The sequence below is a fragment of the Eretmochelys imbricata genome, chromosome 15, assembly GCF_965152235.1.
Source record: "Eretmochelys imbricata isolate rEreImb1 chromosome 15, rEreImb1.hap1, whole genome shotgun sequence".
NCBI lineage: Eukaryota > Metazoa > Chordata > Testudines > Cheloniidae > Eretmochelys > Eretmochelys imbricata.
In genome coordinates, this window is record NC_135586.1 from 548,810 (window position 1) to 618,265 (window position 69,456).

Sequence of the window (69,456 nt, forward strand, 5' to 3'; positions counted from 1 at the left end):
GAGTTGCCGGAAGAAAGCCTCGTCCACCTCATCCCCCTGATCCGGTGGTCTATAGCAGACTCCCACCACGACTTCACCCTTGTTGCTCACACTTGTAAACTTAATCCAGAGACTCTCAGGTTTTTCTGCAGTTTCATACTTGAGCTCTGAGCAGTCATACTGCTCTCTTACATACAGTGCAACTCTCGCACCTTTACTGCCCTGCCTGTCCTTCCTGAACAGCTTATATCTATCTATGACAGTACTCCAGTCATGTGAGTTATCCCATCAAGTCTCTGTTATTCCAATCACATCATAATTCCTTGACTTTGCCAGGACCTCCAGTTCTCCCTGCTTGTTTCCCAGGCTTCGTGCATTTGTGTATAGGCACATGAGATAACCCGCTGATCGGGTATAGGCACTTGAGATAACCCGCTGTCAACACAATAGCGTCTACACTGGGGTTGTTTTGGGACAGCTGTGTCTGTCAGGAGTGTGGTTCTTTCACACCATTGACTGTAGCTAGGTTGATATAACTTTCCAGAGTAGATAAACCTTAGATGTGGTCTGTGGTTTGAGAGCCCTTTGGATCAGCCCAGGCAAACCCAGTAAGTCTCTTCTAGCTGTGAGTTCAGTGACTATATTGTTAGGTTGGAGGGAGGCCACAAAAACCATTTCACTCCACTGGTTCCTAGCCCAGTACTGACACGTCAACCTTTCATGGCTGCTGTTCTAGTCTCCTCCACTCTAATTCAATAGTAACCTGTGGGGATGGGCCCCAATGTGTTACTGCCTCTCCCCATCCAAATGTACTGGCTCCCAACCCACAATGCACTTAAGAATGTTCCAGATCTTAAACTATGTCTACACTACTGCGGTAAGTCGACCTTCGCTAGGCAACTCCAGCTACGTGTATAACATAGCTGGGGTCGACGTACCTTAGGTCGAGTTACCGCGGGGCCTACACCACAGGGGGTCGATGGGAGAAACTCCGCAATTTAAAAAATAACAACTTTGGGGTATTTTCATTTGTCTTCTGGTGTGGTAACCTTTAGATCCACGTCTCCATATTTTTCTCTGCAACCATGGGAGCTAGAAATTTACCCTTTTATTAAATGACAGCTGAAATTCTCATGTAATCACATGAATCCTAGAATTGAGGCTTAAAGAAAACTTTCAGATATCACAAGACTTGCAGTAAAATCACATGAGTTGGCAACTCTGATTTCCTTATGGTTTACAGTCATTTTGCTGTCAGGTTCTGGTGCATTAACACAAAGCCGCAATGTTTGGCTTGCCTATACTCTGGGGGGGAATTTTTGCTTGTTAATAGATGAAAAAGCCAATTTCCATTAGAATGTGAAGGGGGGCAGGGGAAACAGATGGAAACATTTCCAACTGGCTTCAGTTTTGTAAAAGCTTATTTTTAAGCAAAATTTGGGGCCAGATTTGAGCTGCCCTTGTGCTTTTAAAACATCACAACTTTCAGAAACACACTTGTTAATATCAACCCTGCAAGGTTTAGGATGGTGAGAAAGATTGAAGCTTGCTTCACACAGGTGCTTTGAACTTGACCTACCACAGTGGGTTAGGGGAAAGAACCACATAAACACTAACCTAACTTTGGGCTATAGAAATCCACATGCTCCCAATCACTGGAGTTGCAGTTTTGATTAAAGGACTGTTGTATGTATTAATTCAGCCAATGATTACAGACTCTCTTTGCCCAAGGTCGGGGAGAGGGATGGGAAGGGATCCATGGTGGTGGTTTACTTATAGAGATTCCAAGACCAGAAGGGACCGTTCTGATCATTTCTGACCGCCTGTATCGCACTGGCCAGAGACTTTCACTCTCTGATTCCTGCACTTAGTCCCGGAAATGGAAAGTTCCTTGAATTTGTAAGTTCCCTGTCCAGATCTGGTCCCAGGCACTGATTCTCCACTGCCTTGCACCTTGTGAATCATTCACGGCAGTGTTTCGCAGCCAGCCCCAGCCGTGCCCCCTGAGCAGGCCACGTAACTCCTACACCGGGGCATTGAATCATAGAATCATAGAATATGAGGGTTGGAAGGGACCTCAGGAGGTCATCTAGTCCAACCCCCTGCTCAAAAGCAGGACCCATACCCAATTAAATCATCCCAGCCATGGCTTTGTCAAGCCTGACCTTAAAAACTTCTAAGGAAGGAGATTCCACCACCTCCCTAGGCAACGCATTTCAGTGTTTCACCACCCTCCTAATGAAAAAGCTTTTCCTAATATCCAACCTAAACCTCCCCCACTGCAACTTGAGACCATTACTCCTTGTCCTGTCCTCTTCCACCACTGAGAATAGTCTAGAACCATCCTCCCTGGAACTACCTCTCAGGTAGTTGAAAACAGCTATCAAATCCCCCCTCATTCTTCTCTTCTGCAGACTAAACAATCCCAGTTCCCTCAGCCTCTCCTCATAAATCATGTGTTCCAGACCCCTAATCATTTTTGTTGCCCTTCGCTGGACTCTCTCCAATTTATCCACATCCTTCTTGTAGTGTGGGGCCCAAAACTGGACACAGTACTCCAGATGAGGCCTCACCAATGTCGAATAGAGGGGGCGATCACGTCCCTCAATCTGCTTGCTATGCCCCTACTTATACATCCCAAAATGCCATTGGCCTTCTTGGCAACAAGGGCACACTGCTGGCTCATATCCAGCTTCTCGTCCACTGTCACCCCTAGGTCCTTTTCCGCAGAACTGCTGCCTAGCCATTCGGTCCCTAGTCTGTAGCTGTGCATTGGGTTCTTCCGTCCTAAGTGCAGGACTCTGCACTTATCCTTATTGAACCTCATCAGATTTCTTTTGGCCCAATCCTCCAATTTGTCTAGGTCCCTCTGTATCCTATCCCTGCCCTCCAGAGTATCTACCACTCCTCCCAGTTTAGTATCATCCGCAAATTTGCTGAGAGTGCAATCCACACCATCCTCCAGATCATTTATGAAGATATTGAACAAAACATTGGGGAGCCTCTGCAGCCCCACACAGCTACGTCCCTGGCTGGCTCCCAGCCAGCCACTGTCGCTGGCCCCACTGAGAGGAGGGGAACGGCCTGACTCAAAGTCTGGGAATAGTAAGAGGACACTTCTGCCCCAGCCATCGCATCCCCTGCCAGGTACTTGATTTATGGGGGGAGGAGAGGGCACTAGCAGCTGGCTGCAGCTCTGATCTGTGCTTACAGGGCTCCACCTGCACCAGCCCCAGAGCAAGGAGGGTGTACATGGGAGCTCCAGTATCAGGCAATCTGCCTCCCCTGGCCTGGGTGTGGGGGAAAGAGAGCACTCAGCGCTGTCCTCCCCCTTGCCTGACTTGGGAGCTGTGAGAAAGAGGGGAGCTGTGTAATAGGCCTGGGCCTGTGTGAATGGAAAACCCCCAGTGGATACTAATTAGCAGTTGAGTGGTAGTCTGAGAGGATCAAAATGTCATAGAAATTGAACTGACTTCTCATATGCAGGGGTAGTCCCTGGAGACCAGGGTGTGGCAGGGTAGAGGAGGGACTTGCTCTGCTGCATGACTCTGGGGGCTCCAGGGCTGGTACCAAAAAACTCAACTTCATAGACTGACATGAATTCATCTAAGCCATTAGTTTGCAGCCTTTTCCCTGGAGGCCCTCAGGCTGGCATCCAATGAGAGCACATGGTACATAGCCACTCCCTGATCATTTGTGTGTATCTTTTTAATCAGCCCTAGAAGAACTGCTCTAGAGGAGGATACTCTGAACACAAACAAGGACTTTATTCTGTATCAACGACTGTAAATCTTTAAAGGACCTGCTGAACTTTGATCCTAGCCAGGAGTGAATCTTTGTCCAGCAGTTCTCACAAGAGGCCTGGCCTCCAGGCAGCAAGGTATCAGTCGGGGAGGACCAGGATTCCAGAGGCTTCTTGGGGTAGGCAAGTTGAGCTTTCCTTACTTGGGACGAGGAGGAATATTGAGGAACAAGACATGAGTCCACTGGGACTCAGGAACAAGACATGAGTCCACTGGGGATAAGGTGAAAGGAAGAGTCTCTCAAGAATGCCATAAGATTTTGGATCTAGGCATTGTTTCTCCTTAACACATCCCTGCTTCCATCCCTTTCCTTCCCTGCCCTACTTTGACTATGTAGTTGTTGGAACTTCTGCTTTTTTGGGGGGAGAAGTAGGAATTCCTCTGGCTCCACCCCCTGATTGCCCTTGTACTACCTTCACTCCCGTGTTCAGACAGCAGTAAATCCTGCCAGTTTAGGGGGCCTGGGCTGTGAATGGCATTTCTGAACTGATTAAAGGGGTTGCCACAGGATGAGGTATTGTCTGTCAACCCCTCAAAGGCTAAAACTGCAGACAGTGAAATCTCAAGTTCCCCTTCCCCGACTGATGTTTTATGTTCCAACTGGAGTGCTGAACTAGCCTCAGGTCTTCACCTGCCAAGGCCGCAGCTCAGGCTGCCTAGAGACAACATCATGTCAGGTTTCAGAGGAGCAGCCGTGTTACTCTGTAGCCGCAAAAACAAAAGGAAGACTTGTGGCACCTTAGAGATGAACAGGGCCTTTCCTCCGAGTATTTCACAGCATGTTCCAAACCCCAATACTCATTTAGCCTCTCAACAGTCTAGCCAGGCGAACGGGTATTAGAACGAACTCATGGCACAGTTAGTGGTGAAGGGCAGCATCCGGGTATCCTGACTCCTAATCATTTCCCCATCACCATTCATGGCAGAGTGCAGGTCAGAGCCTGGAATTCAGGGCTCAGCTACTAAGCGTAGGGTGGGGCTGGTTTCCAGGGGTTTCCTTTTCAGAATGTATTTGCTTGTAAAATGCTACTTCTGAAAGGAAAGGAGTGAGGCCACTGGGTCTGACCCAAAACCACCTGACCCAAGGAATCACCTCCTCCCCCTTGCCGCCTCCAGTTTCAGCTGGCGGCTCCCTTCCCCCGGCAGTCCCATCCCCTGCTGTTAAACACCTGCCGCGTCCCACCCCAGAGGTGGCTGCATTTCAGTGGGGGATGAGAGAAGCTTTTCTGCAGGGGCCCCTGCCCCCCAGCTGTCCCCGGCCCCTCCAGCCCACGCGCCCCCCCAGCTGTCCCCGGCCCACGCGCCCCCCCAGCTGTCCCCGGCCCCTCCAGCCCACGCGCCCCCCCAGCTGTCCCCGGCCCACGCGCCCCCCCAGCTGTCCCCGGCCCCTCCAGCCCACGCGCCCCCCCAGCTGTCCCCGGCCCCTCCAGCCCACGCGCCTCCTCTCGCGCCCCCCCCCCGCTCGCGGGCAGCCGCAGGAGCCTGGTCGGCCGCGGGCTGACGGAGCGGGGATGGAGGTTCGTTGATTGACACCCCCCCAGTGAGCGATTGGTGCGGGTCCCTCTGAGAGGGACCAATCAGAGTCCGGCAGAGGCGAGCCTTGGTCGCCTACTGGCCGGTAGCGGCTGAGGAGGCGGGTGCCGGGCGGCCAGGCGAGCCCGCCCCCTTGGCGCCGATGGGCGGGGCGGGGCCGGCGGCCTCTCCCGGGCCGCGCAGGCCGGGGCCGCGGCGGGATGGCGAAGAGCCGCGGGGTGAGCGGGCCGGGCGCGCCCGGGAGCCGCGAGAGCCTGGCCGGGGCCCCAGGGGCGGCGGGCGCCGGGGACGAGCTGAGCTCGCTGGGCTCCGACTCCGAGGCCAACGGCGGGGAGCGGCGCGTGGACAAGTTCGGCTTCATCGTGGGCAGCCAGAGCGCCGAGGGGCCGTGAGTGCCGGCCCCCCCCCCCCGGCCTGCCGGGACCCCCCCCCGAGCCCCCCCTACCCCCCGGCCTGTCGGGCCCCCCCCCGAGCCCCCCCTACCCCCCGGCCTGTCGGGACCCCGCCCCGGGCCCCCCCCCCCGCCCGGCCTGTCGGGCCCCCCCCAGCCTGTCGGGGCCCCCCCGGCCGGGCTCCCCCCCACCCCGGGCCCCCCGGGCCCCCCCTACCCCCCGGCCTGCCGGGGCCGAGGGGGCGCTGACAGCTGTGTGGAAGGGGGGCGCCGTTGCCGGAGGCAGGGGGCCATGGCCCCCCACTTTTTACTTGGCTGTCGTTGGGGGAGGCCTCCGAGGAGCAGCCGTGTCAGGCTGTACCCGGAAAAAGGACAGGAGGACTCGTGGCGCCTTAGAGACGAGCCCATTGACTTGGGCATAAGCTTCCGTGGGCTACAGCCCACTGCATGGGGGGAGGGGCAGCGTCCTCCCCCCCCCCCCCCCCTCACGGAAGCGTTGGCAGGCGAGGAGCAGCCGCGGAAGAGCCCCCACCCCCGGTTCTGGCACCCCCCCCCCCGACCCTCCTCTGCAGACTGCCAAAGGCTGCGGGGCAGTGAGCGCTGGCCCGGGGAGAGACCCCGTTCTGCCCCCCCGGGGGCCCTACACCCTGCTCATCCTCTGCCCTGGGGAGACTCCTGCGGGGAACGCCTTCCTGGACCCCAGTAGGACCCGCACGCTGCCCTCAGCATTGTCCTGGGGTGGCTCTGGGTGAGCCTTGCTGCTTCCACACAGGGACCCCAAGCCTGCCAGCACCCCCGAGAAACTCCACTGCATACTGCCTGCATGGCCCTGTGGCCAGCACCCCCCCTGAGCCTGTTCCCCTTTGGTCAGTAGGGAGAAGCCCTCTCCTGGGGGAGTCTGGCTCTGGCCTGGGTTTGGGAAACTGAGGTTCCCTCTGTTCCTGCTCGTGATGGGCAAGGGGGAGGGTGTTACCCCCTCTTGGCAGAGGCAGATGCTGTTGTGGGGGTGTAACTGTGAGGGTTTCTTAGGAAGGGGGTGACCTGTTTGGGGGTGGGGAGCTCATGTCTGACTGGAGGCCATGTAACCCTGGGAAGTGTGAGGGAGGTAAGTGGCCAGGAGGAAGTTGGGGGGGACGGATGGATGGACATGTAACTGAAGAGTGGGAGGGTGGCTTATGTCTGGCAGGGTCTAACCTCGGAAAGGCCTGGGTGCGAGGTTGGCACAGGCTCCAGGGGAAGGGGCTTGGCACCAAGGTTTGTGGGAACTTTCTCTGGGTGATGAAAGCACATACAAATGTCTGCAAAGAAAAGAGTCTGGAGCACATAACAGGAGATAAGTGAGAGCCAGGGGAATAAACAACCACTTCTGGTATTTGGGGAGGAGTGGAAGAGAGTGAACCCCACCCGTCAGCTTCCTTGCCAGCAGAGTGGAGTCAGGAGCTCCTGCGCTCTGGGTAGCAGAGAGGGTCTGGGCTGTCTTGTTTCTCAAAGATTGTCCTGGCTTTATTGGAGAGGGGGAGGGCTCTCAGGAGTTTGTCTCAAATCAGAGCACAATCCCAGGACCAACTGGGTGCAAACCTGCTAACTTTCCTGCCTTGCTTCATCATATCCTGGACAAGAGGGAGAGTGGGACACAAAAGGTGTGTGGGGCAGACAGCCCTTGGTTGCCATGATCACAGCTTCACAGCCAGCAAGCTGTTCTTGGCAGCCCTGGCTTATAAAATGGGGAAGTAAAACATCCATGAAGAGTGCATTGGAGGAAGCATTGATCCTATTAACTCTGCAGTGTGCATCTGCAGAGTTTTTCTAGATACCGTACTACAGTGTCTGTACTTTGAGCACGTGTCTCCAATCTATGGCATCACGTCCCCGAGCAGGAAGGGGACAGCCCTTCTGCACAGTTCAGCTGCTCTTGGATGATTATTTGCTTCTAAGCACATTGTTTCTAGAAAAGAGACTGATGAACTGAAGGGAGTTTGGGAAGCACCAAATAAAAGATCAGGGGGCTGAATGAGCTTGGCTGATTGCCCAGAGGAAGGGGTGGAATCCCCAGCTGTTGGGATGTTTTAAAACTAGACTGGACAAAGCACTAACTTGTGGGGAAACATGCTGTAGGGATGAATGCGACACTGGTCTTGTGGTGGTGTAATAGGTGCTTTCAATCCCAGCACCCAGATGGGAGATGGAAAGAGGCTGATTGTGGGTACCTGATTTGAGCTCTGTACTGGAGAGTTTGAGTGATCAGAGCGAGGCCCCTGCAGTTCTACTATGCAGCCCCCCCTTAGTCCTCTAATATAGAGCTTGAATCAAGCCTGACAGTCATGCACTAAGGCATGCAGTCTACGTGAGCTGTACCTTGTATCGATGCAGCCCCTCATTCAGGGGAAATTCAGTGCAACTCCCAGTCTATGGGAGCCTCCCAGGACCTGCCTTGGGAGAGAGCATGCCTAACACACAGATGCCGTGAAACCAGCCTGTTGTGACCCCCATGCTGTGTACTTAGAAGTTGTATGTTAGGGGCACTACCTTTAGGGGGTCTGGAGTTGGCTTGTACTTGGCCTTTCAGGGCAGCTCTTTCAGTCAAAGGATCCTGCTCAGAAAGGATGCAAGTCACTTCCTCTGTCTTGGAGCTGGCACTCCTGCATGGATAGTTGCACTGTGAGGGTCAGTTCCTACCCACAACATCTTGGCAGTGGTTTCCTGAGAATCCCTCTACTAGCGTTTCCTTGGCTATGTTCCTTACTACTTGGGTCTGGGTAACTAGCTGCTTTACTTGCCTTAAAAGGACTGAGTAGATCGCTCCATCTTGCTGAAGGAGCCCACATGTTACCCTGCTGTTTTCCAGGAGGGGACAGTCTCTCATTTCTGACATAGCAGAAATAACTAATAATACTTTGCCCTTTTGTAGCACCTTTCACCTACTCTGCAAACACGACTGGCGCCTTGACACTCCTGTAGGGCTGGTAGAATCACATGCATCACATGAGCAGTGTTTTGCCAGCTCTTGTGACACTTGGTGTTTTTCTTAAATCCCCTGCTTCTGGGGTCAGGTGATCACCTGAGAATCTCAGCTTTTGTTTTTTAAAAGTCTCTAGGCCAGGGGTCTCAAACTCAATTTATCTTAGGGCCAGTGCCAGCAAATCCTCCCAGCAAGCCAATAATGTCACTCAAGCTGCCCAGAACCCACCCCACCCCCCCTCCGTCTCCCACCTGTCCAAGGTTCTGGGAGGGAGTTCGGGTGGGGGAGGTGGTCTGGGGTAGGGGATTGGGGTGCAGGCTCTGGGAGGGAGTTTGGGTGCAGAAGGGGTGAGAGGTTGGGCTCTGGGAGGGAGTCTGGGGTGCGAGCTCTGGGAGGGAGTTTGGGTGCTGGGTGCAGGCTCTGGGGTGGGGGTGCAGGCTCTAGAAGGGGAGGAGCGGGGACGGGTGCAGGGTCTGGGAGGGAGTTTAGGAGCGGGAGGGTGTGTGTGGGAAGGGGGTGCAGGCTCTGGGAGGGGTTGGGGGATGCAGCGCTTACCTGGGGCTCCAAGGCCGGGGGGGAGTCTCCGTATGCTACTGCTCCCAGGCACCGCCCCCGCAGCTTCCCATTGGCAACAGGGGTGCTCGGGGCGGGGGCAGCACACAGAAACACAGCCCTGCCCCAGGGCTGCAAGGAGGGGCTAGCAGCCAGTGGAGCGAGCAGTGGGGGCATCAGGTGGGGCCAAGGGAGAGACCTGGCCCCAAAACTGCTGGAGCCCCATGGGCCACACTGGGGAGTTTTGTGAGCCGCAGATGGCCCGCGGCCGCGAGTTGACACCCCTGCTCTAGGCTTTGTGATTGTGGGGAAGCTTCAAAAGCAGAAGACACAAAAACCCCACAAATGTGCTATTTTTAAAATCTCCTGACTTTTGAGTGCTTAAGGCTGGCAGTGCTGCACGAGGGGTGTGGAGAGCTAGGGCATAGACATTGTGTCTTGCCTGAAGTCACACAAGTGAGTCAGTAGGAGTCGGGAGTTAGAATCCAGGTCCCTGAATGCTTTCTCTGATGCAGTGGGGTCGTGTCACTAATGTCCTTTAACAAAGACTGAAAGATATTGCGTCCGGCGTTTTGTAGGGGTGTGTGGATGCAGTTGGGGTAGCTGGGAGAGTACACAGCTGTGCACTGATTTCTAGGAATCGATAGCTCAGTCACCTGTTGGCTCACTCACTGCCAGTGCCATCCAGTGGATTGATGTTTAACGTTTATGGTCAACATGTAAAGCATCCAGGAGGCTCTGCCTTTCCTGAAGGCTGGCTGCTGTTGCTGGCTGGCATAAGGATGTAACACGGTGGCCCCTGTGGTGTGATGGAGTGAGCTTTAGGGTGGTGGTAACCACACCTCAACTGAATTTTTAGATCTAGCAATGTTGTGCTTGTCTTTGCACCTGATAATGCTTTGCCCAGTTCCGTCAGTCTGAGGAATTCCAAGCCTCTTTATAAACACTATCCAACTTTACTCTTAGGACAGATTCTTCTGCTGGGCTATCTCGGGGCCTCTCCTTCTGCCCCTCCACCCCCACGAGCATGATACAGTTCTGTGGTGACCTAGAATCCTATTTTCAACATCTCCGGCTCAAGGCCTATTTCCAACACACCTCTGAACAACATACTAACCTACAGAGACCTTGCTACCAAGACTACAAAAAGAAGGATTCTGGGTGGACTCCTCCTGAAGGTTGAAACAGCAGACTGGACTTCCACATAGAGTGCTTCCGCTGACGTGCACGGGCTGAAATTGTGGAAAAGCAGCATCACTTGCCCCATAACCTGTGAGGCTGTGGATGGCAGAACACAATGCCATCCACAGCCTCAGAAACAACTCTGACATCATAATCAAAAAGGATGACAAAGGATGTGCCGTCGTCATCATGAATAGGTCAGAATATGAACAGGAGGCTGCTAGGCAGCTCTCCAACACCACTTTCTACAAGCCATTACCCTCTGATCCCACTGAGGGTTACCAAAAGAAACTACACCATTTGCTCAAGAAACTCCCTGAAAAAGCACAAGATCAAATCCGCACAGACACACCCCTGGAACCCCGACCTCAGGTATTTTATCTGCTACCCAAGATCCATAAATATGGAAGTCCTGGACACCCCATCATCTCAGGCATTGGCACCCTGACAGCAGGATTGTCTGGCTATGTAGACTCCCTCCTCAGGCCCTGCGCTACCAGCACTCCAAGCTATCTTCGAGACACCACTGACTTCCTGAGGAAACTACAATCCATGGGTGACAGGTTTCAGAGTAACAGCCGTGTTAGTCTATATTCGCAAAAAGAAAAGAAAAGTACTTGTGGCACCTTAGAGACTAACCAATTTATTTGAGCATGAGCTTTCGTGAGCTACAGCTCACTTCATCTGAGCTGTAGCTCATGAAAGCTCATGCTCAAATAAATTGGTTAGTCTCTAAGGTGCCACAAGTACTCCTTTTCTTTTTGCGAATCCATCGGTGATCTTCCTGAAAACACCATCCTGGCCACTATGGATGTAGAAGCCCTCTACACCAACATTCCACACAAAGATGGACTACAAGCCGTCAGGAACAGTATCCCCGATAATGTCACGGCTAACCTGGTGGCTGAACTTTGTGACTTTGTCCTTACCCATAACTACTTCACATTTGGGGACAATGTATACCTTCAAATCAGCGGTACTGCTATGGGTACCCACATGGCCCCACAGTATGCCAACATTTTTATGGCTGACTTAGAACAACGCTTCCTCAGCACTCGTCCCCTAAAGCCCCTACTCTACTTGCGCTACACTGATGACATCTTCATCTGGACCCATGGAAAAGAAGCCCTTGAGAAATTCCGCCATGATTTCAACAATTTCCATCCCACCATCAACCTCAGCCTGGCCCAGTCCACACAAGAGATCCACTTCCTGGACACTACTGTGCTAATAAGCGAAGGTCACATAAACACCACCCTCTACCGGAAACCTACTGACCGCTATTCCTTCCTACATGCCTCCAGCTTTCACCCAGACCACACCACCCGATCTATTGTCTACTGCCAAGCTCTACGATACAACCGCATTTGCTCCAACCCCTCAGACAAACACCTACAAGATCTCTATCAAGCATTCTTACAACTACAATATCCAGCTGCTGAAGTGAAGAAACAGATTGACAGAGCCGGAAGAGTACCCAGAAGTCACCTACTGCAGGACAGGCCCAACAAAGAAAATAACAGAACACCACTAGCCATCACCTTCAGCCCCCAACTAAAACCCCTCCAACGCATCATCAAGGATCTACAACCTATCGTGAAGGACGACCCATCACACTCACAGATCTTGGGAGACAGACCAGTCCTTGCTTACAGACCGCCCCCCAACCTGAAGCAAATACTCGCCAGCAACCACACAACAGAACCACTAACCCAGGAACCTATCCTTGCAACAAAGCCTGTTGCCAACTGTGCCCACATATCTATTCAGGGGACACCATCACAGGGCCTAATCACATCAGCCACACTATCAGAGGCTCGTTCACCTGCACATCTACCAATGTGACATATGCCATCATGTGCCAGCAATGCCCCTCTGCCATGTACATTGGTCAAACTGGACAGTCTCTACGTAAAAGAATAAGTGGACACAAATCAGAAGTCAAGAATTATAATGTTCAAAAACCAGTTGAAGAACACTTCAATCTCTCTGGTCACTCCATTACAGACTAAAAGTAGCAATTCTTCAACAAAAAAAACTTGAAAAACAGATTCCTCCGAGAGACTGCTGAATTGGAATTAATTTGCAAACTGGATACAATTAACTTAGGCTTGAATAGAGACTGGGAGTGGATGGGTCATTACACAAAGTAAAACTATTTCCCCATGGAATCATGGAGCAGGTCCTCAAGGAATCAATCCTGAAGCACTTACGTGAGAGGAAAGTGATCAGGAACAGTCAGCATGGATTCACCAAGGGAAGGTCATGCCTGACTGATCTAATCGCCTTCTATGATGAGATTACTGGTTCTGTGGATGAAGGGAAAGCAGTGGATGTATTGTTTCTTGACTTTAGCAAAGCTTTTGACACTGTCTCCCACAGTATTCTTGTCAGCAAGTTAAAGAAGTATGGGCTGGCTGAATGCACTATAAGGTGGGTAGAAAGTTGGCTAGATTGTCGGGCTCAACGGATAGTGATCAATGGCTCCATGTCTAGTTGGCAGCCAGTATCAAGTGGAGTGCCCCGGGGTCGGTCCTGGGGCTGGTTTTGTTCAATATCTTCATAAATGATCTGGAGGATGGTGTGGATTGCACCCTCAGCAAATTTGCGGATGATACTAAACTGGGAGGAGTGGTAGATAGGATACAGAGGGACCTAGACAAATTGGAGGATTGGGCCAAAAGAAATCTGATGAGGTTCAATAAGGATAAGTGCAGAGTCCTGCACTTAGGACGGAAGAACCCAATGCACAGCTACAGACTAGGGACCGAATGGCTAGGCAGCAGTTCTGCGGAAAAGGACCTAGGGGTGACAGTGGACGAGAAGCTGGATATGAGTCAGCAGTGTCCCTTGTTGCCAAGAAGGCCAATGGCATTTTGGGATGTATAAGTAGGGGCATAGCGAGCAGATCGAGGGACGTGATCGTTCCCCTCTATTCGACGTTGGTGAGGCCTCATCTGGAGTACAGTGTCCAGTTTTAGGCCCCACACTACAAGAAGGATGTGGATAAATTGGAGAGAGTCCAGCGAAGGGCAACAAAAATGATTAGGGGTCTGGAACACATGAGTTATGAGGAGAGGCTGAGGGAACTGGGATTGTTTAGTCTGCAGAAGAGAAGAATGAGGGGGGATTTGATAGCTGCTTTCAACTACCTGAGAGGTGGTTCCAGAGGATGGTTCTAGACTATTCTCAGTGGTAGAAGAGGACAGGACAAGGAGTAATGGTCTCAAGTTGCAGTGGGGGAGGTTTAGGTTGGATATTAGGAAAAACTTTTTCACTAGAAGGGTGGTGAAAAACTGGAATGCATTACCTAGGGAGGTGGTAGAATCTCCTTCCTTAGAAGTTTTTAAGGTCAGGCTTGACAAAGCCCTGGCTGGGATAATTTAATTGGGGATTGGTCCTGCTTTGAGCAGGAGGTTGGACTAGATGACCTCCTGAGGTCCCTTCCAACCCTGATATTCTATGATTCTATGTTTATTCCCTTCCCCCCCCCAACTGTTCCTCACACATTCTTGTCAACTGCTGGAAATGGCCCACCTTGATCACTACAACAGGTTTTCTCCCTCCCCCCCCAGCTCTCCTGCTGGTAATAGCTCATCTTAAGTGATCACTGTCCTTACAGTGTGTATTGTAACACCCATTGTTTCATGTTCTCTGTGTATATAAATCTCCTCACTGTATTTTCCACTGAATGCATCCGATGAAGTGAGCTGTAGCTCACGAAAGCTTATGCTCAAATAAATTTGTCTCTAAGATGCCACAAGTCCTCCTTTTCTTTTTGCAAATACAGACTAACATGGCTGCCACTCTGAAACCTTTATAAACACTGATGGACTAAGCCACACGTTGCCCCTGTGAGGTTGTATTCCTTCTGACAACTGTGCAAATGGATGGTTTAACGTGCCCAAGATTACAGAACCAGGCATACATCCTAGGCACCTGACCCCAGACCTGTGCTTTAACCATTAGATCCCGTCCTTCCTTGCAAATGATTTAAGGGATATGTGAGACTTAGTGAAGCTTCAGTGGTAGCTCTGTTGTGGCTGGTGTTATTGTGCGGACAGTGCTCCCAAGTTGCAATGCAAAGAAGGGCCGAGCCTTGAAAAGATGGAGAGGGAGAAGCTGGGAGATCTTCACAGGCTGTGAAGGAGAAGGCATTCTCGCCCTAGGGGGTGGGACTCTGCAGGAACAGAGGAGGTGGCTCCTACATGTGAAGATGGAGCGAGCTCAGGGAGGGTCTTAACAGTAAAGTATAGGCCCTGTGGGAGGAAGCTGAGAATAGAGGAGGCTTCTGTTAAATGTTAAATAATTTCAAGGCCTGAGTGTTCCCCTTCCATCCAGTGATGGCAGCTTCTGGTTACCTTGAGACCTGTTTTGAATTCCGAACACTAGATGGTTGTGCATTTTTGGCCATAGAGTAATTGGGGAAACTGTCCTATCTTCTGGTTCCCATAGGTGCTCACTTTCTGTGAGGGGAACAGAACATCTGTGGCTGTTGTAAGAGCCAGAGGTTATTTGAAGTGATCCAGAAGGGCTGCAGTAACGGGGAAGCGGACTGTCAGGGCTCCCAACTGCAGAAGAAAGATTCCATGAGCCGGCTCCCTGGCTGAACCCCCCTCCCCCCAACTCCTGCAGCTGATCTACCACTAGGAAGTCTGGCTGCTTAACTCTGACTCGGCTTTCTTTAGGAGCTGCTCAAACTTTGCCCGGCTGAGGGGCAGCAGTGACAGCTTGCTGGGAGCCCAAAGGCTGCACTGAGTTTGTATAGAACAGGCTGGATTCTCTCCTGTTTAGCAGAGATGCACGCCGTATCCCGGCATGCACTGTGACCTCGCTCATGGCGGAGTGTTGCAGGCTGCGGGCCCCACCTCTTGTAGAGATGGAATGGCCCTGACTGGGCTGTAGAACTGTAAGGAATGTGCTCTGTCTCCCCCACTCTAATTGGAATCCGGTTTTGCAGCATGGTTGCTTCCAGAGTTATTTCTATGGCGACACCCAGAGAAAGTGAGCCGGGCCGGATGTGTTAGCTGTGACCTCATTTGGGGCAGGAGTGGAAACTACAACATGTTCCTCTAGCTGGCTGCGTAGCTACCTGTGATTGGCACCCTTGTAATTTGTGGGCATGAGATGAGCCGCTAGTAGCCCATTTGTTTTGTGCCGCTAGTAGCCCATTTGTTTTGTGCACCGTTGCTGCTGATGGGGTTGATAGTGGGTCAGCGAGAGGGCCCATCTAGCTTGGCACAGTCAGCAGCTTGGGTGTCTCGTAAGGTTGTTTCACCCCTTTGTGCGAGTTATTCCTTAGAACTCTGAACATGAGTGTAAAGTTCTCTAAAATGCCAGGCAGTGGAGTCTAGTGGGTAGAGCTGGGACCCTCAGGTTCTCGTCCATGTTCTGCCACAGATTCACTGGCTTGTGAAAATCACTGCTGTATGCCTGTTTCCCCATCTGTAAAATGGAGGTATAGGTGTCCTCTTGAGCAGTAAAGGCATGCCTAATACCCACACATCAGCCTTGATGTAGTAATGGGGGGGGGGGGGGAGAAGGTGTCTCATGACCTTTTTTTTTTTTTTTTTCTTAGCAGAAGCCCATTCGATCCTTTTCCTCTTGTAAAGGGAATCCTGGTGCAATGCTGCTGTGATTGTGTGCCTGTAGGAGGGTGTTAACTCATTGTTTAAAACTGTCCTTGAGCCTGGCCTCTGGCCATCAGTGGGCTCAGCGCTGTACCAGCTGCACCAAAGATCTTTCGGTCTGAGACTGTGATCGAGGCTGCTGAGTTGTATGAATCATAGAATATCAGGGTTGGAAGGGACCTCAGGAGGTCATCTAGTCCAACCCCCTGCTCAAAGCAGGACCAATCCCCAATTTTTCCCCCATCCCTAAATGGCCCCCTCAAGGATTGAAACCCCAATCAGAATCAGCCAGCCGTCAAGGAGTGTCTTTGCAGGTGGCTGTGACGTACCTGGAAGGTGCATGGGCAGTTCCAAAAGTTCTGCTAGCTGGAGCCAAGGGAATTAGAAGTGCCTTGTGCTGGATCAGGCAGTGTGAGGCATCACCTCCTCTGGGAGATGCTACAGCCAGGATTTTGAGTTCCCTTACCCTCACCAGGACCATGGGAACTGGCATGCCTAACACAGGGGGGCAGGAGATTTGTCACTGGCTCTGGGCTATACAATTCCCCCTCCAGGTGATCTGATCAGCGACACTCCTGCTCAGAACAGTCTTAGGGCTCTTAAAAAGAAAAGGAGTACTTGTGGCACCTTAGAGACTAACCAATTTATTTGAGCATGAGCTTTCGTGAGCTACAGCTCACTTCATCGGATGCATACCGTGGAAACTGCAGCAGACATTATATACACACAGAGATCATGAAACAATACCTCCTCCCACCCCACTCTCCTGCTGGTAATAGCTTATCTAAAGTGATCATCAAGTTGGGCCATTTCCAGCACAAATCCAGGTTTTCTCACCCTCCGCCCCCCCCCACACAAACTCACTCTCCTGCTGGTAATAGCCCATCCAAAGTGACAACTCTCTTCACAATGTGTATGATAATCAAGGTGGGCCATTTCCTGCACAAATCCAGGTTCTCTCACCCCTCACCCCCTTCCAAAAACCACACACACAAACTCACTCTCCTGCTGGTAATAGCTTATCCAAAGTGACCACTCTCCCTACAATGTGCATGGTAATCAAGGTGGGCCATTTCCTGCACAAATCCAGGCTTTCTCACCCCCCCCCCCCTTTTTTCCCAGGGAGACACACACACACACAAACTCACTCTCCTGCTGGCAATAGCTCATCCAAACTGACCACTCTCCAAGTTTAAATCCAAGTTTAACCAGAACGTCTGGGGGGGGGGGTAGGAAAAAACAAGGGGAAATAGGCTACCTTGCATAATGACTTAGCCACTCCCAGTCTCTATTTAAGCCTAAATTAATAGTATCCAATTTGCAAATGAATTCCAATTCAGCAGTTTCTCGCTGGAGTCTGGATTTGAAGTTTTTTTGTTTTAAGATAGCGACCTTCATGTCTGTGATTGCATGACCAGAGAGATTGAAGTGTTCTCCAACTGGTTTATGAATGTTATAATTCTTGACATCTGATTTGTGTCCATTTATTCTTTTACGTAGAGACTGTCCAGTTTGACCAATGTAAATGGCAGAGGGGCATTGCTGGCACATGTTGGCATATATCACATTGGTGGATGTGCAGGTGAACGAGCCTCTGATAGTGTGGCTGATGTTATTAGGCCCTGTGATGGTGCCCCTGAATAGATATGTGGGCACAGTTGGCAACGGGCTTTGTTGCAAGGATAGGTTCCTGGGTTAGTGGTTCTGTTGTGCGGTATGTGGTTGTTGGTGAGTATTTGCTTCAGGTTGGGGGGCTGTCTGTAGGCAAGGACTGGCCTGTCTCCCAAGATTTGTGAGCGTGTTGGGTCATCCTTCAGGATAGGTTGTAGATCCTTAATAATGCGTTGGAGGGGTTTTAGTTGGGGGGCTGAAGGTGACGGCTAGTGGCGTTCTGTTATTTTCTTTGTTAGGCCTGTCCTGTAGTAGGTGACTTCTGGGAACTCTTCTGGCTCTATCAATCTGTTTCTTCACTTCCGCAGGTGGGTATTGTAGTTGTAAGAATGCTTGATAGAGATCTTGTAGGTGTTTGTCTCTGTCTGAGGGGTTGGAGCAAATGCGATTGTATCGCAGAGCTTGGCTGTAGACGATGGATCGTGTGGTGTGGTCAGGGTGAAAGCTGGAGGCATGTAGGTAGGAATAGCGGTCAGTAGGTTTCCAGTATAAGGTGGTATTTATATGACCATTGTTTGTTAGCACTGTAGTTTCCAGGAAGTGGATCTCTTGTGTGGACTGGACCAGGCTGAGGTTGATGGTGGGATGGAAGTTGTTGAAAATATGGTGGAATTCCTCAAGGGCTTCTTTTCCATGGGTCCAGATGATGAAGATGTCATCAATATAGCGCAAGTAGAGTAGGGGCTTTAGGGGACGAGAGCTGAGGAAGCGTTGTTCTAAATCAGCCATAAAAATGTTGGCATACTGTGGGGCCATGCGGGTACCCACAGCAGTATACATTGTCCCCTGAAGGTATACATTGTCCTCAAGTGTGAAATAGTTGTGAGTGAGGACAAAGTCACAAAGTTCAGCCACCAGGTTAGCCGTGACATTATCGGGGATAGTGTTCTTGACGGCTTGTAGTCCATCTTTGTGTGGAATGTTGGTGTAGAGGGCTTCTACATCCATAGTGGCCAGGATGGTGTTATCAGGAAGATCACTGATGGATTGAAGTTTCCTCAGGAAGTCAGTGGTGTCTCGAAGGTAGCTGGGAGTGCTGGTAGCGTAGGGCCTGAGGAGGGAGTCTACATAACCAGACAATCCTGCTGTCAGGGTGCCAATGCCTGAGATGATGGGGCGCCCAGGATTTCCAGGTTTATGGATCTGGTTAAACTTGGATTTAAACTTGGTTTATGGATCTGGTTAAACTTGGATTTAAACTTGGAGAGTGGTCAGTTTGAATGAGCTATTGCCAGCAGGAGAGAGAGTTTGTGTGTCCGTCCCCGGGAAAAGGGGGGGGTGAGAGAGCCTGGATTTGTGCTGGAAATGGCCCACCTTGATTACCATGCACATTGTAGGGAGAGTGGTCACTTTGGATGAGCTATTACCAGCAGGAGGAGAGAGTTTGTGTGTGTATAGGGATGGGGGGGGGTGAGAAAACCTGGATTTGTGCTGGAAATGGCCCAACTTGATGATCACTTTAGATAAGCTATTACCAGCAGGAGAGTGGGGTGGGAGGAGGTATTGTTTCATGATCTCTGTGTGTATTTCCACGGTATGCATCCGATGAAGTGAGCTGTAGCTCACGAAAGCTCATGCTCAAATAAATTGGTTAGTCTCTAAGGTGCCACAAGTACTCCTTTTCTTTTTGCAAAGACAGACTAACACGGCTGTTACTCTGAAACCTGTCTTAGGGCTCTTGTGCCTCTCCTGCATCCCCTGCTCATGACTGATGGCATTCTCGCATGCAGTTCCTGTTTCCATACAGGGAGCTTTCTCTGCTTGTGGCATGTCGTTGAATTCCAATAACTGGTTTCTGTTTCTGTTAATCCGCTTCAGCTAATGCTTTGCTTTCCTGGTCCTTGGCCCTCCCTTTGGCACAGCCTTGGCCCTGTGTTTCTGACTTGCTGGTCCTGACTTGCTGGGATTGTGGGTGCGAAAGGACTGAAGTCAATCCAAAGCTATTTGTGTTAGTTTCCGGGGCTAGGATGCAGTAATCCAAATAGTTGGGAACAACTCACGGGGTCTTTGCTTTTTGAGATGGGGGATATTTGGGCTTCATCGTGTTCTCCCCTTCAGATCCCCGCCTGCAGCCTTTAGGATCTCTGGAGATGCTTCCCACCTATCCTCATGGTGCTCCTTTAGTCAGTGTCTTTTGTGGGGGTGTGAGGGGCTTACTCCTCAGGGAAGGAGCTGCTGCCTCTGCCACATGCTGTGGGAGCAGCAATACAGGACCCTGGGCTGGTGCATGGCAGCATTTTATGGACAGGCTCCTCTGCCATTCCAGCACATCTTGGTGAGAGGGGATTGCCCTAGCTTGTAAAGGGAAGCTTGGCTCTGGGTAGTGTAATCCCTCTTGGAGGCGGGGGGAATCCTTGTGCGGGTGCTGGCACGGAGTCAGGGCAAAGGCTGATTCTTAAACCATCCAACCAACCAGCTGCCAGGTCACACTGACCTGTCCCTTTTCATGTGCCCATCCCCATGGAGTCAGGGCTGTGCAAGGACCCTTAGTTCTTTCCAGGAACAGAGCTCCCCTCCCCCACAAATGAATGCTTTTTAAGAGAATTCTAATAGAGGTGGCTCCCTTCCTCCTGTGTGGCTGCCATGTTGCGAAGGGCTGGCAGTGGGGAGCTGGCATTATGCATGGTAAGGAGCACTCGCAGGCAAGTTAGCCCGGGTCAGAGGCTAATGGTTTAGCTGGAGGGGCTCTTCTGTAGGGGGGTTCCAGAGCTGCTGCCCTGTAATCTAGGCTTCCATCCGCTGCATCCATGTGTAGGGTAGCTTCTAGAGCAGAGGGGAGGCGACTTCGCTGGAGGGTGACGGCTCTCGACAGTCCCTGAACGTCAGCTGGTATCAGAATGGGATGTGTGGGGAACTTTGGGACCCCCAAGGCTGGTGGCTTGGGCAGCATGTGCTGTATCCTCCTGGTCCAGCAAAATACTGATGCGCATGTGGAACGTTAAACCTGTGGCCCTGTCCCATCGGGGCGGTTCTGCATGGTTCAGGAGCCATGTGCTGACGTGCTGGTGTTGCGGAGTCAGGTCATGGCCGTGCCGTTGGCCATGGAGAAGCAGACGCAAAGGCAGGAATCCCTGCGTGCGCACAGCTGTGCCAGCCACCTTCGGGGGACACCTGAGCCTCCCGAGGGGCCCAGCTCACAGAGCGTTCGGCAGCAGCTGCCAAGTCCTCCCTCCCTCCCCGCCCACCGTCCTGACACCGTATGGTGGGTTCCTTCTCATGTTAGATAGATCTGGACCCTGCAACCCCCTTATTTGAGCTTGTTCCAGCTCAGCAGACAGGGCCTAACCCCCTGAGCACACTCCTCACCCCTGGACTTCATTGGGTGTTGGGGGGCCAGCTGACCTGGATAGCTGGGCCGAATCCCCAAGCTGGGCCAGGTGGGCTCGAATGGCAGCTGGGAGCAAGGGTCACCTGCCATCTCTGGGGTTGACCCTTCATCTCCCATAGATGCCCCACTTGGATCAGTGATGCCATCTGCTGCTGTTTCAGGGGCCCATCAGCAGGGCCCTGGGCTGGGTCATGGTCACAGCGCCCCCCTCTGGATGGATGGCTGAAGTCACAGAGCTCATGGGATGAAGCTCTATGCTCACTAGCTGAGCAGAGCTCCCAGCTGTGTGTGGAGTGAGCTGAAACAGCCAAGCTCCCCCGTTGCTGTGCCCCAATGTGGACTGAACAGCCCTTTGTGTACCTCTGAGAGAGGTTAGCCAGTCACCTGGCGCCAAGGGGGAGCGACCCAGGAGATGCTGCACAATGCTTCTTTGTTCTGATAGGCTTGAGGTTGGTTCAGGGTTGCAAAGCAATACAGGGTCCCTGCTGTGCCCGCCCCAGAAGCAGTGCTGATCTGCTGGGGTAGGGAGCTCTACCTGCCTGCTTTGGGCCATATGTCTTCTGGCGGTGTCTTATTGGGTGTGCAGTCAGCATCAGCAAAGAGCAGTGAGGCGCAGGGGTGTTCTGAAGTGGCAGCCTGATTGCAGAGTTTCAAGGGTCTAACCTTTGCTCTGCCCTGGTCCTCATGCCTGTCTTGCAGAGCTTTTCCAGAGTAGATTTAGTGTTGGTGAAAGGTGCTACACTGAATGGCTGTTTATCCCTCTGTGCTGTCCCCCATAACGGGGAATTTAGTCTTGTTGCTTGTATTCCAGTAGCACCTAGGGTGCCCCCCAAGATCAGGACCACATTGTGCTTGGCGCTGTACATACCCAATGCAAGACACAGCCCCTGCCCCAGAGAGCTTGTGGAGCCAAAGGGAAGGGTGGAGAAGGGGGCCAGTATGTTTCCTAGCTTGCAGTTGGGGAAGCAACGTGGAGCGATGACTTGTCCCAGCTCATGCAAAGCAAAGAATTGAACCCAGTCTCCGGAGTCCCCGTCTGGGCCCTAGGCTGTCCTTCCACCCGCTCCTTCCTAGTCTCTGCTGAGCCTGCCAACTCATGGTTGTGGGAGGGATGCCTTGTGACTCCTCTCACTAGGACCTGGACTGAGATGCCACAAAACTCACTTCATGCAGGCTGCCAAACAACCATCAGATGGCAACGATTTCCAGCCTGTGCTGTCTTGGGCCCAGCAGGCTAGAGCACAGGCTCTGTATCCAGTGACCAATCCCCAGCACCTCCCGCTCCTTGACTCCTCTCTCCTGCAGAAAGCCTGGGGTGCGCTCAGCGTGGCACTGGCATGCTCTTCACAGGCCTGTTGCGTAGTGGTACTAGGCACTTGGAGGAGCGTGCCATAATGCAGCCTTCCAAACATCTGACCGAAGGTGAGACAGCTAATCCCATTAACTACCTGGCAGAAGGGAGCAGCTACTGGGCTTGGGGGAGGGTGGGGGGGAGAGACAGAGAATAAGGGAGCATCCTGTGCAGCTCTGTGGGGGGGGGGGGGGCTTGTTTTGTTCAAGGGAAGCAGAGTTTTGGAATAAGTTTGCATAATTATTTTAAAACCATGACTTTGGCCTGGAATGACCTTCCCTGTTATTGTCTGACGCTGTGGCATGGGAGGCTGCAGAGGGGAGCTGCTTGGGCTGTGGGTTTCAGGAGAGGGGTCGGGTGCTCTTTCTCCCTGCTGACCTACTAGAACATATCCTGCTCCTCTGAAGGGAGCCCTGGGCCCATGCTCCTTGCCAGCTGGAGTCACAGCAGCTGACCCCTCTCTAAGAGCTGTAGACTATGGGTATGTGTCACTGCAATTAGATGCCAGCATATTGCCTGTGATAACTGACTCAGGCTTGCGGGGTGGGCTGGGGGGCCTGTTTAATTGCAGTTCTGGGACCCCTCCACTTCACAGGGTCCTGGAGTCTGGCCTCAGCCTGAACATCTGCACCATGATTAAACAGTCCCTTAGCCGGAGTCAGCTGGCATGAGCCAGTCGCTGGTTTTGAACTGCCCTGGTGGCCTGGAGAACTGAATCCTGCAGGTGTGGGGCAGACCGCCCACGAGGAGCCAGCCTTGTTGGCCTCTGGGGCTGTAGACTAACAAGCGCTGCTTGCCAGGGTAACTGCCTCTGAGCTGTGCCAGTGAATGAAGTCCATTGCCCAAGGCAGCTACAGCGTGAGTTGGTATCAGCTCACTGGAGTGCTAGGGGCTGAAGTGTCCTCCTGTCCCTGCGGCTTCTCTGATGTGGCTGTGTTACTTTCCTGCCATGGGGACCCATGTGGTGTGGGGAGGAGGTGATGTGCCCCTGCGTGCACAGTGTGAGGGCTGGTGACAGCGGCTGGCTCGCTGGGTCACCCTGCACGGACAGCTCTGACCACAGGGTGGTGGGCAGTTAACCATGCGCCATGTACTAAGAAACCACCCTCTGTCTCCCTGGGACAGAGGTGCTGACGTGGTCCCCACATGCCCTACTTCCCCAGTTACCTCTTCTGCATGGGACCCTTCCAGCCCCCAGCTCACTCGAGCATTGGAGTCGCCTCTTCGGGGACAGCCTTGCCCAGCCTCCCTTCCAGGAGCTGGCCGGCCAGCCAGCCAGCATCTCCCCTTTGGGGGCAGTCCTGCTTCCTGACCCTGGTACCCAGTAACGCCTCCACTGGCTCCCATGGCGCTGCCTGCTGGACGCGTGTGCCCTTGTCCTGTGCCCCAGGGCCCGGTGGGGAGGCTTGGAGGCCCCAAGCAGGCCTGTGGGTAGGGAGGGCTAGCTCAGCTAGTGCAGGCTTTGTCTCTCCCCATGTGGTGGGAGCTGAACACAGGTGATGAAGAGCCCAAAGGGTCCAGCCAAGCCCTCCTGCTCCCCAATCACTCCCCAAGCTGCTGGCTGTGCGCTCCGGGCATGTGAAATCAGTGGAGGGGAGTGGGCCAGTTGGCGGCTGCCTCTTCAGCTTGTTGACATGCGACTGGACCAAACTGAAACCCCCACTCTTGGAGTTGCTGCAGCGCTGAGTCCCTCTGCTGGGAGGACAGGCCCTTGGAAAGCTGGTGGGTCTGGTGTCAGTCGGATCGGGCTGGGGTCATTTGGGAGCAAGGCCTGGCCATCATCCCATGGGCTGCACCAAACTTCCTGCTGTGCTCTGTGCTATGCCTGGTGCACCTGCTCTGTGGGAGCTGTGTTGGTGTAGGGCGTTACCTAGGGAGGTGGTAGAATCTCCTTCCTTAGAGGTTTTTAAGGTCAGGCTTGACAAAGCCCTGGCTGGGATGATTTAACTGGGAATTGGTCCTGCTTCGAGCAGGGGGTTGGACTAGATGACCTTCTGGGGTCCCTTCCAACCCTGATATTCTATGATTCTATGATAGGGCTGCCCCCGCCCTCTCACCCAGCTCAGGACATGCCTGAAACCCTGCTGCCCTGCAGTCAGACAGATGCCTGTGGAGGCCTGGGTTCAAATGCTGCTCTGTCATGGACATCCTGTGTAACCTCAAGCTAGTCCCTTAGCATCCCAGTGTGTAACTGGAGGTAATTCTACCTCCTCCTGTGGGAGGAATAGGTGGCTGGTTGAGAGGCCCTCACTCAGACTGTGGTGAGGAGGGCTGTGTAACAGAGGTGGGTGGGCGCCCAGGCTAATGGGGGAGAGCTGGAGTCAAATCGCTCCAGTATTGGCAAAGCCAGTAAATGCGGAGCCAGGACCTGTGCGGCCCAAGGCAGAGGCACAGCCTGGTCGTGATGGCTCTGCACTGAAAGCAGAAGTGAGGGTGTGACTGCGGCTGTGGTGTGTCTGGTTCTTACAGAAGGTTAATGGGGGACATGCTTATTCCACACGTCCTGTGACTATAGCTGTTCGCTCTGCGCAGTGACCAAACTGCCCCCATTCTGCCTGAGCTTGTGTAGTACAAGGGCTAAATCAGATCTGGGCTAAACTCAGACTGTGCTGGTTTGAGGTTTCGAGTATCTGCTTTGTAGCTCAGTGCTATTGGGGTGACATGGGCACTAGCATTCCAAGGTTCAGCACCACACCATATCGCTTGCAGGAAGCCGTGTACAGTAATACCCGGGGGTGGGGGAAGGCTGTGTTACAGGCTGTCACTTTCCTGATGTGTATTAAAAATCTCCCCCAGGGTATCTGAATCGAGTTTCTCATGACATGCTGCTTGTTCCCAGCCCAGCGCCTGCTGGGCTCCATCTTTCCTGGGTTGGCGGAGGTGCGCACAGCTGTTTAAAGGCTGGTGCACGAGTGGCAAGGAGCCTGTGTGAAAGGCCTGTCTCCCTTCTATTGCAGGTGCCATCCAAGTTGCATGTGGATTACTCCTGTGGGCACAGCACAGGCTATTCCTGGATGCAGGATCTAACTCAATTTCTTGCCCCTCTGTGCAGTGGGTTGGTGCCAATTCTTTAGCTTCCCTAGTTCAGGGCTTGTGCTGTCTGAGGGATAGTATCTGTGTTGTGCTGGCAGGCTGGTCTCCTTTGGACGGGGGCTGGCCTCAGAGGAAGAGGGCTCTGGCTTTGTTTTACACCCAGTAAAACAAATCTTAATACCAGTGGAGATAGTAAAACTGCTGCCAAGTTCAGGAGCTCTCAAGTCCATCCTGTCCCGAGCGCGTCCTTCTGAGCCAGGGCTGATCTGCCGTTGGATCCCCAGGCCTAAGCCCAGGTGTTCCTGTTGCTCTGTAGGACAGTCTGGGGCTGGTGGGAGGTAGATCTCTGCCAGACTTGGATCCTGGCTTTGAATCATCCCCTTGGCAGTACTTGAAGCTGTTAAAAGGGGGTTGGAGCGATGTCTGGTAGCTGGCTTTGACTCCAGCCCAGGCTCTCAAAATCCATCCCCCAAATGCAGGGAGCAGAGGCAGTGCAGAAAATGACTGGTAGGAATTGCAGAGGAGCTGGAAGGCCTCCTGGGCTGCCGAGGTCAGGATCAGGCTAGTGGATACCCGTGAGTAATGCCCAGCTCTGGTAGACATGCATGTGCTTACTTGGATCCAACTAGTGCGCTAAAACCAGCAATGTGACTGCAGCGGTATGGATGATGGCTCAGGCTAACCACCAAATTCCAGTCCCTATTGGATGGCTAGCCTGGGCCACCATGGCCACGCTGCTGGTTTTAGAACATGGGCACAATCAAAACTAGTGCATATTCCTCTAGCTGCCCTGGTAATTGCATCTCCCTGTTGCAGTGTAGGTGCACCCTAAGAAACTGGTGCTGCCAGTCATCACTGACAGCCAGTCTGTCTGTCTGTCTGCTAGCGCAGCACCCTGCCCTGTCTTGTTCTTCAGAGCTCTGAAGAACGCTCCTGCCCAGCAGAGCAGGGCAAGGGCTGCTGCCTGTTTCTGTGTGCAGAGTGGCCCACTTGCTCCAGGGTTCTGGAGTAGCTTGATGGCGCCTGTATCCTGTTCTTTCTCCTGCTTCTGTCTCAGGAACCAGATACTAACTTACATTGCTGCTGTTAAAGGTTTAGTATTTGGGGCCTAATCAGGCCTGGGCCCCCATTGTGTTAGCTTCTGTCCAGACCTATCCAGACGCAGTGCCTGCCTTGCTTAGCTTACAATCTGACAAGTGGCAGCTGTTCAGTGTCTGACAGGCAGAGACGTGGGGAGCTGGCTGCGGGTGGGTCAGGAAGGGTGAAAGGAGAGGAATGGGCAGGCCAGGCTGGTGTCATTGCTGGTGCAGTGGAGGTGGGGGTTGGCAAGATGCAAGGCTAGGGAGAGAAGGGGCACTTGGGAGGGTTCTCGAAGATGGGACCAAGGCGCTGGCATCTCCGGTGGTGAAATGGTGGGAGCCAGTGGAGGTGGCAGAGCAGCGGGCCGGGAAGAGGAATCTGTACGCAGTCTGGAAGAACAAGGTGGAGCGCCGGGGGCTAGGACAGAGCAGCCTGGATTGTAGGAATGCAGCAAGGTATGATGCTGCCTGGATGTGCAAGGAGAATGGTGGGGGGAGTCGAAGCTGAGCCCCGGGTTAGAGGTCTGGGTCACGAGCATGGGGAGTGCGGAGGGTTGTATGTGAGGGGGATTCTCAGCAGGCGCTTCTCCAGACCCCATTGTCCTAGGGAGTCTGGGTGGGTTAGAGCAGTTTCCCGGGTGCTCCAGGCAGCAGCACAGGGGGCTAGGGCACATGGAGCAGGTGCTCTTGGAGGTGAAATCCTTGAAAGGGATGCAGGCTCCCAGTTCCGCTTGCTGTGACTGGAGCGGCTTTGCCCCATGTGACACTGTCTCTTCTCTCCCCTGTCCCCAAGGCTGGAGGAGGTGCCACTAGAGGTGCTGAGGCAGAGGGAGTCCAAGTGGCTGGACATGCTCAATAACTGGGACAAATGGATGGCCAAGAAGCATAAGAAGGTAAGTGCACCCGAGAGCTCCAGTGCTCTTCTCCCAGCTGTCCCGTAACCCTGGCTCTGGTAGTTCTCGCTCTGGGGTGTTGGGATCCAGAGGGTCTGCGTAAATGCCCCCTGGGCTGGCGGTTTCCTTCCTTGGTGTGAGTTCCCTCTCCGGATGTCTCAGCTGTGCTCATCCAAGCAGGGTGCTCAGAGGTGTGAGCAGAGGACTGATCACGGGCTGACTCATCCTGGGAGTTGGGTTGGGAGCTTTTCTGATAGGCCTCTCATCCAGGGAGAGAACCGCGGGGTTGGGTGGTGCCCTCTCCTGCCTTTCTGGGAGCTGTTTGGCTTTAGCTGCTGCAGCGTCACTGTACTGGAGCAGCTAGTAGCGCGGCAGCTTTGCCTTAGCAGCCTCCTGTTCCCCCACTGGGAGGTGCCCTAATGTGAAGGGGAGAGGGGCCTGGCCCGCTTTGTTCCCATCTCCCCAGGGTCTTCAGAGGCAGTGTCCCATGTTCAGACATCAGCTCTGGGGAACTGAGCCACAGCCCAGTCTTAGCATGGGGAGAGGGGTGCTTAAAGGTTAGAAGCAAAATTTCTTCTGAGTCTAACACCTGACTTAACCCTGAATGTTTGAAATCCACATTTCCTCATTGATGCTGCTTGCTCTGCTGCGTGGTCTGCTCAGACAATGTCAATGTGCTGGTCAGTTTCACCTCTGGCTCTTTGTTCCCTACGCCTGTGCTGAAGTGTTTGCATTGCAAGTACGGAGCAACGGGAACTCAAACGGCGTTTTCATTGGCACCTTTCATTTCATTGGCATCATGGGAATCTCAAACTCCGAGTTTTTGTCTGTAACTTTTCCTTTTTGGACCTGAATGGACATGGCTAAGGGCTTGGCGGCAGTATAGCCACTTGCTGGCTGAACCCCTCCGAGGAGCCATTTCCTCTTGTGCCAGGGTCTGTTTTGTCATTACTGGGAGGGGATTGAACTTTTTAAAAATGAAGAACAGAACTGCAGAGCTCAGTGCAGTGTCTTAGCTAGGTCTGTGTTCGTATTGCTGCAGTGCCCAAAGGCTCAGGGACCATTGGAGCCCATTGAGCAGCACCCGGCTCCAATGCGGACTGGCACTCTGCCCTGAAGTTAGATTCCTACGTCCTCTCTATTTAGGTCAGTGAGATTTCCCATAGATTTCCAGTCTGCATCCATCCCTGTCGCTGGGATCTGAGAGATGGGCCCTGCTGTTACTCGTGGGCCCTTGGTACGGGGCAAACAAGGTTCTTGCTCTTCTTTTGCCCCTTGGCAGATTTGTCTGGAGTGCAGAGCCCACCTGGCTCCCACTTGTTTCTCTGTTACCGTCCCTAAAAAAACCAAATGCAGCTGAGGATGCTTCTAATAGCATCTTTCCTAACTCTTGTGCTGTTTCTTTGAGCAGAGCAATCACTCATTTTACTGCTTGACTCAAGTCCACAGAGCTCCCAGGAGAAGGCGGATGAGCAGGCCAGGCAAGCTCCTGGGCAATCAAACTGCTTTTGCCAAGGCCTCTTGCTAGTAACGCCGGCTCCAGCCTTGCAGTGGTGCCCCACCTGCATGCTCGCAAGCCTGAGAGACTTCCTCCTTGCAGCTAGGACTGATCCCTGCACAGATCTCTGCAGTACTGCACCCAGGGTCTGACTGAAAGTGCCGAGCAGCCTCCTAGTGCTGCACTTGGGGGCTGAGTGTCCAGGGCTAGCTGTCAGGAGCAGAAGAGTCCCAGCTTGCTTCCAGGCTGGGAGTGATTTTTTTGGCAGGACCACAGCTGTCCAGTCTGTGCAAGGCTCTTTTGGGTTAACTCCCTTCATGCAGACCTCCGTACCTTGAAGCATCAAGACTGAACGTCTCTTATCTTTAGCTGCTGATGTCAATGGTCCCTTATCCTGGCCTGTTGAAATCCAGCTGTGAGCACGCTATGCTGTGCGTGCCTTGGGCTTCAGCATTCCTTTTTAGTGTCACCTCATTCTCACCTTGTGGGACTGGTTAAAGGGAAACGTGATCACGCACTGCACATGTGCATCTGTGGTAAGGGTCCCCTCAAACCTCCCCAGCCTCACTGATCAGCTTGCCATTCATGCATCTTTTCACTGCCTTCCTGTGCACGTTTTCAGGGTGGGACAGCCTGAAATGGACAAGTCCTAATGGAAAGCGAGTCCCATTGCTTTAGTCCAAAGCCTGCCCTCCCTTCTCATTCCAGATCTTTCTGCTGCATTTGGAGAAAACAGGCTGCTTAGTCTCTACACTATTCCCAAGCACCGAACTCTCCAAATCCTCTTCCCTTTTGGGGCTGGGCAAAGGCAGTTGCACAGGCAGGTCTGAACTGAGCTCCCATTCCTTGCTTCTGCCTGACCTGTACAGAGGAACAGTGGAACGGACAGAGCAATGCAGGAAAGGGGAACTTCTAATGCTAGTGCCAGGAGACGATTGAATGGAGCCAGAGCATGAAGCCAACAGCCAGGCTCAGCATTTATGGCTCTGCCACAGCCCAGCAGAGTCACATGTCTCCGTGGAGCAAACACTTGTCCAGATCCCATTGCAAAGGGCTGGTAGATGATTGATAAACCCAGGGTCTCTGCTGGGGAGGGCTTGCTGGGCTTAGGCAGAAGCCAGTTCCCATCTGCACTGCCCCAGAATGTGACTGTTCTCCTCAAGCCGACCAGAGGCTCTGGCCTGTGTTCCATGAATAACAGAGGGCTGCCAGCACCTCTTGCTGAACATCGGTGGCAGGGCTAAGGCTGTGGGGAGGGAAGTCTGTTCCCGGGGTTGGGGACTCCCTGTAAAATCCCAGCACTGAGGCTCCTCACTGCTCTGCTTCTGGGCTTGCAGCCTTCTGTCAGGTGTGTGTAGAGTTGGGGGGTGGGGAGTGCGAGTCTCTGTCACCAAGACTTAACCAGGATTCTCGATCTCCTGGCATGCCGAGACTCCCTCCTGAGCCTGTTCTCGCTCAGCCCTTCTCAAGTGCTCTGGAGAATTTGCTCAGCAATACATCCCAGGTGCCTGCACCCCTCACTTCTGTTTCTCCCTGCTCTTCCTTCCCATGCGCCCTCCAGACACGCAGCTTTGGCATGTTGCTCCAGCTTCACTGTCTCCCTGCTGTGCATCGCTTCCTATCTTGTCAGACTTTGCCCACCAGGCATTTGGTCCAGATCCCCTTCCTGTCTCTCACTGCCCCCAGAAAGGATCCGGACAGGTGACCTGGGGAGAAGTACTCATTCAAGCGGTATCCCCAAAACACTAGAATTAAAGTAACAAGTGAAACTGGCAAGACTTAGTCAGCAGCGACCCTGGAAAGGGAGGTTGGGCAGGTGCTGCAGAGAAGGTGCTCTCCGCCAGCAGGGACAGGGGTTGCCGGTGCCTGACTGGCTGAGTGGGCAGGAAGGAGAGGGGCGCTGAGGCCCGCTGAGCAATCTTGGCAGGGGGTGATTCTGAACTGGCTCCTGATCCGAATGGGGAAGCTGCGGGGCTGCAAGTGGGGAAGAGGATGGCTGGCAGAGCTGTGCACAGGCTGGAGTCGAGAGCTGGGACCCAGAGAATCCTCGCTGTTGGGGGTGGGAGGTGGGCTGAGGTGAGAGGAGGTGAAGGCCGAGCTTTGAGCTGGCCACACTATTGCGGGATGATGCGAGCAGACAGTGCTCGTGCTGGGAGACGTGGGAGGACAGTGCAGAGTTCGTGGCTGCCCACCAGCGTAGGGCCCAGTGTGGTATGGAAACAGCAGGACTCTTGTGCTTAAAATTGTGCCTACCAAAATCGGTTCAGCCCTCGAGTCTGAGACACAGTATCTGTGAAGCCTGGGATGCTGCAGCTCTGGCCTCGGCTCTTCCCATCCCTGGCCCAAAGGGCTGCGGTGAATGAGCTTCCAGGTGAGCTTTCGCGACCTAAAAATCTCAGGCATCGTGGCTGGGCTGCCATCTCCTCAGGGCTGTGTTCAGCACCCAGATTTGCATCCTCGTTCCCTGCGCTGCAGGGCTTGCACCCGGTCCTTACTCCCACTGTCCCTGTGTGCAGCCTCCTGCATAGGTGGGGGGAGCGGAGCTTGGCGGTGACTATACAGCTGCGCAGGTGCTGCCGAGCTGAGTAGAGACCAGTGCATGGGTAATCCCTCAGCCTCCAGCTGTCGGTGCAGGGCCGGGCTCAGGTGCCACTTCACCCTTGGGTCAGCTATCCTGCTGGCTGTCTTGCTCCCAGCTCTGCTTCCTCCTTGCCTGTGAAACCAGTGGGAAGGGGACTGTGGCTTTAAAAGAAGCCATCAGCGGTTCAGAGGTGGCTCGCCACTCTGGGCACTGTGCACAGTGCTTCCTGTTAGTGTGAAGGCTCTGCGCTGCCCAGGGCCTTGCTCTGCTCGGGAGCTGTTTGTTCAGGCTGATTGTGTTGGAAGCTGCCCTGGCGCGTAGACCAGGAAGTGCTGTGTTTCCAGGAACGCGGCCCTCACCTGGGGTGGGGGCTAGCCTGTGCTGTTACTGCCCATTGCTGGGGAGCCTCAGCCATGCTGCCTTAAGCCAAAGCAGCTTCTGCTAAGCCAGATATGACTGGCCAGTATCCCAGCGGCGAAACAGAACGGTGGCTGCTGTGCGGTGGCAGAGGGGCTGAAAGGAGTCCAGGAGAGGTGGCTGTATTTTAAAGAATCCTTATTGAAGTTGCAGGAACAAACCACACCGATGTGTAGAAAGAACGGTAAATATGGCAGGCAACCAGCTTGGCTTAACAGTGAAATCCTTGCTGATCTTGAACACAAAAAAGCTTACAAGAAGTGGAAGATTGGACAAATGACCAGGGAGGAGTATAAAAATATTGCTCAGGCATGCCCGAGTGAAATCAGGAAGGCCAAATCACGCCTGGAGTTGCAGCTAGTGTGGGATGTTAAAAGAACAGGAGTACTTGTGGCACCTTAGAGACTAACAAATGTATTTGAGCATAAGCTTTCGTGAGCTACAGCTCACTTCATCAGATGCATTCAGTGGAAAGTACAGTGGGGAGATCTATATACATAGAGAACATGAAACTATGGGTGTTACCATACACATTGTAACCAAAGTGATCACTTAAGGTGAGCTATTACCAGCAGGAGAGCGGGGGTCCTGCACTTAGGACGGAAGAATCCCATGCTCCGCTGCAGAGTAGGGACCAAATGGCTAGGCAGCAGTTCTGCAGAAAAGGATCTAGTGGTTACAGTGCACGAGAAGCTGGATATGAGTCAACAGTGTGCCCTTGTTGCCAAGAAGGCCAATGGCATTTGGGGCTGTATAAGTAGGGGCATTGCCAGCAGATTGAGGGATGTGATCCTTCCCCTCTATTTGGCATTGGTGAGGCCTCATTTGGAGTACTGTCCAGTTTTGGGCCCCACACTACAAGAAGGATGTGGAAAAATTGGAGAGTATCCAGCAGAGGGCAACAACAATGATTAGGGGGCTGGAGCACATGACTTATGAGGAGAGGCTGAGGGAACTGGCATTATTTAGTCTGCAGAAGAGAAGAACGAGGTGGGATTTGATAGTTGCTTTCAACTACCTGAAAGGGGGTTCCAAAGAGGATGGATCTAGGCTGTTCTCAGTGGTACCAGATGGCAGAGCCAAGGAGTAATGGTCACAAGTTGCAGTGGGAGAGGTTTAGGTTGGATATTAGGAAAAACTTTTTCACTAGGAGGGTGGTGAAGCACTGGAATGGGTTACCTAGGGAGGTGGTGGAATCTCCTTCCTTAGAGGTTTTTAAGGTCAGGCTTGACAAAGCCCTGCCTGGGATGATTTAGTTGGGGATTGGCCCTGCTTTGAGCAGGAGATTGGACTAGATGACCTCCTGAGGTCCCTTCCAACCCTGATACTCTATGAAAGGTGCAGGACCTCACGTTCTGACTGGTGGCACTGGGTACATGCAAGAGAAATCTTCTCTGTCCCATAACTGAGGAGCTCTATGTTCCATAGCGGTGAAGTGGGTCATTGAGAGGGCTTCTGGAGTAGCACCTGCCCTCCTCTCAGATCTGTGGTGTGATTTCCTGGCTTCCCTTGGAGACCAGGTGTCGTCCTTACTGGACTCTGAAAAGAAAGAGAAGTCGGAGATCTGGGGCTCTCTGTTGGGTTGCATTCCCTTCTGCATTCCGTCTGTCTCTGGTGCTTCCCTGCATGCCTGGTGGACAGATCTCGCTCTAAGAACTGCAGTGAGCAAACAAGCCCAGTTCCAGCTCGTTCTGGTGACAATCTGCCTCCAGAGCCTTCCTGACAACTGCTCAGAGTTTGGCCCATTAGGGAGTAGAAGCAGATCTAATGGGAATGCAGCTGGAGCACAGCCAGCTGAGGATTGCAGGGCTGTGCTTTCCTCCTGTTTGGGATCTGGGCAGCCTGCTGGATAATGCCCAATAGAGCATCTCTCCGAACTCTCCAAGGGGTCAGTGGTCAACTTGTGTGCCTCAGTTTCCCTACTTGTACTGACTTGCCCAAGGTCATGCGAAGTCAATGGCGAAGCAGGATCTAGAACCCTGTATGGAATGAGGTTTCTGGTTATACATAGGGGTCACTGGGTTCGGATTCATCCTCTCACATAGCTGACTGCACCCCTCCAGTCCCCCCAGTACCAGTGGGGCTGTGGGGGGTGCTGCGATTCCAGCTTTATCCGCCTTCCCCCTACTGGAGATGTCCCCCTGCCTGGCCAGTGGGGCATCGGGGTCTTTGGTAGAGAAGGTGTCTGCTGGGCTGATCGGCGCAGTCTCAGACAGCTGGACTCCTGATGGAAGCAGCTGCTATAAAATGACTAGGCCATGCTGAGAGGTCCCCCTAAATCTACCCTCTGCCCCCTGGCTGGACCATAGCCCAGGGCTGTGGTCCCCCTGCTGCCACCCCCGTCTCCTCCTAATGTCGCTGTTTTATACAGAGAAGCTGTTTCTAGCATCGTTAAGTTACAAGATCTGAGTGGCAGCTCTGGGCTTTGGTGGGTAATTCCTGGCTGGGGGCCTCGGATGCTTCTAGGGCACTGGGGAGGCTGACAGGTTGGCTTTGGTAGCCCTAGTGGCAGATGTGTGGCAGGTTCCCGGCCAGACCATGTACTGTGAGAGGACTGCATAAGGAAACCTCAGGGCGCCTTCCTGCGTTCCCAGAGCCGCCTCCATGTGGTGTGGCTTGGGTGGGGCAACTGGATCAGCTCCGCTGCAATCCACTGACGGCCACTTCCTTGATCTGAAGGAACCCCTGGGACCCTCCAGTCTGACCTAACACATGCCAAGAACTGCCCTGAATGAATTCCTGTCTGAACTGGTGTGGCTGTCGGAGATGCTTCCGATGCTGGTTAAAATCTGCCCATGATGGAGAATTCACCACACCTGTTGGTGGATCGTTCCAGTAGTTAGTTACTCTCGCTGTTTAAAAACTTGTGCCTTATTTTCCCATCTGAATTTGTCTAGCTTCAGCTTCCAGCCATTGGATTGTGTTATACCTTTCTCTGCTAGCCTGCAGAGCACACTGTCCAATATCTGTTCCCCATGTGGGTACTTAAACTGATCACGCCACCCTTATCCTTCTCTAAGCTAAACATGGAGCTCCTGGGATCTGTTGCTCTAAGGTGTCTTCTAACCCTGCAATCATTCTCAGGCTCTAAATTCATCTGGCTGAATAGCCCATTGGGCAGCTATCTCTGTGCCTCAGCCTGTTTCCTGGTAGCTAGAGAGCTCTACTGATTCTCCCCTTCATGGGGAAGCAGCCAGCTGCCTCATGATTTGGGCTTTGGTCCCAACTGAACACGTGCATCCAAAAACTACTGCAGGTTGGGGCTGTGGATGTTTGACTCGGGTGGCAGCTGTGGTGGCTGCTGCTGCCCCTCAGGCCTGGCCTGGCATGTGGGTAGCAGGGGGTTTTGGATGGGAATGCACTGGCGGTGCTGGCATGGGAAGGTCTCTGTCACTGCTCCTGCCTGGCTCCAGCCACTGCCATTATGCTGCAGCCTTGATTAATGGATCCCGCTTAGCCAAAGGATGTTCTGATGGACACGCTCCCTTGTTCCTCTTGCACAGAGCTACAGAATGTTGGCTGGCTCCTACAAGACAGTCTGGCTCAGCGGAGTCCTTTTTGATACACCATGTCCAGTTAACCTGTGGAACTCACTGCCACAAAACGTGGCCAATAGCTTAGATTCAGACAAGGACTGGACACTTGCCTCAATGAGTATCTACTATTGCAGTACACAGGGTAAGAGAGAAACCCTCATGCTAACTACTAACTGATGGAGGTTGGGAACAAACTTCCTGGGAGACAAATTATTCCTGAACTGCCAGCTGGTGGGTTTTTTGCACCTGCATCTGAAATAGCCGGAGCTAGCTGCTGTCTGACAGGGTATTGGCCTAGATGGGTCTAAGGTCTGATGTGCTGTTGCAATTCCTAGGCTCCTAAAAAAGGGTCACTGGGGCCCTCCACCTCCCGGCTCTGTCTCTGCGAAGGTGGGCATTGTGGTGGAAGCCAGCTGGCACTGCTGTCATGGGGGGAGCGGGGCTGATCATTTGAGCTCCCCCAAACAGTATGTCGGTGTCAGAATTTAAAGGGAAGGGGTTAAAAAGCTCTGATACAGTACTATAAAATCCTCTTACCTGTAAAGAGTTAAGAAGCTCAAGTAACCTGGCTGGCACCTGACCAAAATGACCAATAAGGAGACAAGATACTTTCAAATCTGGGTGTGGGGGCTGGGTGGGGGAGGTTTTGTCTGTGTGATGCCTCTGCCCGGGGACAGATCAAGAAAGCAAGCAATTCAACTCCTATAGAATTAGTAAGTAATCTAGCTAGAAAGAGTTAGATTTTGCTTTTGTTTTTGACTTGTGAAATTTGCTGTGCTGGAGGGAATGTGTATTCCTGTTTTTGTGTCTTTTTGTAACTGAAGGTTTTGCCAAGAGGGATTCTCTATGTTGTGAATCTGATGGCCTGTGAGATAATCTTCCATTCTGATGTCACAGAGCTGCTGCTTTTACTTTTTTTTTCTTTCTGATAAAGTTCTGTTTCTTTTAAGAGCCTGACTGATTTCTCTATAATCCTAAAACCCAGGGGTTTGGCCTGTGATTACTTTGTGACCAATTGGTTAGGATTATTCTCCAGCCTCCCCAGGAAAGGGGGTGTGAGGGCTTGAGGGAATATTTTGGGGGAATAGGAAATCCAAGTGGTCCTTTCCCTGATTCTTTGTTAAATCACTTGGTGGTGGCAGCGTACCCGTGCCCCCCCCGGGGGGGGGGTGGGGGGGCAAAAAGTTTGTGCCTTGGTGAAGTTTTACCCCAAGCTGGTAGAAATAAGCTTAGGGGGTCTTGCATGCAGATCCCCACATCTGTACCCTAGAGTTCAGAGTGGGGAGGAAGCCCTGATAATTGGTTTGGTGCACAAAGCTACAGTAGAGGTCAGGCTTCCCCTTCCCTAGTGGGGAGACCCCTCCTGCAGCACTGCTGTCTCTCCTCCCTGGAGTGTGCCACCTCGTGCCCAGCAGCCCTAGCCCTGGCTCAGCACCAGGGCTGCAAGAAGGAAGCACTGGGAAGCAGCAGCTTCCATATGCCTGACTGCCTTCCACTCTTCCTCTGTGTCCAGGTACTCAGCTGCTCTCTGGCACTGCAGAGCTTGTGTGCAGGCTGGGAGGGTCAGTGTGCCCCAGGAGCCGAGGAAGGGCTCTGTTTTGTTTCATAATACAAAGCCCCAGCCTAGTCTGTGTTGTGGCTGAGTCTTGCTGGCTGGCTCAGTCCTGGGGAGGACTGATCCTGATCTAGACGCTGCTTTGTCTTGCTGCTGATGTGGACTGTGAAACTGCAGCCATCCCCAGCCCCGGCTGCTGTCTCTGAACCTTTAAACTTTCCCCTGTGCTGCCCTGGGCAGCCACCCTTCCCCAGAGCTGCAGGGAGCCATTGAGGCTGAGGGGTTTGCATAGCAGCATGATTCCCTTGAAATCATTAATGAAGCCGTGGTGGCCTGAATTGAATTCCTGGGGTTTCCTGTTAGCTTTGCTCGGGGAGCAGGGAAGTGGCTCGTTATCTGCCCTGACACCCCCAAAATGCAGATTCCAGAGTCCCACATCCTGGGTGAAGAGGGCTCGAGCGGCTCTTTGGCCACTGCTCAGCTAGCTGCAAAACCAAAACCCTGTCCCTCTGGTTCCTGGCATGAAATGGCAGCTCCCTCGGATAGGCTGGGCTTTGCAGCAGCCAGGTCTCTCTCCCAAAGCTGAGACCGCATTCAGGAGCAGGGCTGAGGAGATGGAAGAGCCACCGAAGCAGTTGCAAGCCCTCAGCCCCTGCAGGCAGCCTGGCATCTCTGCTGGCATGCTGTGGCTGCTGCCTCAAAGATCCCAGAGTGTGTTGGAGCTGGGCTGATCATTCCCACAACGTCAGGGCTCCTAATGTGAACTGGTTCCTGGTGCTGCGGAAATTTTCCCCTGAGCTTCCCGAGCAACTCAAAGCCTTGACTGTGGCTGCCCCAGATTCAGAGTTTGATCCCCAGTCTGAGTGCTGGTGCAGGAGGGCAGGAGTGGTCTGGTTCTCTGTGTGCCTGAGGGTCACTCCATAGCGTGCTCTGAACTGTACAATGCCAATGTTGGCAAGATGCCGTAGCATCAGCCAGCATTGTGTCTGCATGCCCGTCCCATTGCCTCTGTCAGCTGCTAGCCCAGCCTGGCCAGAACTTGGAGCAGGATGTCAGCCCAAGCCCCTCATCCCAGTGCTCAGTCGGGGCCTGTGGTGCTTCCCACGCAGCTGGGGAGCCAGCCTCCGCCTCTGTGCCAGATTTCCTTCTGCTACTCTCCAGTCCCCTGCAGTGTGCCTCACTCGCTGCCCTGCCATGCTGTGTCACTGTGCTCTGTTCAAGCCGCTGCTGCCTATCGCCCAGAGGTGGCTGCTTTTGGAGTGAAGCAAGCCAGTGTGCGTCTGGCTAGTGCAGGGGTCAGCAACCTTTGAGAAGTGGCATGCCAAGTCTTCATTAATTTAAGGTTTCGTGTGCCAGTGATAAATTTTACATTTACAGCCCCCCCCTCCCCTCCCGATGGAACCCCAGGCTGGCAGCGGGCTGAGTGGTGCCGGCGGCTGGGACCCTGGCTGGCAAGGACCAGCAGCCGGAACCCCAGACTGACGCAGTCTGCTGCCAGTATGGGGTCCCGTCTGTCACCCACGTTGCTGGTCTGGGGTCCCGGCTGCCAGCCCCATTCATCCCACTGCCGGCCTGGATGGACGGGACCCCAGACCGGCTGAGCGCACTGAGGGGTTCCGTCCGCTGGCCGCTGGCCCCGCACAGCCCTCTGCCGTCCCGGGGTTCCGTCCATCCAGGCCGGGACCCTGGCTGGTAGCAGAGTGCAACTAACAATCAGTTCGTGTGCTGCCTTTGGCCGCAGATTGCCGACTGGGCTAGTGAATCATTCTGGTGTGCCAGTTGCTGGGTGCCTGTTAGATTGCTGCACTTCTCTCTGTGGTTAGCCCCTGCGTTCATATCGGGCCCCACCTGGTCTCAGTGCCTGTCCTCCTTTGCCTTTCAGATCCGGCTGCGCTGCCAGAAGGGGATCCCGCCCTCCCTGCGGGGCCGGGCCTGGCAGTACCTTTCGGGGGGCAAGGTCAAGCTGGAACAGAATGCTGGCAGGTTTGACGTAAGCTGTTCTCGTTTTCTCCTTTTCCGATCTGATCTGCAGCTCCCCAGGGGTTAGTGGTGCTGCTGCAAAATGAGCCCAAAGGATGTGCCCATGTGGGACGCTGCTGGCGTCTTAGGTGGCCTCCCTAACTAGGATGACCTGCCCGTCGCCTGCAGCAGCAGGTCATGGCAGCTCTTGCTTCCACATTGCCCTTTGCACCACTGGGACTGGATCTCCGTCCAGCAGCCGAAGGGCCCACACCTACAGGTGCTGCCCAGAGTGTTAGCAATTCAAGGTACAAACTATCCCCTCTGGGCCTTTGCACGGGTTTCCCCGATCTGTCTGAGCTTTCGTTACAAGACTAAAACAGTCCCAGCCTGTCTGGTGTTGGCACCCTCCCTGAGGCTGAGGTGAGAGGCTTGGGGGCCAGTCTGAGTGGTGATATTTTGACTGGCTTGTTCTCCCTGGCTCCAATCCTGCCCTTTTGGTATCCTCTTCCATCTCCGCTCGCCCAGTTGCCACTGTGCAGGGCTGAGAAGCTGTGTCAATCTCCTGTTTAAACGCCTGGTGGCCGTGATCCAGTATCTAGCAGACACTAGCCCCACCAGCCCCAGTGCGAGCGTCCCATCTTGTATTGGTGCGTGGTCGGTCCCCCCTCTCTGCTGACGCGCTCAGGTAAGGAGGCAGAATGCCCATGCCTGACCTCACTGAGGCTGAGGGCTCTGTCAGCTCCACAGCTCAGTACTAAACGCTGGGCCCAGACACGTACAGCTGCACTTGAGGCAGGTGCTGCAGCAAAGGGGCAGACGCTGTGGGATAGTGTCTGTTTCCGATCAGGTGGCCAGCTGCCCCCCTCTCCCAGAGCTTTCTGCACTTCTCCCCCCGTGGCCTGAAACACAGAGGGACAACCCCAGAATCAAGGCTTCGTAGTGCTAGCGTCTTGTGGCCATCACCCCGATCCCCCCCCACTGCCCCAGCCTTCCCCAGATATAACATCCTACTGGCACCTCCAGCAGCTGCTGCTCCAGCACCGTTAAAGTTAGGGGTTGCTTAGCATGCACAGTTGGAAATGAGGAGAGCCAGCACTAACTAGATCTATTTTTAGTACCGTCACCCATAGCAGCCCCAGTTGTGGCCCAGGACTGTGCCAGGTGCTGTATAGACACAGCCCCCAGGGGCCCTGCCCCAAAGAACTCAGTGTAACTAGCCACCCACAAGTGCTTCCCAGGCACTCCCTCTATGCAGTGAATTTTGCTTAGGAGAAGGACCTAACTAGCAAACAAGCCCCCTGCCCTCCTCCTCCCCCCCCGCCCCCCTTCGGAGAAGAAGTGTGGGAAGGGGATTTTTGGTCTCCCCTCCACTTCTTGCTGGGAGCTACTGCAGCAAAACTGAAAGCCAGGGCTCTTTACCCCCCTCCCACCCCATAATGCCAGCTGCCCTCCTGCTGGGCTGTGCTAATCCCTGGGTATGGATCACTTAACCCTGACCAGCTGGTGATAAACACATTCCAGGGGATTAGCACAGAAACGTGAATTGAATGGAGTGAAACAAAGGTCAGAGTTGCTGTAAATGAAACATGAGCCTCTGTACTCCACTCTGCAGCCCTGTCGGCTCTGGAGACTACCTATTGCTGGCCGGGGGCACCTGAGCTCGTTCAGCTGCCAGCCTGTGCTGGGTGACTCTTGTAGCATGGACAGGTGGGTGCTGCTGTAGAAGATGAGACCGATCCCTCTAGGTCAAGGCTGAGGTCCATATTTAAGGCTGGGGGGCAGGAGGGGGCACTTGCTGTGTGCTGTACTTGGGCTGAGGTTAGCTGGGACTTCATCCGCCCCCCATTCATCAGCTCAGGAGAGCAAGTGCTGGGTCTAGGTCAGGGGTCTCAAACTCAAATGACCACGAGGGCCACATGAGGACTAGTACATTGGCCCGCATCACTGACCATCCCTGCTGCCCTGTCCCCGTCCCCACTCCACCCCTTCCATGAGGCCCTGCCCCTGCCCCCATTCCAACCCCTTCCCTGAAATTCCCGCCCCAACTCCGCCCCCTCCTTGCCCCCAGGGGGTGCGGGGTGCGGCAGGGGGCTCAGGGCAGGGGGTCAGGGTGCAGGAGAGATGTGGGGTGCAGCAGGGGGCACAGGGCAGGGGGTTCGGCTGCAAGAGGGATTCGGGGGCGGGTCCGGCCCGGCATCACCGGGGGCAGGGCAGGCTCCCTGCGCTGCTCTGGGAAGCGGCCAGCACCTGAAGGATTGGGAGGGGGCACAAGGGTCCAGGTACCTCCCCTGAAGCTCCTATTGGCCAGGAATGGGGAGCCCCGGCCAATGGGAGCTTCGGGGGAGGTACCTGGCGGAGCTGCCAGGGCAACACGCAGACCCCTGTGCTCCCCCTCCCCCCAGGTCCCGGCCGCTTCCCAGTGAGGGGGCAGGGCAGGCAGGGAGGGAGCCTGCCCTGCTCCTGGTGTGCGCCGGGCGGAAGCAGCTCTCGGTAAATGCTGGAGGGGCAGGGGTGCTGCGGGGAGCTGGCAGGCTGCAGAAAATAACCCCGTGGGCCATGCGTTTGAGACCCCTGGTCTAGGTGCAGCCGTGGCTCCTGTGGCCACCTGCTTTGACAGGACAGGCGAGCTCCAGCCAGCCTTGCGCAGAGGCCTTCTCTCAGGTTTCCCACTGCTGGTCTCCTCCAGGTCACCGGATTGGTGGCTCTGCTGGGGAATGCCTCCCTCGCCCGTCGCTAGGGAGTGGCAGCTGGCCGGTGACGAGGAGAAGTGTGGCAGCAGTGGGGACGCTGGTAGTGGGGGCCCAGGGGCTGACGAGCGTGGAGGAGCTCCCAAGTGGAGTGGATGCAGCCTGAGCTGGCTGTCCCAGGCTGGCCACACAGGGTAGCTCTTGTTTATGGCTCACCTGCTTGGAGCCATTCCCACAGCCCTTGGAGTCACAGCCCGCGACCTGCCTGGGCCTGCATGTGGGACATGGCCCAAAGGAAGAGCTGATACCACAGCTGGGAGTGAGAAATGCCAAACCTCACCTCCTCGTGGATTCAGGTTTCCGTAGCCTCCGTCTGACTCAGCCACTGTCACCCCCCCCGTACGGGCTGCAGGGGAGGGACCCAGGTGTCTGGGATGTGAGGTGTGGGGGAGTGAATGTGGATTTGAAACATTGTCCCACCCCAGCTCATGAGGGCTAGGGGAGCCTTTGGATTGTGCAGCTGGAATCTCTTCTCTCGTGGCTCCGCACAGGTGCAGGGCAAGGCACTTGGTCCTTGGGGTTCTTATCCTCCGACCCCATTTTGGGATGATCTAGGGAGACGGAAGCTGCTTCACCATAAGATGGAGCTCATTCAGGCCATGCTGTGAGCATTGACTGCAGGGCGCCAGTAGCCTCTCCCTGCTGGGGCTGCACTCAGGAAGTTTCAGAACAGGCAGTCACCAAGGAATGTGGTATTGGTGGCTGGTGCTGAGATGAGCCATTGACCATGGGTCCTGGTGCACGCTGGCGGGTTGTAGCTGCACTAAGATTAGGGCTGGCAGGATTGAGTTTTTAGCACTGTATGATTTTGATGGATATTGGTGTTTGGTTTTGAGCATCTTTTTCAATGTTTGATTTTTAAATTTCACAGTTGCAGGGAATTATGGGAGCCTTAGACATTATTTAGTGACTGGCACGGAGATTCAGGAAGTTAAATTGTATAAACCAGTTAAAACACATTTGTCAACATCACATGTCAAAATATACAGAGTAAATACCCTTGATCAACAGATCACACCTGTTAGTACTATACAGTTGCGAGTCCATTTGTAACAAGCCTCATTCAAAAGTTGAAATCACTGGGTTTTTACTCTGTTCTCAAACAGTGTTTTTCTTACTTGCCTAGCTGTAAATTTCATCGTCATCCATGGAAACGTTTTTCATCAGTTTCATCCTTCCAAGCCAATCTGTGACCTCGTTGAGAGGTGAACGTGATGTTTGAGGCAAGTGGGTGGTGAGCTCCCCCACATACTGTGGTTACTCATGTGCTCGCTCTCCTTCCTAGGAGCTGGATCTCTCGCTGGGGGACCCCAAGTGGCTGGATGTGATTGAGCGGGATCTCCACAGGCAGTTCCCATTCCACGAAATGTTTGTGTCTCGGGGAGGACACGGGTAAGTGCTCCCACTCTCTGGCATGTGACTTGGTTGTTTGCAGCATCCATAGGGCCTGGTAGCCGAGGCTCTGGGGTGACCGCAGCTGAGCCAGGTTACCTGCAGATCAGCTCATAGTCTTGTTTACTCCCTTCTCCAGTGTTGCATCTGCCTCTCCCGCAGCCAGCCCACCCTTGTGCTCAGACCCAGCAGTAATGGACATGGTCAGAGTTTGTGGGCCGGGCTCCCTCTGTTCATCACCTGGTCCTGGTTGTCTGACTCCATGTTGGCATTCAGTCTTTGTGCAAGTCACGCTAAAGCCCCTGATGGGCCTGGTGAAGGGCCTTGCAAGAGGGACGCTACGGGGTGGAGGGATGTGGACACGTGATCAAACAGAGGAAGGGCGAGCTTGCTATTCACATGAAGTGTGGAGTGAAAGGGAGATGTGTACATAGCAATGGGAGAGGCCTCTCCCAGTGACCTGGTAACCAGGCATGTCCTGAGCTGTGTCCCTCTGTGCAGAGAACTACAGGCCTGGGCATGTCGGCCAATAGAGCATGACTGAGTAGCTCCATCCCAGGTCTCCATCACACTAGTGCCAGGCTCCCAGGGCAAGGCAGGTTCTCCTTCTCCCATCTGGAGAGCCGCGTGAGTCAGATGCTGAGTCAGCATCTCCAGCCAGATCAGCGAGGGCGGGAGTCGGAGGCTGGTTGTCAGCCCCTTGATGAAACATGATTAACCTTGTTGAAGGGCTCCAGGTCTGAGAGGATGACGGAGCTATCTGCCTTGTACGCACCCAGCGAGAACAAGACACCAGAGCTCCCCGTGGAGTTGTTGCTGATGAGATCAAAGCCTCAGTCTGGTTATGTGCATTGCAGTAGTGCCTGCATGGCCCTGTTTATGTACATAAGAGCGAGCCCTGGCCAAAGAGTTTAATCTTGGTGGGGAAATGCCAGGTCCCGGTGAGGTGACTGCCATAAGCAGCAGTCCTTGCACTCCAGCTGCCTGTCTGGTGCAGGGCGTTGCAGGTGTCAGGGCTTAGGCGGGTTCTGAGAAGTGTGGTGGAGCAGAACCCAGTGCAAAGCCTTGTTGGGCTGCGATCTGCTGTGCCTGGAAGGCCCTCCGTGCCACAGCCGACTTGGACTGCATTCGGCCCGTGTCTTGCCCTCCTGGTACAGGAACAGAGCAGAGATGGACTGGAGTCATCTGGCTGGGCGAACTCCAGTCCTCAGCAGCATGGAATTGCTAGACTAGTGCCTGGCGTCCGACTGAAAGAAAAATGATTTTGTGCTGAGGTCGGCATCTACTTGATTTGCTGCTGTGGACTGGAAGGTGTCCTCATGCAGGACTTCAACCAACCAGTGTTTGCCGCTGGCTCCTAGGGCTGTAGTGGTGAGGTGCTAAGTAGATCTTTTTGTTCCCGGCACTGTGAGATTGCCCACCTACAGATGCTGGGGCAAGGTGCCCTTCCTGGGCTCCAGAGCCTAAAGGTGGGAGAGCAGACACCACCCCCACGCGCCTCCTGTCTGTGTCCCTGCTGCCCGTTGCTCAGTGGGTGCTGTTTCTCTGCAGGCAGCAAGACTTGTTCCGGGTGCTGAAGGCCTACACGCTGTACCGGCCAGAGGAGGGCTACTGCCAGGCCCAGGCTCCCGTCGCAGCAGTGCTGCTCATGCACATGCCTGCAGAGGTAGTGACTGCACACCGCCTCAGCCGGGGCCAGGGGAGGGCTCTGACACACACAGCCCCTCCGGGGACTCTGCCACAGAGCACGGCCCGTCAGCCTGCCCTGTCACCCTGCCCGGTATTTCCACCTGGGTTGGCCCTTGCACTGGAAAGAGCCCACTTAACTCCCTGGAGGTGGTTGAGGAGGCTGGGGGTGGAGCAGCTGTGAGGGAGTGAGGAGGGGGTCCCTGTTTCCTTTCTGCCCTAGGCATGATCTCCTGCCTGCAGTGATCTCAGATCCTGGAGAGGACATCTTCTAGCACGACGGAACCAACCCCCTTTGCGTGCTCCCTGCACAGATTGGCCTGAGGGCTGGTTTGGGCTGCTGTCTGGTGTAATGGCAGGTAGCAATGCTCTGGCGGGATCTGACCCATGCTAAGGAGAGGGAATCTCTAGTCCTCTCAGAAAGCTCCCTGTCCTCCAGCGAGGGGGCTGGGAAGGGACCAAGGACTCTCAACTGTTTGGAGACTGCAGGGCTGACACTCCCCTCCCCCCACCCGCAAGGAGGAGAGGCAGGGCAAGGGGCTGTGGCAGCAAAACCCCAGTGAGTAGGGCCTTCCCTGGGATGCTGGTTGTGCCTAGGAGTAGGAGTTGCAGGGGAAAGGAGCTCTCCCGATGGGGGGTTAACCTCGTGTTCAGCCCAAGGGGTGGAGTAGCCACCTAGGGAGTGGCCTAGGAGCTGTTCGCCAGGGACTGCAGGACCCTCTGCCCACGGGGGATGGGCTGTTGGGTCTCCCCAACTTTTTATAATGGTGGAGGAGCTGCTGCAGCTGCCTTGTTTGAGTTTCCGCCCGCTGAGAACTGAGACGTGTCTGGCCCCTGCAGACAACCTTGCTCACGTCTGGATTGGCCTGCAGCCACCCAGCCGGGGCACCAGCGAGCGGCAGCTCTCACTGGGCACTCGCTGCAGAACCTCTCCTCTCTCCAATGTGTGACAGAGCTGGCTGGTGCCTGCTCAGGCTGAGCTAAGGAGGCGGCGTGGAGCGCTTGTTCCTTTCTCCCCAGAAAGGATCTCCCACCCCACTTCCTCCCCACAGCCGACTGCCCCTTGCACTAGGCTGGCGCACCCCCCAGCGGTATCAGAAGTGTTCTGGGCCCTGGAGGATATGGAGTCAGCCTCAGGAAACACTAAGGCAGGCATCCCACTGACGTTGGTTCTGGCTTCTGCTCTATCATCTCTTCCCCCATCCTGAGAACGCCAGGAGCTTTGTCCGCCTTCTGGGCGATGGGGCTTCCCAGCGCCCGAGACATTGTAACTGGCAGGACTCCCTGCCTCGGATTCCTCTCCCAGCTCTGGGTTATGGCAGTGTGCTGCCATATGGTTATGGCAGCACATAATGGCTAATGTGCTGGCCTGGGATTCGGAGACCTGGGTTCCATGCCTAGCTCTGCTGCTGGGTGACCTTGGGCAAGTCCTTTCCCTTCCCTGTTGCCTGTTTCCCCATCTGCAGAATGGGGATAGTGAGCCTGGCCTCTGTGAGGCGCTGGGAATGGCTGGTGACTAGCTCTAGCAGAGAGCTGGGATTAATAAACTTCTCCTGGAGCGCAGCTGCGTTACAGCATGGCCTTGAATTCTCCGGGGCTCCGTCCCCTGAGCCCTTCCGATCTCAGATACGTGTCCCCACCACCAGCACTAACCAGCCTGGCTTTCTGGTGTGCTCAACCTGGGCTCCCACTGATGGGTAGGAGCTGGGTGCTCAGCCCTCTGAAAATCGGGAATGAGGTGCCTCTGGGCAGGCTGGGGAGAGGGATGGCGAGGGCCCAGGGTGACTTGTGCCACGGGGCGGAGCTGGCTGCATGGCCACAGGGAAGGGGGCAGGCCCTTTGGGCGCAGGCTGGCCCTGCTTTTAGGCACAGTAGTATCGCTACACAGAAGCAGGGTGCCCATAGGGCTGCGTTTCCCCTTACTGGGCCCCGTGGGTTGGGAGGAGCAGCGCTGACAAGCGGGGGGCCGGGAGCTGCACTGACAGCAGTGAGTGCGTGGAGGGCATCTCCAGGAGGGCTGCAGCGCGCTCTGCCCTGTCCTGCACTGATGGCCCGTTTCCTCCTGCAGCAAGCCTTCTGGTGCCTGGTGCAGATCTGCGAGAAGTACCTCCCCGGCTACTACAGTGAGAAGCTGGTGAGTGAGGGTGGGCAGGAGGGAGGGGTCCCTCTGACACCCTTGAGCCTGCCCCCCAGAAAGCAGCTGGTAGTCACCTGGGTCAGCAGCAGGAGGCCAGTTGGCTTCCTCTGCCTGTGATAGTCACCAGGGGCTTGGGTAGACCTGGTTTACCAGAGCAGAGCCCAGAGAGGGTCGATTGCAGAGGGTCTGTAGCAAAGGCCCTGTTGGGCCACCTGCTCCAGAGGGAGGGTGGCCACAGGGTTAGGCCCTGCGCTAGGAGACAGGAGTTCAGCTCCACTCTGCAGGACTGTGTGACCCTGGGCTTCAGTTCCTCCCCCGTACCCTGGGGATGCTGTTTCCTTGGCCCTGCCTTGGGCACAGAGGCTGTTCTGCGCCTGGCCCAGTGGGTTCCTGACCTCATGGGCACATCGGGTGCTACTGAGCTACATGTCGGGTTAGTCCAGCAATGGCCTGTCTTGGATGGATCAGAGAGGCAGGTGGATGCTCCAGCCTTCCCAAAGCAGCTCTGTGGCTAGGCTGGGATGTCTAGAGCGCCCATAGGGAGTTGCTTTGGGTTTCCTTCCATGGCCCATCAGCAGCCTGTGGCTTACAATGGCCAGCCCGGGGCAGTGACCCCACACTGGGGAGTGGCTCATGCAGGGGTGAGGGGGGAGCTGGGTCCCATGCACTGACCTTGCGCTTGCAGTAGCTGATCTGTGTGCAGCCGCAGTGGAGCGTGAATCCCACTCTCACATACTGAGATCTTTATCTGACACAGCAAGAGGCTCTGTTCACAGGCTATGTTTCTCCCCCTCCCCAAACAGGAGTCCTGCCAGTCCCCTCCAGGCCCACGCGGCCCTGAGCACCTCACTTAGACTGCATTGCCACCGTGAGCAGGGCGATGGGCTTGCACCAGACCCTCCTAGCGAGGACTGGCTTCTCTGCTGGAGTCCAAACCACTTCTCCCCTCCCCCTTCCCATTCTGCAGTATCTGCTTCCACCAGGAGGGCAGTGGGTTCCCATAATGCATCGGGAGTGTGTCACTCCAAGGCCGGGGAGGAGAGTCTCAGGGGGACTGGGGTTTACCAGTGTGTTTCTGCACTGGTAGGACATGCCTCTGGCTGGGCAGCCCTGGAGACCGAGCTCCAGCAGCTGCGGAGAGGAAAGATGGCCATGGACTGGGATTCTGTGGCTCTGGGTCCAATTCCTGGCTCTGCCAGATGCCTGCTGACCTTAGCAAGTCACTGCCCCCCCCCCCCCCCCGCCTCCGTTTCCTCCTGTACAATGGGGGTGATGCTGACCCAGCTGTGGGGCACACTTGGAGACTGCACTGGTGGGGCACATGAAAACCTAGACCAGTGGTTCTCTAACACTGTCTTGGCAGCCCCTTTCACACAGCAAGCCTCTGAGTGTGACCACCTTCCCTTCTAAATTAAAACACATTTTTATATTTAACACTATTTTACATGCTAAACTTATAACCTTGTTTAAACTGAATTTCTTTTCTCACCGCTTTTAAATTAAGACTAAAATACATTTTTATTGAATTGTTATAAGCAAAAATTATTTTTAACTAGTTACTGTTTAATACTGAGGGGACAGGAAGAAACTTTGTCAGTATAACTTTTCCCAGCAGACTTAGCACCTTACTTCTCTGCTGCTGCTGGTGGCACCTGGTGGCTAGCTTCACAGCTGTTGACACCTTCCTCTTGGCACCTGGGTCAGCCCCAAATACCCAGTCTCTGCCTCAGCAGCCTGTCAGGGTCCCAGCTGGAGAGAGTGAGAAATGTAAAGCCTAGTAACTTGGAGCATGGTAGCACCACTGTGGCCAGCTGGGAGCTGGTGCAGTCGGCCCTGCCTCTCCTGTTGGGCGGCCGCTGGCAGACGGCAGCTTTTTGGCTGTGTTTTGGTGGCCATAAGTGTGTGGATGGCAGGTGGGCACCGTTTGGAGGGATGGCCCATCCCTGGTCCTCCCCAGCAGCGCCTCTCCCTTCCCGTAACCTGTCGCTCTCCTTACAGGAGGCCATTCAGCTGGATGGGGAGATCCTCTTCTCACTGCTGCACAGGTTCGCACCTGTGGCTTACAAGCACTTGAGCAAGCAGAAAATCGATCCCATCCTGTACATGACGGAGTGGTTCATGTGTGCCTTCTCCAGGACCCTACCGTGGAGCTCCGTGCTGCGTGTCTGGGACATGTTCTTCTGTGAAGGTAGCGCATGGGTCTCCTGGGCTGCTCTGTGCTCCTGGGGCAGAGCATTCCAGTCTGGGACCCAGCTTACGGGCATCTGGGGGTCTTGCAAGCCTGGCCGCCAGTTCAGCTGTCTGCACTGAGGGGAGCCATGTTCTCATGGCCGTAGTGTAGCATTCTAACCCATGGGGCCTGGTTTTATACCTGCCTTTGCCACTGGCTGCCTCTCTGTGCCTCAGTTTCCCCATCTGTCACAAAGTTCTCAATCTTTGGCTGCAGAAGTGGAAGTGATCAAACCAACGCTCCTGCTCAACTGGCCTCTGCTGGCAAGTGACAGTGCAGTGGGAGCTGCTTTCTGGCAGGTTCAGCTGAGCCCCAGCTGCTCTTTGGGCTCACTCCTGGAAGGGCAGGAGCTGCTGTGCGCCTTGGGAACAAACAGGATTGGCCGTTTAACATGGGGATACAGATCACTAGTGCTGGGTGTCTCCCTGTGCTGAACAGGGCCGGGGCAGGAGCAAGATCCCACATACTCCATCTGTCAGCAGCCCAGGCCCTTTCCTGTCCCCATGACACTGAGGACCTTTGTTCCAAAGGGCTGGGCTCTTTCCTTCCCCGTACTTCGTCCGCTATCACCCTGAGCACTGGGGAGTGGAGGGGTTCTCAGACCCCTGGAGCTGGTACTGTGGCCTGGCTGAGCCCCCTCATGAACTCATCCCTGCCGGGGCTGGCTCATCAGCGTCTCTGTTCCCTGTCGAGGCTGCTTGGAAATTCCGTCTTGTTCTGGCTGCATCCCCCGGCTATGGTGCCTGTGGGCAGCTCTGGAGAGCCGACTCTCCGGAAGCAAGGACCTGGAGTCTAGCCGCTGGGTAGGAGACGCAGGGCCCCTCGCCCTCAAAGGGCTCCAGCTGAGCCAGCCCGTGAGCCAGGGAGGCTGAGCTGAGCGTCCATCATGGCCAGGGTCTGACTGGGACCAATCCCAGGATTGCTACGACGTCCCTCAAGTGTTTGCACTGGGCAATGATGCAAGTCCAAACTCGCTCCACTTTTTCCTGCCCCCTGCTGGCAGCCTGGCTCCCTGCACCAGGTTCACTGTGCTCTCCACACTGCCCCATCTTCACTTGGAGCTGAAGCTTGAGAATTTTGTAGGCAGCCTCAAGTGCGCAGGAACAAACCATCCCGAAGTCCAGAAAGAATAGCAAATATGGCAGGCGACCAGCTTAGCTTAACAGTGAAATCTTCGGTGAGCTTAAACTCAAAAAGGAAGCTTAGATGAAGTGGAAATTTGGACAGATGATGAGGGAGGAGTATAAAAATATTGCTCGAGCGTGCAGGGATGTAACCAGGAAGGCCAAGGCACAACTGGAGTTGCAGCTAGCAAGGGGTGTGAAGGGTAACAAGAAGGGTTCCTACAGGTATGTTAGCAGCAAGAAGGTGGTCAGGGAAAGTGTGGGCCCCTTATTGAATGCAGGAGGCAACCTAGTGACAGATGTGGAAAAAGCTGAAGTACTCAGTGCCTTTTTTGCCTCGGTCTTCACAGACAAGGTCAGCTCCCAGACTACTGCACTGGGGCAGCACAGCATGGGGAGTAGGTGAGCAGCCCTCTGTGCTGAAAGAACAGGTTAAGGACTATTTAGAAAAGTTGGACGTGCACAAGTCCATGGGGCCGAATCTAATGCATCCGAAGGTGCTGGGGGAGTTGGCTGATGTGATTGCAGAGCCACTGGCCATTATCTTTGAAAATTCGTGGTGATTTGGGGAGGTCCCAGTCAATTGGAAAAAGGCAAATATATTGCCCATATTTTAAAAAGGGAAGAAAGAGAACCTGGGGAACTACAGACCGGTCAGCCTCACTTCAATCCCTGGCAAAATCATGGAGCAGGTCCTCAAGGAATCCATTTTGAAGTAATTGGAGGAGAGGAAGGTGGTCAGGAACAGTCAACATGAATTCACCAAGGGCAAGTCATGCCTGACCAACCTGATTGCCTTCTATGACGAGATAACTGGTTCTGTGGATATGGGGAAAGCGGTGGATGTGATATATCTTGACTTTAGCAAAGCTTTTGATCAGGTCTCCCACAGTATTCTTGCCAGCAAGTTAAAAAAGTCTGGATTGGATGAATGGACTATAAGGCTGGTTTTGTTCAACATCTTTATCAATGATCTGGATGATGGGATTAATTGTACCCTCAGCAAGTTTGCGGATGACACTGAGCTGGGTGGAGAGGTAGATACGCTGGAGGCGTAGGGATAGGGTCCAGAATGACCTAGACAAATTGGAGGATTGGGTCATAAGAAATCTGAGGTTCAACAAGGACAAGTGTAAAGTACTGTCCTTAGGACGGAAGAATCCCATGCACTGGTACAGGCTGGGGACCGACTGGCTAAGCAGCAGTTCTTCAGAAAAGGACCTGGGGATTACAGTGGACACACAGATGGATATGAATCAGCAGTGTGCCCTTGTTGCCATGAAGGCCAATGGCCTATTGGGCTGTATTAGTAGAAGCATTGCCAGCAGATCAAGGGAAGTGATTATTCCCCTCTGTTTGGCATTGGTGAGGCCACACCTGGAGTACTGCGGCCAGTTTTAGTCCCCCCACTACAGAAAGGATGTAGACAAATTGGAGAGAGTCCAGTGGAAGGCAATGAAAATGATTAGGGGGCTGGGGCACATGACTTACAAGGAGAGGCTGAGGGAACTGGGGTTATTTAGTCTGCAGAAGAGAAGAGTGAGGGGGGATTTGATAGCAGCCTTCAACTACCTGAAGGGGGGGTTCCAAAGAGAATGGATCTAGACTGTTCTCAGTGGTGGCAGATGAAGAACAAGGAGCAATGATCTCAAGTTGCGGTGTGGGAGGTCTAGGTTGGATATTAGGAAACACTATTTCACTAGGAGGGTGGTGAAGCACTGGAATGGATTACGAAGGAAGGTGGTGGAATCTCCATCCTTAGAGGTTTTTAAAGCCTGGCTTGATAAAGCCTTGCCTGGGATGATTTAGTTCAGGGGTCTCAAACACGTGGCCTGTGGGCTGCATGCAGTTATTTCCTGTGGCCGCCAAGCTGTCTCTCCCTCCCCGGTCCCCGCTCCTCTGCCTACCTCCAGCTGTTTCGTGGTGCTTAGCGCTTTCCAGGAGGGACGGGGAGGAGGAGAAGGGGCAGGGGTGGGGACTTTGGGGAAGGGGTTGGAATAGGGGTGGGAAGAGGGGGGGCAGAAGTGGAGCCTCATGAAAGGAGTGGAGTGGGGATGGGGGCAGAGGGGGGAGGCTTTCATATTTTCATATGAAAAGGTGTCAGTGATGCGGCCCTCAGCCAATGTGTACTAGTCCTCATGTGGGCCTCGTGGAGATTTGAATTTGAGGTCCCTGATTTAGTTGGGGATTGGCCCTGCTTTGAGCAGGGGTTTGGACTAGATGACCTCCTGAGGTCCCTTCCAACCCTGATATTCTATGATTCTAAGTCTCCGTCTCCCTCCCTTTGCCGGGGTCTCCAGCTAGTCACCCATCTCCAGAGGGCTCTGAATATGCCGCCTTTGTCTCCACGCTGCTGCTAAGCTGTGCCCCTGGGCTAGGCTTGGGGGGCCCCCGACCCTCCTTCACCTGCGTCGGGGAGACATCAGTGGAGAGACTCCTGTTAGGACAGGAGGGTGGGGCATTCACACCTGAGCTGAGTCGTAACGACATGTCCAGTCTGGCTGGCAAACATCGCCTGTGATGGCAGATCTGCTCCAGCCCTGGATGAGTCGTGCTGGTTCAGTATCCTCACTGGGTACCTAAAAACCTGCCTTATTGCCAGGGAAAGGGCCAGGGCTGCCCCTGTTCAAGGGCATTGGCGCTGCAGGAGCGTTCTGAGTCTGAGCCCAGGAAAAAACCCAGCTCTTAGCACCTGCTGGTGCTTTCTGTCTCTGAGTGGTGAAAGCTGGGCAGAGGTGCTGCAGCTTGCCTGCTCATTTCTGGAAGGGGTGTTCAGCAAGACCAGATTGTGGCCTAGGGTTGGGAGGGAGGTGGGGGGCCATGCTGGCTGGGGGGTGGCTGGGTACAGCTTGGGATGGATGGATCTGAAAGGTTGTCCCCAGCACAGAGGCTGTGTCTGAGCTGTGGTAGAAGCAAAGGATGGGGTCAGTCTGAGCTGTGGTTACCCAGCCCTGAGTTTGCCATGAGAGTTACCAGGGCATGATTTGGCCTTGCTCCCCAGGCAGGCTGAGTGTTCTGGCCGTGTGTTTCAGTAGGGGGTGGGGGTGTCTTGGGGACAGTATGGTGCAGTGGATAGAACACTGGTGGTTCTGCTCCTGCCCTCTCCTCTGCAAGGTGGTTTCTGCTCCTGCCCTGCTGTGACCTTGGGCAAGTCAGTTCCCCTCACTGTCTCTGGTTCCCCTGGGTCCTCTGCCTGCCTGCCTCCCCTGTTCAGATCATTAGTTCTCCAGGGCGGAGATTGCCTCTGGCCATGTCTCATGCTCAGCGCTGTGGGGCCTTGATCTCCGCTGGGGTCTCTGTGCAGGCTAGCTTCAGACTGTGCCCAAAGGAGTTACCAGGAGGAGGGCGCTGGCAGGTGGGGAGGAGGTAGCCGAGGAGCCAGCTTTGCGAGGAACAGCCTTTCAAAGCACACCACTGGGTGGCTGCTTCAAGCTGGAGCCAAGTTTGGGGGCAGCTCCAGTGTAACCTCAGCTGGGCCCCAGGGGTGCTCGTCTCTCGCACCTCTGCAGATCAAGGTGCTGAGAAGAGACTATTCCTGGCAGCACTGGCAGGGAAGATGTCGGGCACTGGGCTCCAGGCTGCCAAGTAATCTGGTTGATACTTGGCTAATGTAGCACAGGGCAGGGGAGCCACTGGAAGGACAGTGCTGATCCCGTGCCTTGCAGCCTGCTCTCAGGGGATTGTGCCATGAAGCAGGTGCTGGTAATTCCTTGTCTCCAGCTGGGACCAGACTGGTGTCTGATCACAAGCAAGACATTGGTTTGGGACTAAGGGGCCCACACGTTGCCCTTGTGGCAGATGGGGCAGCAGGCCAGGTAAACTTCAGGTTTGGGAATTAGTGGGTGTATGTGGGTTGGGGAGGGGAGCAGTCATTGGATCATCCCCCTCCTGTCTGAGCCTTTGTCTCTCTGGCTCTGAGAAACCTCCTGCCAGCTGTTAACCCCAAACTGCCCATTGGAGAGCATGGGGGCAGCTCTGAGGGTCACTGCCCTAAACTGTCACCACTGCACCCACTGTCATCTTCAGAGCATCACATTCCAGCATGCTATGCTGCGGCCCATTGAGTCTATTACATCTCCCAGCTGGCCCATGTGGGGGTGGGGATCCCTGTTTTAGGTCACATACCTTAAACCGATGGGGAAAAGCAGGGCAAAGAACGTTTCCAGTCCCTATGGCTGGCGTGGGGCAGGCTGGTATGCAGCCTTCCTCTGGCTGCTGGGTGGCCGAGCCCTGGGGCTGAGTGGGTACTAACCAGCTGGTGGCTCTGCTCTTCCAGGGGTGAAGATCCTGTTCCGGGTTGGCCTGGTGCTGCTGAAACACACGCTCGGCTCCTCCGAGAAGCTCAAGTCCTGCCAGGGGCAATACGAGACCATGGAGAGGCTGAGGGCGCTGAACCCCAAGATGATGCAAGAGGCCTTCCTGGTGCAGGAGGTGAGGAGACGTCTGTCGGGGTGGGATCCCAGGCTGCCCTGGCACGTGCATGTCCACAGTTGGCAGCTCACCAGCCCTCTCCCCCACAGCATGGCCTGAACCTTTCATCCAGTGATCAAAGCCTAGCACCGCCTGGCTGGGGCTCGGCACTCACGTTCCCTCTAATGGACATGGACATGGGCTGGGGCGTGGAGAAGGCCTAGGGATTGATGCGGGGCCCTGGTTGCTCCCTCCCAGTGCACCTTGCTGCTGCTCTCCCCTCCGTCTACTGCTCCAGCAGGCGAGGGAGCTCCCTAATGGGGGCAAACAGCCCACATCCCGCCATGGCAGATGGGCAGCTCCTGGCTTGAGGGGTCTACCAGTTCCTGGGGGACCATGACTAAGCTGCTGCCCCACGCTGCTCTGCGGCATTTCCCAGGAGGAGCTGTAAATAGCTAAACACTCCCTGCGGTGCACTTGGCTCAGATCCCCCAGCCCTGGGAAAGTAGCTTTGGGGGCGAGATCATAAGCTTCCCACAGAGCCCCTTCTGGAGGGTCCCTGGGCTGGAAGCAGGTGCCTGCTCAGTGTGGGAGAGCCCTGGCTGGGGGAGGGTCCCTTGGCTCTGCTGTGAAGGGCTTTCAGGAGCCCCAGACTTAGAAGCTTCTAAGTTCAAATCCAAGGGCTTCCCCCCCAGGCACTGAGTGAGGCAGATGTGTGCGGTGCAGTGCTGCCCTCTGCTGGTGAAGGCTTGGGTAACAAGCAGGTCGTCTCCATCAGGGTACTGCAGGCCTTCCAGGGAAACCATGAACTACGTGGATGCTGATCCAGGAGCAGCAGAAGGTCCCTAAAAGTGCGGGGGCCACCAGTGCCCGAACCGTGCCCCTGCCCTCATGCCGCCCTTCTCCCAGAGGACCCGTCCCACCCACCCACCCCTGTCGCTTGCCCTTATGGCCAGTAAAAAGTGGGAGGGCCATGGCCCCCTGGTCACCCCTGTTCCAGTGCCCTTGTGCTGGTCCCTAGGAGGAAAACCCCACAACGAATAGGGAGGAGACTGGGGGGCCCAGGAGGGGTCACATTTTCTTAGGCTCATGTACTGATCGCCTGTTAGCTCACAGGGACCAAGTCTCTTAAACTGTACAGCACAGGTGGCTGACAATCCAGTCGGAAGGTCTGAGTTTCTTTTGGGTTTCCCATGTGGCTGGGACTGCTCCCTGGGAAGACAGCTGTGCTGGCAGCCCCCAGTTCTGGCCTGGCCTGGCCTGGGCTGTGCTGTTTGGGTGGGCAGGGGCCTGACAAGCATGTGCTGTCCCCACAGATCATAGAGCTGCCAGTGACAGAGCGGCACATCGAGCGGGAGCACTTGATCCAGCTGAAGAAGTGGAAGGAGACCCATGGGGAGCTGCAGTGCAGGTCTCCCCCACGCCTACATGGCGCCAAAGCCATCAGCAACTCGGAGCCACATTCCCTCAAGGCGCTGGACCCTTCGCCCTCCATTATCCTGCCCCCCAGGCAGGCACTCCCACCGAAGATCCGCAAGAAGGAGAAGAAACAAGATCAAGGGAAAGGCAAGCCGGCCAATGGCCCCATCCCTGAGGAGAACGGAGCCCAGGCCTTCCTCGAGCCTGGGGCCTCCCCGCATCACCAGTCCAAGGAGAGCCTGAGTTCCCGCGAGAGCGAGGACACCTACTTGTAATGAGGTTGCAGCACATTCCAGCTCCGCGGTGGCTGAGCGCTCAGGGTTGCCTCCTCTGCGCCTGAGGGGCCAGCCAGCTGGGCCTAGACTCAGGACTGATTCCCTGTTGCAGCCAAAGTGGGGAGCAGGGTGTGTCTGGGGGGCCTCTCTCCTGCCACTCTGGGTGCCGGGGGAGGAGCCTTATCTGTGGGAGTAAAGTTTTTATTTATTGTTTGGCCGCAGCTGATTTGCAGAGCGGAGACCAAGGGAGCCAGGCTGTGCCTGGGGCGGCCATTCAGACCCATAGGCAAAGGGCTGTGAACCTGCGTCTGCCTGAGGGCTGAATGCGTCTCTTCCTTCCATTGGGAGGCTCAAAGCCCCGTTCCCAGGAAAGGTCCGGCGTCTGGCTGGCTGCTACAGTGGGGGCTGGCTGATGTTTGAAATAAGCTGATGAACTGACCTCAGGCAGAGCAGGGGGCAGAACTGATCTCCCAGCCTGGGGCAGAGCAGTCCATGTGGCTTCTCTCCCTGCTGAAGTTCCCTCTAAGGATCCCAGCTGCTGTCTTGGCTGGGCCAGTCCTCCATCGCTGAGTGGGCTGGAGCAGTGTGTACCCAGTGTCCAGGAGAAGCATCCCAGGCTCAGCTGTTGCACATACTCTGCCTGAGCTGCAGAGGAAGAGTTGAGCTGGTCTCTCCTGCCCCAGCCTGTGCTGCAGGAGGGTCTCTATTGCCCAAGGGTGGTGGCTCTCCTGGCCTGAGCGCAGTGGATTCCAAACTCCTGCTGTGTCTGGTGGGGGGTTGTTAGGGAGGAAATGACCTGAGCATTTATTACTGACTTTCTCTACTGCAGCGAGCCTATTTATTGGTCTGTGTAGCATAATGGTTCAAAAGGAGCCTTGCCACTATATAGGGAAAGGTCAGATCTGCCCCGTGGGTGCCTGCAAATCCTGGGCAGGATGCAAGGGGCTGGGGACAAGGTCTGCATGAGGCAGGGCTAGCTCAGGACCTGGGTGAAAGCCCTGCTTGCAGGGGACTGACTTGAGCCTGCTGCTTTGGGTTTGCAGGGGCAGCCCTTCCTGAGGTCACCTGCAGGTGGCTGTATGGCAAGATAAATGAGGCCACTTGGAGCACGTGCTGTGCTGATTAAAGCTGGTGCTAGGCCTGGCAGCTCAGCCCCAAATGCTGATAGAGAACAAGTGTATTCAAGGGTTAATCCAGATGTGGAAGGGCAACAACTACCTCCTCAATGGGGGTGCAGCCTGCAGATCCCAGACTGCAGAGCTCTCATATCCAGGAAGTCTCTGGCATATTGTATTAGTTACTGCAGGTTGCACTTCCACACTGAGGGGTGCAGCGTTAGCTGGTTCTGGTGCAGCCTAGGGTGGTCTGAAGTTGGGGAGCCCTAGATATTGATAGCAAAGGTGAAAGGGAAGGAGGGTCTATTTTTCCAGCTCGCAGCATTAATGAGTCCGGGGCGAGTCTCTTAGGAATCCTCTGGGCACTTCTTCACTCAGTCTTAGCCTTTCTGCAGACTGCCTCCTGGGGGTGGAAGGGATCTGACTGGAGAGGCTTCTCCTTGCCCACCTCAACTATGCTGGACACCGTGCCTGTGTGGGTGAGACTGTGAAAAATAAATCCGTGAATGAAGTTGCAATGTTTTTGTACAGAGAATCAATAAAGCAAATTGTGTAAAGAAGGCGTGTGCTGCTGGGAGTGGGGTTCTCCCTCTCCTTCGAGTGAGGAACCCAGGGTGCAGTCTAGCCCCTGCCTTGGCAGCCAGGGGTATTAATTCACCTGACCCAGCGACTGCTTTCACTTCAGCTTTGTAAGAGCCTAAACAATTGGCCATGACTTCTCTGCATGAAGCCCTTCCTTGTTGCAAGTCTTGGGTACTTATACACTAGTTAATTGTTCAACCAGGGAGTGTCAGAGCCCTGCAGGGACGTGGGCCTAGCCAGGACTCCCCAGCTGTTCCATGGCTGCTCCATGGTTGGACCTTGTGTTTCAAATGCTCCAGACCAACTGACTGCCCTGGAGGTCCCTTGTCCCCATCATCTTCCATTTGTTAAAGCTTCACATCCCACTTGAATGTGGCTGCCTCTGGGGCTGTGCAAGGCAGGCACAATGTTACGGGAGAGCAGCCAGGGCCAGAAGGGTAGTGGGTCGGAGCCATGCTGGGGCGCCATCACTTCAAGGGCAATTCCCGCATCTTTCAGACACGGTGGGAGGGGGCTGATCTAGGAACAGGGTCGGTCGGAGCTTTGTGTCCCTTCCTTGCTGCTCTTTGACTGAAGGCTTGAAAAATTGGGGGGAGGTCTGATTATTTTCCTCGTTACTCTAGACATCACTCTCCCTCTGTCCTTTCCCCAGCGAGGCTGGTCACTGCTGGCTTGCTGATACAGCTGGGCCATGGTGCAGAGACTGATTCAGCCAGGGCCCCCAGCAAAGCATGGAGGCTTTGGTAGAACAGGAACTGGTACCCAAGGTCCAGGCTAGTGCCCTAACCACTCGGCCATCCTTCCTCCTCAGCAGGGCAGTTCTAACCAGCCTGTCCCAGGCAGAGTAGGCAGCTTGCCTCTGGAGTGTGTGCTGCAAATCCAGCTGCGCTGGGCTCTTCAACCAGCTGGTTCACCAAGTGCTTTCTGAAGGCTTCTTAAATCCTGGTGGCTGCAGTACGGGCTTTGGTCACTACAGGCCTCCCCATCACTGCCTCTGCAAGCAGGATCTAGTGCTGCCTGTAGCTCCTGGCCCTTAGGCCCCCAGCTGCTCAGGGAGAGGCACGGGGGAGTCCCAGGAGCAGCCACCAGCCAGGTGTCAGCAAAAGCAGCGTGGTCCTGCCGCCTGGCTGCTGGGGAGGCTGGGGGTGCAGGGGCCAGGAGCATGTGCTTTTCTGCTGCAGAGCTCAGTCAGCAGACAAGCTCCTGGGAGGGCGGTTTCTGGGCCTCGCTTGTGCTTCTGAGCTAGAGGCTGGCAGGCCTGGGCTAGGGGTTGGCAGGGATCCGGTACCGAAGAGGCTAAACTGTAACGTGGGCCAGGGCCCAGATACTTTGTAAACCAGCTCCTGCCCTGGATGGGAACAGCTTTGCCCTGCGTGACGCTAGGCTAAAGCCCTTACCTGGGTGCTGGCCAGCGTGCCACAGTGAGGCCGGGGCTATGACCGTATGCACCGATCGGTATAGGAGCCAGGCTCAGAGACCCAGACAGAGCCACCATGGGTGTTTTCCAGCATATCCCTAGGGAACAACTCGCAAGCTGCACCCCACTGAGAACTGAACCACAGGGTGGGAGTGAACCTACAGCAGAAGTGAAAAAGCCAACAGGACAGTTGGGGAGACCCCTCTCCTGGGTCAGGAGGGCAGAAGCTGGTGCTTCTACATATCCAGCTCTGTTACGGGAGGTGGCGTTCCTACACAGCAATACTCCAGGCAGGGCTGGCTGCCTCAAGGGAGCAGCTTATGAGCAATTCAACAATATTAGTTCTGTACTGTGTGAATACAGTCCCTCTTTTCCTCCAACTCCTGCTCCTTACATTTAATGAAGTACTTCAACCACACTTTCCACCTTCATCTGATAGAGGGTAAGGGATAACTTGGCTTCGGTGGGCAGCCTGTAGCTCTGTGCTCCTTTATTTCCAGACACAGGCTTGCAGCTATTTGAGGGGGGAATTCCTGACCTGCTGTGAGCAAGACGTACTTGCTTCTGGTAGAGTATCTTTGATCCCCTCAACACAGTGCTCCTCCTCCTTTGGGTTTGGTTCCACAAGTCCCTTTACACAGGAAAAGATCTGTCCCCTCTCATGAGGTTTCTAATGATGGCTTATTCCCAGGCTTTTCCAACACACAACATAGCTTTGGTTGAAGACAGCTGTGCGTGGTGAATTTACTGCAACAAACTTGTTCTCCTGGCTCAGCAATGGCAGGCCTGGCTCCCCCTTCGATCAACGTTGTCTTGACATCATGAGTTTTGCTGGTCTGTAGAACATCTCCATGGGTACTGTCCTGTTCTACAAAAACTGCAGAGACACTTGGCCTTCTGGGTTCTCTCATCACCGTGTAGCCTTAGTGGACCTTTCCCAGTGTTGGTACGAGATGTAGATTCATGTAAAATGGAAAAAGTTCTGTTTTCCAATCTTTATTTCTAGGAGAGCTAAGTGTTTTCAGAGGTATCCTGTTCTGATGTTCAACCTCCCTGGTGGCGTGAGGCCAGCCTGGGGTTGTTGTCTTTGTGGAACATTATTCTCCAGTAAAAAGGCCTGAAGAGGTGGGGGTTTTACCAAGAAATGCCAATCCCTGACCGCAGCACCACCTCACTCCTTACCCCTCCCATGGGGTACAAAAGAGGTGGGACAAAGACCCCAGATCCAAAATTGAACGTGACCCTAAGTTGTAAGGGGTGAGACTGTGGGCGTGCATGGCAGGTGTATTTGGACCTACTAAGAAGGAGGAGGTGGGAAATAGGGAATGAGAATAGGGAAGAGGGACGCAGGGTAAACGCTCTGCCGCGCGGGAGCCGGGGAGGGGGGACGCAGGGTGAACTCTCCTTGGCATCGGAGCCGGGAAAGAGGATGGGGGGGTGAACACTCTGCGGTGTGGGAGCCGGTGGGGGGGCGTGGAGTGAACGCTCTGCGGCGTGGGAGCCGGGAAGGCGGGGAAGGATCAATGCTCTGCGGCGTGGGAGCCGGTGGGGGGGCGCGGGGTGAACGCTCCGCGGCGCGGGAGTCGGGGAGGGGGACTCGGGGGGTGAACGCTCCGCGGCGTGGAAGCCGGGGAGGGGGGACGCGGGGTGAACGCTCCGCGGCGCGGGAGTCGGGGAGGGGGACTCGGGGGGTGAACGCTCCGCGGCGCGGGAGTCGGGGAGGGGGACTCGGGGGGTGAACGCTCCGCGGCGCGGGAGTCGGGGAGGGGGACTCGGGGGGTGAACGCTCCGCGGCGTGGAAGCCGGGGAGGGGGGACGCGGGGTGAACGCTCCGCGGCGCGGGAGTCGGGGAGGGGGACTCGGGGGGTGAACGCTCCGCGGCGTGGGAGCCGGGCAGGGGGGACGCGGGGTGAACGCTCCGCGGCGCGGGAGCCGGGTAGGGGGGACGCGGGGTGAACGCTCCCTGGCGCGGGAGCCGGGGAGGGGGGACGCGGGGGGTGAACGCTCCGCGGCGCGGGAGCCGGGCAGGGGGGACGCGGGGTGAACGCTCCCTGGCGCGGGAGCCGGGGAGGGGGTGCGGGGGTTGAACGCTCCGCGGCGCGGGAGCCGGGCAGGGGGGACGCGGGGTGAACGCTCCGCGGCGCGGGAGTCGGGGAGGGGGGCTCGGGGGGTGAACGCTCTGCGGCGCGGGAGCCGGGGAGGGGGGCTCGGGGGGTGAACGCTCTGCGGCGTGGGAGTCGGGGAGGGGGACTCGGGGGGTGAACGCTCTGCGGCGCGGGAGCCGGGGAGGGGGTGCGGGGGGGGTGAACGCTCCCTGGCGCGGGAGCCGGGGAGGGGGTGCGGGGGGGTGAACGCTCCGCGGCGCGGGAGCCGGGGAGGGGGGACGTGGGGTGAACGCTCCACGGCGTGGGAGCCGGGCAGGGGGGACGCGGGGTGAACGCTCTGCGGCGCGGGAGCCGGGGAGGGGGTGCAGGGGGGTGAACGCTCCGCGGCGCGGGAGCCGGGCAGGGGGGACGCGGGGTGAACGCTCCGCGGCGCGGGAGTCGGGGAGGGGGACGTGGGGTGAACGCTCCGCGGCGCAGGAGCCGGGCAGGGGGGACTCGGGGTGAACGCTCCGCGGCGCGGGAGCCGGGGAGGGGGTGCGGGGGGGTGAACGCTCCCTGGCGCGGGAGCCGGGGAGGGGGTGCGGGGGGGTGAACGCTCTGCGGCGCGGGAGCCGGGGAGGGGGTGCGGGGGGGTGAACGCTCCGCGGCGCAGGAGCCGGGCAGGGGGGACGCGGGGTGAACGCTCCGCGGCGCGGGAGTCGGGGAGGGGGACTCGGGGGGTGAACGCTCTGCGGCGCGGGAGCCGGGGAGGGGGTGCGAGGGGGTGAACGCTCCCTGGCGCGGGAGCCGGGGAGGGGGTGCGGGGGGGTGAACGCTCCGCGGCGCGGGAGCCGGGGAGGGGGGACGTGGGGTGAACGCTCCGCGGCATGGGAGCCGGGCAGGGGGGACGCGGGGTGAACGCTCTGCGGCGCGGGAGCCGGGGAGGGGGTGCAGAGGGGTGAACGCTCCGCGGCGCGGGAGCCGGGCAGGGGGGACGCGGGGTGAACGCTCTGCGGCGCGGGAGCCGGGGAGGAGGTGCGGGGGGGTGAACGCTCCCTGGCGCGGGAGCCGGGGAGGGGGTGCGGGGGGGTGAACGCTCCGCGGCGCAGGAGCCGGGCAGGGGGGACGCGGGGTGAACGCTCCGCGGCGCGGGAGTCGGGGAGGGGGACTCGGGGGGTGAACGCTCCGCGGCGCGGGAGTCGGGGAGGGGGACTCGGGGGGTGAACGCTCCGCGGCGCGGGAGTCGGGGAGGGGGACTCGGGGGGGTGAACGCTCCGCGGCGTGGAAGCCGGGGAGGGGGGACGCGGGGTGAACGCTCCGCGGCGCGGGAGTCGGGGAGGGGGACTCGGGGGGTGAACGCTCCGCGGCGTGGGAGCCGGGCAGGGGGGACGCGGGGTGAACGCTCCGCGGCGCGGGAGCCGGGCAGGGGGGACGCGGGGTGAACGCTCCCTGGCGCGGGAGCCGGGGAGGGGGGACGCGGGGGGTGAACGCTCCGCGGCGCGGGAGCCGGGCAGGGGGGACGCGGGGTGAACGCTCCCTGGCGCGGGAGCCGGGGAGGGGGTGCGGGGGTTGAACGCTCCGCGGCGCGGGAGCCGGGCAGGGGGGACGCGGGGTGAACGCTCCGCGGCGCGGGAGTCGGGGAGGGGGACTCGGGGGGTGAACGCTCTGCGGCGTGGGAGTCGGGGAGGGGGACTCGGGGGGTGAACGCTCTGCGGCGCGGGAGCCGGGGAGGGGGTGCGGGGGGGTGAACGCTCCCTGGCGCGGGAGCCGGGGAGGGGGTGCGGGGGGGTGAACGCTCCGCGGCGCGGGAGCCGGGGAGGGGGGACGTGGGGTGAACGCTCCGCGGCGTGGGAGCCGGGCAGGGGGGACGCGGGGTGAACGCTCTGCGGCGCGGGAGCCGGGGAGGGGGTGCAGGGGGGTGAACGCTCCGCGGCGCGGGAGCCGGGCAGGGGGGACGCGGGGTGAACGCTCCGCGGCGCGGGAGTCGGGGAGGGGGACGTGGGGTGAACGCTCCGCGGCGCAGGAGCCGGGCAGGGGGGACTCGGGGTGAACGCTCCGCGGCGCGGGAGCCGGGGAGGGGGTGCGGGGGGGTGAACGCTCCCTGGCGCGGGAGCCGGGGAGGGGGTGCGGGGGGGTGAACGCTCTGCGGCGCGGGAGCCGGGGAGGGGGTGCGGGGGGGGTGAACGCTCCGCGGCGCAGGAGCCGGGCAGGGGGGACGCGGGGTGAACGCTCCGCGGCGCGGGAGCCGGGGAGGGGGTGCGGGGGGGTGAACGCTCTGCGGCGCGGGAGCCGGGGAGGAGGTGCGGGGGGGTGAACGCTCCCTGGCGCGGGAGCCGGGGAGGGGGTGCGGGGGGGTGAACGCTCTGCGGCGCAGGAGCCGGGCAGGGGGGACGCGGGGTGAACGCTCCACGGCGCGGGAGTCGGGGAGGGGGACTCGGGGGGTGAACGCTCCGCGGCGCAGGAGCCGGGCAGGGGGGACGCGGGGTGAACGCTCCGCGGCGCGGGAGTCGGGGAGGGGGACTCGGGGGGTGAACGCTCTGCGGCGTGGGAGTCGGGGAGGGGGACTCGGGGGGTGAACGCTCTGCGGCGCGGGAGCCGGGGAGGGGGTGCGAGGGGGTGAACGCTCCCTGGCGCGGGAGCCGGGGAAGGGGTGCGGGGGGGTGAACGCTCCGCGGCGCGGGAGCCGGGGAGGGGGGACGTGGGGTGAACGCTCCGCGGCGTGGGAGCCGGGCAGGGGGGACGCGGGGTGAACGCTCTGCGGCGCGGGAGCCGGGGAGGGGGTGCAGAGGGGTGAACGCTCCGCGGCGCGGGAGCCGGGCAGGGGGGACGCGGGGTGAACGCTCTGCGGCGCGGGAGCCGGGGAGGAGGTGCGGGGGGGGTGAACGCTCCCTGGCGCGGGAGCCGGGGAGGGGGTGCGGGGGGGTGAACGCTCCGCGGCGCAGGAGCCGGGCAGGGGGGACGCGGGGGTGAACGCTCCGCGGCGCGGGAGCCGGGGAGGGGGTGCGGGGGGGTGAACGCTCCCTGGCGCGGGAGCCGGGGAGGGGGTGCGGGGGGGTGAACGCTCCCTGGCGCGGGGGCTGGGAAGTGAACACTGGGGAACAGACTCTGTTGGTGTCTAGGGCTCTGGAGCAGCTTGCTTGGAACTAACCCCAAGAAACCCCACCTTGTCTGCACTTCGGACTTCTGGTCCTCTGCTTCCTTTCTCTGTGAGAAGAAGCCAGGGAAGGGGTGACGGGAGGTCTCACACAAAGCTGATCTAGTCAAGCACACAGTGTGAGTGGCAGAAATGGATGTTCTTCAGTTCGCCTGTCTCTAGCCGTGTTGCTGAGCAGCACTTTAGCATCCCTGCGATTGTGGTAGCATTTTACAGGGCGTCATTCACTGAAGCAGCAGGGGCCTGTGCGAAGTTATGGGTGGACTAGTGCTTCCCCGATCAACCCACCACTGCTGTGTTACTTCCTCCTCGTTTCACTGCATGATCTGACTTGACAGACAGCTCCTGTTCAGAGAGACACCTGATAGCTTTTACTGGAGCAACCAGTGGTGAGCGGAAGCCTGTTCGCGAGAACCGGTTGTTAAATTTAGAAGCCCTTTTAGAACCGGTTATTTGAGGAGGGAGAACCGGTTCTAAAAGGGCTTCTAAATTTATCCGGCCCAAAGTGGCACCTTAGGTGCCGACTCCAGGGGTGCTCCAGGGCTGGAGCACCCAAGGGGAAAATTTGGTGGGAGCAGAGCCCCCACCGGCAGCTCCCCGCCCCACTCACCGGCCCCAGCTCACCACCACTCCGCCTCCTCCCCTGAACACACCGCCCCGCTCTGCTTCTCTGCCCCCCCGGCTTCCCAGGAATCAGCTGTTCGTGCGGGAAGCTGGGGGCTGAGAAGCAGGCGGTGGCTTCCCGCTCAGGCCCAGGGAGGCAGAGGTGAGCTTGGGGGTGGGAGGGGGGCGCGAGGAGGGCCACCTGTGCCGCAGCAGGTAACCCGGGGTGGGGGGCCATGCAGGGGAACTGCTCCCCACCCCAGCTCGCCTCCGCCACCCTCGGCCTGAGTGCGAAGCCACCACCTGCTTCTCCGCCCTCCCCGGCTTCCCACCGAACAGCTGATTTGTGGGAAGCGGGGGGGCGGAGAAGCAGAGTGGGGCGGCGGGTTCAGGGGCGGAGGCAGAGCAGAGGTGAGCTGGGGCCGGGCGCGGGGCGGGGAGCTGCCGATGGGGGTTCTGCACCCACCAAATTCTCCCCGTGGGTGCTCCAGCCCCGGAGCACCCAGGGAGTCAGCACCTAAGGTGCCACTTTTGATGTGATCAGTGGTGGGAGCTGCTGCTCCCCCTGCTCCCCCCCTAGCTATGCTCCCCCGCCCCTAGGAGCCAGAGGGACCCGCGGAATGGTTCCTGGGAGCTGCCCCAGGTAAGCACCACCAGGACTCCCCAACTCGCTCCCCGGCAGGTCCCTCTGGTTCTGAGGGGTGAGGTGGGCACCCATTACCGTGGCCCACGAGACCCTCCTGGCCAGTTCTGGGGGCAGTCAGGGGACAGGGGAGGGGGGTGGATGGGGCAGGGATCCTGGGGGGGGGCGTCAAGGAACGTGGGGGGGTTGGATGGGGCAGAATCCTGGGGGTGGGCAACGACCCCCTCGTGGGCTGAGGAGGGAACCCGTTGTTAAGATTTTGGCAGCTCATCCCTGGGAGCAATGTCTGTTGGTGAGAGAGACCAGCTTTCAAGCTTACACAGAGCTTGTCTCTCTCACCAACAGCCGTTGCTCCAATAAAAACTATTATCTCACCCACCTTGTCTCTCTCTTATTCTGGTTCTGGGACCGACATGGCTACAACATTGCATACAGTTTCTGCTAAGGACTGAAATAGCAGGGCGTGCTCATAACTTGGGTGTGTTATCAAAGATGTAAGGGGTTCCCAGGATGAATGGCAGGGTGTGGCCAGGTCAGGACTGAGGTCCATTATCAGAGGTGTGGGGGGAACCCTTCCTGCTCTATTCCCATCTCTGGCTAGCATGGCCAATCTGTCACTTTTATGAGCACTTAATTTACTCTCCCCAAAATAACAGTCCAACAGACCCAAACTTGCCAACATTATTTACACAATGTGGTTTCCTATTGGCCATCATGATGGTAGCTCTCGCTCTCCGCTCTGTAAATATTTATCCCAGAAGCAGATATGGATCCAGTAGAGACCTGCCGTGCTGGCCCTAGCAGCATCGCACATCCTTGCTCCATCCGTGACAAATTAACTGGAGGTGACAGAGCCTCAGGAGGAACAGGATGTGACCCTTATACAATGGACTCCAGGAACCCGGGGGTGGGGATAGGGGAAGAGGCATTGTGGCCGAATCTACGGAGAAACTTGCCCAAATGGTCTGGTATATTGGGATTATGAGGGGGCAGAAATGAAATTAGCACATAACCCCAGGAACACAACACAAACAGAGCAGCCACAGCGGAGACAGAACAGCTCCTGTCCGTCCAGGAAAGTCTCCTTTGTACATGGACTGTTTCCTCCTCTACCCCCTTGTCACCTTTTCTGCTGCAGTGGTTTTAATGGAGTCCATTTGCATCTAGTTTAATCCCTAATCCAGAGTGGGACGGTGGGAATCTGGCTCACCTGGGATCTCCCCAGCTGTGGAAAGTGGGCAGAGCCTGAACCACTTCCCTTGGCCTGCTCGGACATTTCATGGAGCATAAGGTTCAGGATGTAGATAGTTGGGAGGATTTACACCAATTGAGGGTTTGGGCCATTTTTAAAAGCAAATGCACAGACATGTGAGGAGGGACCAGGCTGCAGATACCTCAGGCAAATTCGGTGGCATTACCCTTTCACCCCTTGAAAATGACAGTTCTGTGGCGGGGGAATCGCAGCCCAGTGTCACCTGGATTTAGGATGTGGCCTGTAGTGAAGGGACTTTTCTGAGATGCAGTAAAAGGTTACTGTTCAGTGGTGCCCATTGTTCCTAATCCAACTCACGTGTTACTCCCGGACTTTAGGCATCGGGGGGATGGACGAGCTACAAACCCTTTCACCTCTGAATGTCCAGCTCACAGCACATTTGGAGGACGGCTGGCATGACTGGCCCTGTCCTAGTGTGTCATTGCCTGGATTCTATGGAGTCCAGCTGAGGTTAGTGACTGACAGTCACTACCATCTTGTGGCAACGCAGTGATTCGTAAAAGGAGTCTAACAGGTCCCAATCCAGGGCCTCATGGACAGGTGGCAACATCACGGAAGACCCCACCACAATTGGCCCTGATGCCAGTTGGTACCCTCAGTGTAGCAGCGCAGGGTAGGAAGGACCAGGAAGAGTCAATTCCCTCTCACTCCTGGCAAGGATCCCCTTGGGTAAGCATTAAGGCACTTTGGACCAGCAGGGCGAGACAGGGGGAGCTTGCACCAACATGGTCAGTATTGTACCTGTTGTATGGCAATAATCAGAAAGAACGCTCTCAGTAGGAGCTGAATAATGAGAGACCTGGGATTGCCTCACTCCCTGTGGCAGTAGGAGCTGGGGAGTGCTGGGGCAGAGGCAAAGGACACACAAACGGAGCTTTGGAGTGAAGGAACAGCAGGGTCCGAAGCTGGGCGATGGAATGCAATTGGCATGGACGGTCAGTGTCGGGTTCATTACAGCTGCCCAGTCACCCTGCTTGTTCTATAACAATGCAAAGCTCTAATGACAGACTAATCCCAGCCTGGTGCTTCACTACGCAGTGAACAGCGATGACAACCTAAACACTTCACTGTGAAAGAGTGGCGAGATAAGCAAGAGCAAGGCCATGTGCTACTTAAACACCGCCACTGCAGTCCTGTGGGGGAGGGGAGCAGTCCTGGCATCAGCCCAAGAGGCAATGGCCAGAAAATGAGTCCGAGATCCCTCTCCTATCGAGGAACACCCAAATGTGAGCTGCTAGATTTGCAACATGCGTCTGTCTTGGCGTAACCGTATCAGGAAGGCCATTAGGAAAAACAAAAAGAATGGCAATCATGAGTCCTCCAAAGAACCAAGGCACAGAGAAGGATTGCAACAGCCCTGTCTAATGAACCCCAAACAGAGCCTGAGATATTCTGGGAAGGAACAAATCAGACAATAGGATTGGAAAAGGTTGAACTGAAGATGGGCCTGGTTCAGAACCCCAGATCCAAATACCCCCAGAACTAGGGTGGCACAGTCAGTGCTGGCTCCAGATCTTGAAGTAAAATTTGTTGTCACTAATGCCTTAAGATATGTGGGCTAGTTGACTGGGCTTATCTCAGTTCAACCAAGGAGACAGCCAGGCAGTTTGGGAAAAGGCATGGAGCAGGTCTCTGGTGCCGTCCAGCAGGGCCTGAGTCCAAATGCACTGGGAAATGTTCAGAAAAGGGCCTATATGGCACAGTTTTAAACTGGGTGTGGTTTGGATACTGGTCTTCTTAGCCCCTAACCCCCACCAGATCGGTCATGGGGAGCATTTGAATGAGAGCTGGGCAAACCAGGGATCATTAAGATTCAGATCCCACTTTAGCTGAATTCTCAAAGTTAAGTGAAGGATGTGTCTGGCTGGGGCTCAGAGAGATGTTCCCTGATTTTGACTCATCTCTTTAAATTACGCAGAAATCCCCTAAGCTAGCGCTCGTGCTCACTATTTTTTTCAACAGTGAGGGTCGTTAACCACTGGAACAACTGACCAAGGGGCATGGTGGAGTTTCCATCAATGACATTTTTAAATCATGATGGGATGTTTTCTAAAAGCTCTTCTCTGGGAATTATTTGGGGGCAGTTCTCTGGCCTGTGTTATGCAGGAGGACAGACTAGATGATCACAGTGGTCCCCTCTGATGTTAGCATCTCTCTTTTGCTCTCTCTGTCTTTCTCACTCTCATAGCACTGTGCACACAAGGCATATTAACCCCATTTTGCATATGGGGA

General features: G+C 55.9%; 1 protein-coding gene across 3 annotated transcripts; it reads left to right on the forward strand.

Annotated features, from left to right (window-relative positions):
* Positions 1 to 5,482: 5,482 nt before the first annotated feature.
* TBC1D10A (TBC1 domain family member 10A) lies at positions 5,483 to 57,986 on the forward strand. 3 transcript variants are annotated; one of them, XM_077835049.1, is made up of 9 exons: positions 5,483 to 5,703; positions 27,285 to 27,384; positions 38,854 to 38,961; positions 42,966 to 43,072; positions 44,624 to 44,738; positions 46,827 to 46,892; positions 48,894 to 49,083; positions 54,526 to 54,680; positions 55,976 to 57,986. In XM_077835049.1, exons 1-9 carry the CDS (start codon positions 5,516 to 5,518, stop codon positions 56,351 to 56,353), a joined length of 1,407 nt encoding a protein of 468 aa, XP_077691175.1. In that variant the 5' UTR covers positions 5,483 to 5,515; the 3' UTR covers positions 56,354 to 57,986. The 3 variants fall into 3 exon arrangements, with proteins under 3 accessions (XP_077691175.1, XP_077691176.1, XP_077691174.1); XM_077835050.1 differs by lacking the exon at positions 5,483 to 5,703 and adding an exon at positions 10,225 to 10,771; XM_077835048.1 differs by lacking the exon at positions 5,483 to 5,703 and adding an exon at positions 12,455 to 12,832.
* The last annotated feature ends 11,470 nt before the right edge of the window (positions 57,987 to 69,456 follow it).

Coding starts and splice junctions, on each gene's coding strand:
- TBC1D10A (XM_077835048.1), top strand. CDS start 12,573: ATGGAGCAGGTCCTCAAGGAATCAATCCTGAAGCACTTACGTGAGAGG. Junction 43,073..44,623: donor GTGTCTCGGGGAGGACACGG/GTAAGTGCTCCC, acceptor GTTTCTCTGCAG/GCAGCAAGACTTGTTCCGGG. Junction 44,739..46,826: donor TCATGCACATGCCTGCAGAG/GTAGTGACTGCA, acceptor TTCCTCCTGCAG/CAAGCCTTCTGGTGCCTGGT.